At 44.3% G+C, this 71,615-nt stretch overlaps 4 protein-coding genes across 9 annotated transcripts; 3 read left to right on the forward strand and 1 right to left on the reverse strand.

The window, feature by feature from the left end:
- Positions 1-33,414: 33,414 nt before the first annotated feature.
- Positions 33,415-35,047, forward strand: LOC125548732 (basic leucine zipper 23-like). 4 transcript variants are annotated; one of them, XM_048712279.1, is made up of 3 exons: positions 33,415-33,634; positions 33,731-33,823; positions 34,072-35,047. In XM_048712279.1, the coding sequence occupies exon 3, from the start codon at positions 34,122-34,124 to the stop codon at positions 34,764-34,766; it is 645 nt and encodes a 214-aa protein (XP_048568236.1). In that variant the 5' UTR covers positions 33,415-33,634; positions 33,731-33,823; positions 34,072-34,121; the 3' UTR covers positions 34,767-35,047. The 4 variants fall into 4 exon arrangements, with proteins under 4 accessions (XP_048568236.1, XP_048568237.1, XP_048568239.1 ...); XM_048712280.1 differs by having other exon boundaries at positions 34,085-35,047; XM_048712281.1 differs by having other exon boundaries at positions 33,450-33,585.
- Positions 35,048-40,315: 5,268 nt separating this feature from the next.
- Positions 40,316-43,603, forward strand: LOC125545058 (probable E3 ubiquitin-protein ligase RHC1A). 2 transcript variants are annotated; one of them, XM_048708914.1, is made up of 2 exons: positions 40,316-40,591; positions 42,372-43,603. In XM_048708914.1, exons 1-2 carry the CDS (start codon positions 40,383-40,385, stop codon positions 43,372-43,374), a joined length of 1,212 nt encoding a protein of 403 aa, XP_048564871.1. In that variant the 5' UTR covers positions 40,316-40,382; the 3' UTR covers positions 43,375-43,603. The 2 variants fall into 2 exon arrangements, with proteins under 2 accessions (XP_048564871.1, XP_048564872.1); XM_048708915.1 differs by lacking the exon at positions 40,316-40,591 and adding an exon at positions 41,238-41,324.
- A 138-nt stretch (positions 43,604-43,741) lies between these two features.
- LOC125545057 (4-diphosphocytidyl-2-C-methyl-D-erythritol kinase, chloroplastic) lies at positions 43,742-48,624 on the forward strand. Of its 2 annotated transcripts, XM_048708912.1 has the most exons (11): positions 43,742-44,114; positions 44,556-44,651; positions 44,754-44,822; positions 45,316-45,420; positions 45,516-45,572; positions 45,684-45,884; positions 46,987-47,079; positions 47,147-47,246; positions 47,376-47,475; positions 47,916-48,001; positions 48,189-48,624. In XM_048708912.1, exons 1-11 carry the CDS (start codon positions 43,911-43,913, stop codon positions 48,299-48,301), a joined length of 1,224 nt encoding a protein of 407 aa, XP_048564869.1. In that variant the 5' UTR covers positions 43,742-43,910; the 3' UTR covers positions 48,302-48,624. The 2 variants fall into 2 exon arrangements, with proteins under 2 accessions (XP_048564869.1, XP_048564870.1); XM_048708913.1 differs by lacking the exon at positions 44,556-44,651.
- A 9-nt stretch (positions 48,625-48,633) lies between these two features.
- LOC125545059 lies at positions 48,634-49,829 on the reverse strand. Its single transcript, XM_048708917.1, has one exon. It carries the CDS (start codon positions 49,280-49,282, stop codon positions 48,809-48,811), a length of 474 nt encoding a protein of 157 aa, XP_048564874.1. The 5' UTR covers positions 49,283-49,829; the 3' UTR covers positions 48,634-48,808.
- Positions 49,830-71,615: the final 21,786 nt, after the last annotated feature.

A 71,615-nucleotide genomic window follows, 5' to 3' on the forward strand; every position in this document is an offset into this window, starting at 1 on the left:
GTCAATGCATCTCCCTCCAAAGATAAAGGGAAGACCTTCTTCTTGATAACATCATCGGGCATACCTGCAAGCTTAAATAATCCACAAACTTCATCCACATATATTAGGTGCTCATCACGATGTAATGTTCCATCTCCTACAAAAGGATTAGCTAGCAGTTTTTCTATCATACCCGAAGGAATTTCAAAGTAGACATTTTCATTTTCAGTAGGTTCAGTAGGTTGATGAGCAACTCTTTGCTCTACTGGTCGGGGCGAAGATACCCTGAACAAGCCCCTCAAAGGATTACTTTCCATAGTAACAAGTGACAGTAAATTTCAGCACACTACATAAATTTTTCCTTACCAAATTCCACCTACCAAAGGCGCTTCACTCCACGGCAACGGTGCCAGAAAAGAGTCTTGATGACCCCCAAGTATAGGGGATCTATCGTAGGCCTTTCGATAAGTAAGAGTGTCGAACCCAACGAGGGGCAGAAGAAATGATAAGCGGTTTTCAGCAAGGTATTCTCTGCAAGCACTGAAGTTATAGGTAAGAGATAGTTTTGTGATAAGATAATTTGTAACGAGCAACAAGTAACAAAAGTAAATAAAGTGCAGCAAAGTGGCCCAATCCTTTTTGTAGCAAAGGACAAGCCTGGACAAACTCTTATATAGAGAAAAGCGCTCCCGAGGACACATGGGAATTATCGTCAAGCTAGTTTTCATCACGTTCATATGATTCTCGTTCGGTACTTTGATAATTTGGTATATGGGTGGACCGGTGCTTGGGTACTATCCTTACTTGGACAAGCATCCCACTTATGATTAACCTCTATTGCAAGCATCCGCAACTACAACAAAAGTATTAAGGTAAACCTAACCATAGCATGAAACATATGGATCCAAATCAGCCCCTTACGAAGCAACGCATAAACTAGGGTTTAAGCTTCTGTCACTCTAGCAACTAATAACCCACAAGTATAGGGGATCGCAACAGTTTTCGAGGGTAAAGTATTCAACCCAAATTTATTGATTCGACACAAGGGGAGCCAAAGAATATTCTCAAGTATTAGCAGCTGAGTTGTCAATTTAACCACACCTGGAAACTTAATATCTGCAGCAAAATGTTTAGTAGCAAAGTAATATCATAGTGGTGGTAATGGTAGCAAAAGGTAACAGTAGTAAAAGTAATGTTTTTGGTATTTTGTAGTGATGATAGCAATAGCAACGGGAAAGTAAATAAGCAAAGAACAATATATGGAAAGCTCGTAGGCAATGGATCAGTGATGGAGAATTATGCCGGATGCGGTTCATCATGTAACAGTCATAACCTAGGGTGACACAGAACTAGCTCAAGTTCATTGATATAATGTAGGCATGTATTCTGAATATAGTCATACGTGCTTATGGAAAAGAACTTGCATGACATCTTTTGTCCTACCCTCCTGTGGCAGCGGGGTCCTTACGAAAACTAAGGGATATTAAGGCCTCCTTTTAATAGAGAACCGGAACAAAGCATTAACACATAGTGAATACATGAACTCCTCAAACTACGGTCATCACCGGTAAGTATCCCAATTATTGTCACTTCGGGGTTAACAGATCATAACACATAGTAGGTGACTATAGACTTGCAAGATAGGATCAAGAACACTCATATATTGATGAAAACATAATAGGTTCAGATCTGAAATCATGGCACTCGGGCCCTAGTGACAAGCATTAAGCATAGCAAAGTCATAGCAACATCAATCTCAGAACATAGTGGACACTAGGGATCAAACCCTAACAAAACTAACTCGATTACATGATAGATCCCATCCAACCCATCACCGTCCAGCAAGCCTATGATGGAATTACTCACGCACGGCGGTGAGCATCATGAAATTGGTGATGGAGGATGGTTGATGATGATGATGGCGACGGATTCCCCTCTCCGAAGCCCCGAACGGACTCCAGATCAGCCCTCCCGAGAGGTTTTAGGGCTTGGCGGCGGCTCCGTATCGTAAAACGTGATGATTTCTTCTCTCTGATTTTTTCTCATCGAAACTCAATATATGGAGGTGGAGGTGGAGTTGGAGTCGGAGACGCAACAGGGGGCCCACAAGGTAGGGGGCGCACCCCCACCCTCGTGGCAAGGTGGTGGTCCACCTGGCCTCCATCTTTTGCAGGTATTTATGAAAAGTCGCTCCATGAAGTTTTAGGTCATTCCGAGAACGTTTGCTCCTGCACATAAATAACACCATGGTAATTCTGCTGAAAACAGCATCAGTCCGGGTTAGTTCCATTCAAATCATGCAAGTTAGAGCCCAAAACAAGGGCAAAAGTGTTTGGAGAAGTAGATACGTTGGAGACGTATCAACTCCCCCAAGCTTAAACCTTTGCTTGTCCTCAAGCAATTTAGTTAACAAACTGAAAGTGATAAAGAAAAACTTTTACAAACTCTGTTTGCTCTTGTTGTTGTAAATATGTAAAGCTAGCATTCAAGTTTTCAGCAAAGATTATAACTAACCACATTTGCAATAACGCATAGGTCTCAAGTTTACTCATATCAATAGCATTATCAACTAGCGAGCCATAATAATAAATCTCGGATGACAATACTTTCTCAAAACAATCATAATATGATATAACAAGTTGGTATCTCGCTAGCCCTTTCTGAGACCGCAAAACATAAATGCAGAGCACCTTTAAAAACCAAGGACTGACTAGACATTGTAATTCATGATAAAAGGATCCAGTCAAGTCATATCAATGTAAACTAACAATAATGAATGCAAATGACAGTGGTGCTCTCCAACTGGTGCTTTTTAATAAGAAGATGATGACTCAGCATAAAAGTAAATAGATAGACCCTTCGTAGAGGGAAGCAGGGATTTGTAGAGGTGCCAGAGCTCGGTTTTGAAATAGAGGTGAATAGTATTTTGAGCGGTATACTTTCATTGTCAACATAACAGCCAAGAGATGGCGATATCTTCCATGCTACACACATTATAGGCGGTTCCCAAATAGAATGGTAAAGTTTATACTCCCCCTTCCACCAACAAGTATCAATCCATGGCTTGCTCGAAACAACGAGTGCCTCCAACTAACAAGAGTCCCAGGGGGAGTTTTGTTTGCAATTATTTTGATTTAGTTTGCATAAAGCATGGGATTGGGCATCCCGGTGACCAGCCATTTATCTCGTGAGTGAGGAGTGGAGTCCACTCCTCTTGAGAATAACCCACCTAACATGGAAGATACAGACAACCCTAGTTGATACATGAGCTATTCGAGCATACAAAACAAGATATTTATTTGAAGGTTTAGAGTTTGGCACATAAAAATTTACTTGGAATGGCAGGTAGATACCGTATATAGGTAGGTATAGTGGACTCATGTGGAATAACTTTGGGGTTTAAGGGATTGGATGCACAAGTAGTATTCCCTCTTAGTACAAGTGAAGGCTAGCAAAATACTAGGAAGCGACCAGCTAGAGAGCGACAATAGTCATGAGCATGCATTAAAATTAATCAACACCGAATGCAAGCATGAGTAGGGTATAATCCACCATGAACATAAATATCGTGAAGGCTATGTTGATTTTGTTTCAACTACATACGTGGACATGCGCCAAGTCAAGTCACTTAAATCATTTAGAGGAGGATACCACCCTATCATACCGCATCATAACTATCTCAATAGCATGTTGACATGCAAGGTAAACCATTATAACTCATAGCTAATCAAGCATGGCACAAGAAACTATGATCTCTAGTTGTCATTGCAAACATGTTTATTCATAATAGGCTGAATCAGGAACGATGAACTAATCATATTTACAAAAACAAAAGAGGTCGAGTTCATACCAGCTTTTCTCATCCCAATAAGTTCATCATATAATCATCATTATTGCCTTTCACTTGCACGACCGAATAGTGTGAATAATAATAATAGTGCACGTGCATTGGACTAAGCTGGAATCTGCAAGCATTCAATAAACAGGAGAAGACAAGGCAATATGGGCTCTTTTATCAGATCAACAATAATTTATATAAGAGCCACTTCAACAATTTAATCATGGTCTTCTCCTATCGACCCCAAAAGAAAAGAAAAGAAATAAAACTATTTACACGGGAAAGCTCCCAACAAGCAAAAGTAGAACAAGAAAGCTTTTTGGGTTTTCTTTTTAATTACTACTACAAGCATGGAAAGTAAATTAATTAAAAGCTACGCCTAATTTTTTTTGTTTTTCTTAAGGTTTATTAAACACACAAGAAGAAAGCATAAAAAGGAAAATAAACTAGCATGGATGATACAATGAAAAAGTATGAGCACCGACATCTAGCAATGAGTGTGTGAACATAAATATAATGTCGGTGGGAAATACGTACTCCCCCAAGCTTAGGATTTTGGCCTAAGTTGGTCTATGGCCACGGCTGGCCTGGCGGATATCCATAGTAATAGTTGGGGTCATACTGCGATGCAGCGGCTATCACCTGCTGAGCTGCAGCGTGGCGACAAGCGGCCTCCTCTCTCCTCTCGTACTCATCTGCCTCCTCTCTGGTAATAGTATATCTTCCTCTTTCCTGATAATCAAAGAAGGCAGGAGCAGGGAGAGTAATACGGACAGCACGTCGTCTGTCAAAGATTAGTCGATACTGGAGAGGTGATTCGTTCCTCTCAACAAACTGGTGGTGAACCATAGCACTAAAATCTAGATAAGCAGGTGGTAATTCAATATCATCTTCGCGTATATCTATACCAAGAAAATTAGCTATGCGGGTTGCATAAATTCCTCCAAAGAAATCTCCATTATATCTGTTAAGGTGCAACCTACGTGCAATAATGGCTCCCAAATTATATGATTGGTCTCCTAACACAGCACTCCTAAGAATACTGAGGTCAGGGACACACATGTGACATGCCTCATCTTTACCATTGATGCATCTACCTATGAAGAGAGCAAAATAATGTATAGCAGGAAAGTGAATGCTCCCTATGGTGGCTTGTGTAATATCTCTAGATTCTCCCACAGTTATGCTAGCAAGAAAATCTCTAAATTCAGATTTGTGAGGATCCCTTATACTACCCCATTGTGGAAGTTTGCATGCAGTGGTGAAATCCTCTAAGTCCATAGTGTAAGATTTATCATAAAGATCAAACAGGACAGTTAGAGAATTATGTGAAGTTGAAAATTTAAACCTCCTCACAAAGGAACTAGTGAGATTGTGATACTGGCTGCACTTCTCTTCCTTGAAGCTCACAAGATCAGCGTTACGCAAATACGCGTTAAATTCTTCTTTAATTCCCCCTCGATCCATAAAGTTCTCAGAGGGCCATTCACAAGGAAGCACTGGAGCGTTTCTTGGTGGCTCTTCGTCAGCATCACACATTGCAAGCCCGGGTCCTTGCTTCCTTGAGGAACCACCTTGGAACATTTTCCTAAGCATATTTCTTCCTTTGAAAAATTCTGAGAATTTTAGTAACTTCAAAATAAAAGTAAACCAAACTCAATAATATTGATAGCAACTACTCCTACAAGTGCCTAGGGCCTATATCATGCATCAAAACTACTTTTGACCATATAAATTTGACATGCAAGCTCAAGAACAGGGTCAACTAAGCAGCAAAAATTTGCAATGAATAAAGCACTAGAACAAAAACTAATTGGACCAATGGAGGATCACATACCAAGGAACAATCTCCCCAAGCAGTTTTATGAGAGGTGCTTTTAGCAAGGAGATCGAAAATGGCAGCAAAATGAGCTTGGACTCGGGTTTGAGTTGGATATTTGTGTTTGTGTGAGGAAGAAGGAGTGTGTGGGTGAAAGAATAAGTGGAGGAGGGCCACCGTGGGCCCACGAGGTAGTGGGTGCGCCCTCCACCCTCGTGGGCAGGTGGTTGACCCCCTGGTGTGTTCTCAGTTCCATAAATCCTCAAATATTCTAGAAAAATCATATTTAAATTTCAGGGCATTTGGAGAACTTTTATTTTCGAGGTATTTTTATATTGCACGGATAATCAGATAACAGACAGATATTTATTTTTATTTTATTTTATATAAATAACAGAAAGTAAAACAATAGAGTTGATACTATGAACTTGAGGTTGTTTCCTCGGAAAGTGTACCGTATGCTCATTACCATTAACATGAAAAGTGACATTGCCTTTAGTGCAATCAATAACACCTGCTGCAGTATTCAAAAAGGGTCTTCCAAGAATAATAGACATACTATCGTCCTCGGGAATATCAACAATAACAAAGTCCGTTAAAATAGTAACGTTTGCAACTACAACAGGTACATCCTCACAAATACCGACAGGTATAGCAGTTGATTTATCAGCCATTTGCAAAGATATTTCAGTAGGTGTCAACTTATTCAAATCAAGTCTACGATATAAAGAGATAGGCATAACACTAACACCGGCTCCAAGATCACATAAAGCAGTTTTAACATAGTTTCTTTTAATGGAGCATGGTATAGTTGGTACACTGGGATCTCCTAGTTTCTTCGGTATTCCACCCTTAAAAGTATAATTAGCAAGCATGGTCAAAATTTCAGCTTCCGGTATCTTTCTTTTATTTGTAATAATATCTTCCATGTACTTAGCATAAGGATTGGTTTTGAGCATATCAGTTAATCGCATACGCAAAAAGATAGGTCTAATCATTTCAGCAAAGTGCTCAAAATCCTCATCATCCTTTTTCTTAGATGGTTTGGGAGGAAAAGGCATGGGTTTTTGAACCCATGGTTCTCTTTCTTTACCGTGTTTCCTAGCAACAAAGTCTTTCTTATCATAACGTCGATTCTTTGATTGTGGGTTATCAAGATCAACGGCAGGTTCAATTTCTACATCATTATCATTACTAGGTTGAGCATCATTATGAACATTATCATTAACATTATCACTAGTCTCAGGTTCATTACCAGATTGTGTTTCAACATGAGAAATAGAAATATCATTTGGATTCTCAGGTGTTTCAACAATAGGATCACTAGAAGCATGCAAAGTCCTATCGTTTTTTTCTTCTTTTTAGAAGAACTAGGTACATCTATATTATTTCTCTGAGAATCTTGCTCAATTCTCTTAGGATGGCCTTCAGGATACAAAGGTTCCTGAGTCATTCTACCAGTTCTAGTAGCCACTCTAACAACATTATCATTATCTTTACTATTCAATTCATTGAGCAAATCATTTTGAGCTTTAAGTACTTGTTCTACTTGAGTGGTAACCATAGAAGCATGTTTACTAATAAGTTCAATTTCACCTTTAACATTATCCATATAATCACCCAAGTGTTCAAGAATATTGGAATTGTATTTCAATTGTCTACCAAAATAAGCATTAAAGTATTCTTGCTTAGCCATAAATTTATCAAACTCATCTAAGCATGGGCTAGCAATTTTAGTAAATGGGATTTCAGCTTTATCATATCTAGAGAGAATTTACCTTTACTACCTGTGTCGGGTTATCAAGACCATGAGTTTCTTCAATAGGTAAAGGATTAAGATCATATGTTTCTTCAACATGCGGTAGATTAAGACCATGTATTTCTTCAATAGGAGGTAAATTCTTAACATCTTCAGCTTTAGTACCTTTTTCTTTCATAGATTTCTTTGCCTCTTGCATATCTTCAGGACTGAGAAATAGAATACCCCTCTTCTTTGGAGTTGGTTTAGGAATAGGCTCGGGAATTGGCTCCGGAGGTGTCCAATTATTTTCATTTGTCAACATATTGTTCAATAAAATTTCAGCTTCATCCGGGGTTCTTTCCCTGAAAACAGAACCAGCACAACTATCCAGGTAATCTCTGGAGGCATCGGTTAGTCCATTATAAAAGATATCAAGTATTTCATTTTTCTTAAGAGGATGATCAGGCAAAGCATTAAGTAATTGGAGAAGCCTCCCCCAAGCTTGTGGGAGACTCTCTTCTTCAATTTGCACAAAATTATATATATCCTTTAAAGCAGCTTGTTTCTTATGAACAGGGAAATATTTAGCAGAGAAGTAATAAATCATATCCTGGGGACTACGCACACAACCAGGATCAAGAGAATTAAACCATATCTTAGCATCACCCTTTAATGAGAACGGAAATATTTTAAGGATATAAAAGTAGCGAGTTCTCTCATCTTTAGTGAACAGGGTAGCTATATCATTCAATTTAGTAAGATGTGCCACGACAGTTTCAGATTCATAACCATGAAAAGGATCAGATTCAACCAAAGTAATTATATCAGGATCAACAAAGAATTCATAATCCTTATCAGTAACACAGATAGGTGAAGTAGCAAAAGCAGGGTCAGGTTTCATTCTAGCACTTAGAGATTGCTTACTCCATTTAGCTAATAACCTTTTTAGTTCATTTCTATTTTCACAAGCTAAGATAGCAAAAGAAGCTTCTTGATCAAAAACATAACCCTTAGAAATAAAAAGTGATTCTTCATCATCACTTTCATCAGTATCATCAGATTCAATATTTTCAATTTCTCTAGCCCTAGCAATTTGTTCATCAAGGAGATCACTAAGTGGCACAGTAGTATCAGGCATAGAGGTAGTGTCATCATAAGTATCATGCATAGCAGAAGTGGCATCATCAATAACATGCGACATACCAGAACAAATAGCAGAAGCAGGTGTAGGTGTCGCAAGCTTACTCATAACAGAAGGTGAATCAAGTGCAGAGCTAGATGGCAGTTCCTTACCTCCCCTCGTAGTTGAGGGATAGATCTTGGTTTTTGGATCTCTCAAGTTCTTCATAATGATAAGTAGATATATATCCCAAGTGACTCAAAGAATAGAGCTATGCTCCCCGGCAACGGTGCCAGAAAATAGTCTTGATAACCCACAAGTATAGGGGATCGCAACAGTTTTCGAGGGTAAAGTATTCAACCCATATTGATTCGACACAAGGGGAGCCAAAGAATATTCTCAAGTATTAGCAGCTGAGTTGTCAATTCAACCACACCTGGAAACTTAATATCTGCAGCAAAGTGTTTAGTAGCAAAGTAATATGATAGTAGTGGTAATGGTAGCAAAAGGTAACAATAGTAAAAGTAATGTTTTTGGTATTTTGTAGTGATGATAGCAATAGCAATGGGAAAGTAAATAAGCGAAGAACAATATATGGAAAGCTCGTAGGCAATGGATCAGTGATGGAGAATTATGCCGGATGCGGTTCATCATGTAACAGTCATAACCTAGGGTGACACAGAACTAGCTCAAGTTCATTGATATAATGTAGGCATGTATTCTGAATATAGTCATACGTGCTTATGGAAAAGAACTTGCATGACATCTTTTGTCCTACCCTCCCGTGGCAGCGGGGTCCTTACAGAAACTAAGGGATATTAAGGCCTCCTTTTAATAGAGAACCGGAACAAAGCATTAACACATAGTGAATACATGAACTCCTCAAACTACGGTCATCACCGGTAAGTATCCCAATTATTGTCACTTCGGGGTTAACAGATCATAACACATAGTAGGTGACTATAGACTTGCAAGATAGGATCAAGAACACTCATATATTGATGAAAACATAATAGGTTCATATCTGAAATCATGGCACTCTGGCGCTAGTGACAAGCATTAAGCATAGCAAAGTCATAGCAACATCAATCTTAGAACATAGTGGATACTAGGGATCAAACCCTAACAAAACTAACTCGATTACATGATAGATACTATCCAACCCATCACCGTCCAGCATGCCTACGATGGAATTACTCACGCACGGCGGTGAGCATCATGAAATTGGTGATGGAGGATGGTTGATGATGACGATGGCGATGGATTCCCCTCTCCGGAGCCCCGAACGGACTCCAAATCAGCCCTCCCGAGAGGTTTTAGGGCTTGGCGGCGGCTCCGTATCGTAAAACGCGATGATTTCTTCTCTCTGATTTTTTTTCTCATCGAAACTCAATATATGGAGGTGGAGTTGGAGTCAGAGACGTAACAGGGGGCCCACGAGGTAGGGGGGCGCGCCCTAGGGGGGCAGGCGCGCCCCCACCCTCGTGGCAAGGTGGTGGGCCCCCTAGCCTCCATCTTTTGCAGGTATTTTTCTTATTTTCTGAAAAGTCGCTCCGTGAAGTTTCAGGTCATTCCGAGAACGTTTGCTCCTGCACATAACTAACACCATGGTAATTCCACTGGAAACAATGTCAGTCTGGGTTAGTTCCATTCAAATCATGCAAGTTAGAGTCCAAAACAAGGGCAAAAGTGTTTGGAAAAGTAGATACGTTGGAGACGTATCAGTAACCCATCATCTACTTATTACTTCCCAATGCCTTCCTCTAGGCCCAAATAATGGTGAAGTGTCATGTAGTCGACGTTCACATAACACCACTAGAGGAAAGACAACATACATCTCATCAAAATATCGAACGAATACCAAATTCACATGACTACTAATAGCAAGACTTCTCCCATGTCCTCAGGAACAAACATAACTACTCACAAAGCATATTCATGTTCATAATCAGAGGGGTATTAATATGCATATAGGATCTGAACATATGATCTTCCACCAAATAAACGAACTAGCATCAACTACAAGGAGTAATCAACACTACTAGCAACCTACAGGTACCAATCCCATACTTAGAGACAAGAATTGGATACAAGAGATGAACTAGGGTTTGAGAGGAGGTGGTGCTGGTGAAGATGTTGATGGAGATTGGCCCCCTCCCAATGAGAGGAGCGTGGGTGATGACGATGGTGATGATTTCCCCCTCCCGGAGGGAAGTTTCCCCGGCAGAACAGCTCCGCCAGAGCCCTAGATTGGTTCCGCCAAGGTTCCGCCTCGTGGCGGTGGAGTCTCGTCCCAAAAGCTTGCTTATGATTTTTTCCTCAACGAAAGACTCCATATAGCAGAAGATGGGCATCGGAGGGCCACCAGGGGGCCGACGAGGCAGGGGGCGCGCCCCCACCCTCGTGGCTGGTGAGTGGCCCCCTCTAGTACTTCTTGCGCTCAGCATTTTTTATATATTCTAAAAATAACTTCCGTGAAGTTTCAGGACTTTTGGAGCTGTGCAGAATAGGTCTCTAATATTTGCTCCTTTTCCAGCCCAGAATCCCAGCTATCGGCATTCTCCCTCTTTATGTGAACCTTGTAAAATAAGAGAGAATAGGCATAAGTATTGTGACATAATGTGTAATAACAGCCCATAATGCAATAAATATCGATATAGAAGCATGATGCAAAATGGACGTATCATAAACATGCCGATGATTCAAACATGTCATGAAGTACATGCCAAGTCTTCGGAGGATTCCATCTTGAGTATGCTGTGGGGCAGGGTAAACATGGGCCATTCATTGGTTCTCTAGGGGTCCTCGGCCCAGCCCATGATTGGGAGGCTGACGTGGCTAGCACCCCCTAGTCCAGGACACCGTCAATGGGTTGCTACTAGAGGAGGATGGCAAAACCTTGTTGCATGCATTCCAGGATGCTATAATGTTTATGAAATTTCATTATCTTCTTGGCTAAAAGTTCAATTTGTGGAGTTGGGGTAAATATTGTATGCTATTTGAAGTATTGCAAATTGCATAATTGAATATGAAGAATGTTAATGGTGTGATTTTGTGACATTAGTTATAATTTCACAGAATTTGGACTATCATGTTTTGCGGGATTGCACTTCTGGCACTGATTTTACTCTTTATTATGTGGAGAAAGACGGGAAACGGAAGTATAAAATTTCATGGCCCTTCAAATTCGATAAAAGAGTAGATACTTCAAAAATCTACTATTCAAGCTGGACCAAGGACTATAAGTTAAGGTTCAAAATTAAACTTTTATACTATTTTTATTGTGATGTTCGGCTTTACCTATTATTATTTTTTGAGCAAAAGAGATTTTCCATGATATCCATTGATAGAAACCATCAGGAGTTCACAGCCATAGCCATACAGAAAGAAAATATAGCATATAAACCATTATAGCAAACTAGAGCCACCTGAAGATATAAGATCATCACAGACTCGGAGTCAAAAGAGTAAAGACACAAATCTCTCTTCAGACAAAAAACCAGCCATATTAATAATATCATGAGTGGGTAACCAAAATAATAGTCAACTCCACATAACACACTTTTTAAGACACCATTACAACAACTAATATGATAGGAAGTATCAACATAGGAAAAAAAGCGAGACTAAAGCACAACAACATATATGAGATCATTTTAAACAACAACATCTTGAAGGCACCAAGCAAGGTCGCCTAGTTTTCTCTTTATCTTTGTTCCTTCAACCAACTGTAATATGAAGAACTCCAGGACCAAGGTGCCATCCTCTAGTTTCACTGAAAATATCACTTGCTACTCCCTCTAGTAGCTTTATTCCCCCACATTATCTCCTTTTGTTTGTCTGGATTTATCTATAAAATGGACCAAGAATTAAGCAAAGCATATGATCTATGCAAAATCGCAAAGGGGTCTAACACCTTCTTGCGTTCAAAACACATGCAAATTCTCCATAGCCAAATAGACCAAATTATTGAAGAGATATCAACCAAGATCATCATTTTCTTTTCTTTGCCATACTGCTATATCCATGAAGTAAAAAGGGTTTTCACATCACGCGGGAACTAGTTCAAGTTGTCTCGGTAAACTCGACATGAACTTTGCTACTGATCAATGAAAAAAATGATCTACTAATTCTTCATTGACACAAAAGACATCTATTATTTCTAGACCATCCCCTTTTCAGCAAATTATGTTCGGTAAGAATACTATTTGTCGGAGTAAGCCATAGATTTTTTTTAATCTTAGGTGGCATTTTAACTTTCCATAGAAACTTAAATGTGAAGTGGATTTCACTCAAGATCATTTGGTTGTACAGTGATTTCATTGTAAACCTCCCTCTCGGTGTCAAAACTGGCGGATCTCGGGTAGGGGGTCCCGAACTGTGCGTCTAAGGCGGATGGTAACAGGAGGCAGGGAACACGATGTTTTACCCAGGTTCGGGCCCTCTTGATGGAGGTAAAACCCTACGTCCTGCTTGATTTATTCTTGATGATATGAGTATTACAAGAGTTGATCTACCACGAGATCGGAGAGGCTAGACCCTAGAAGCTAGCCTATGGTATGATTGTATGTTGTCCTACGGACTAAAACCCTCCGGTTTATATAGACACCGGAAAGGGCTAGGGTTACACAAGGTCGGTTACAAAGGAGGAGATATACATATCCGTATTGCCTAGCTTGCCTTCCACGCCAAGTAGAGTCCCATCCGGACACGAGACGAAGTCTTCAATCTTGTATCTTCATAGTCTAACAGTTCGCCCAAAGGATATAGTCCGGTTGTCCGGAGACCCCCTAATCCAGGACTCCCTCAGTAGCCCCTGAACCAGGCTTCAATGACGATGAGTCCGGCGCGCAGTATTGTCTTCAGCATTGCAAGGCGGGTTCCTCCTCTGAATACACCACGGAAGAATTTGAATACAAGGATAGTGTCCGACCCTGCAAAATAAGTTCCACATACCACCATAGAGAGAATAACATTTCTACAAATCTAATTTGCTGACTTGTTTTGGCAACACGACATTATGCCATGGCCCGGTGATTATTCAAACCGTTTCCTTTAACTAGCCCCGCACATAACGCGAGGCAGTTTTTTGACACGTCTTGTCAAAGCAGAGATCGTGTCCCCCTTATTACGGGATTCCCATCAATATGGGCGTGGGTAACCCAACCGCACCATCGATTACGGCGCTTGGGTGATAAGCGAGTTTTACCAGGCTAGTGGGGGCGCATAGTTTTGTCCGCCCTTATAAAGGGATAAGGTTTAACTTTTCTCTACCCACGCCTTCTTCCTCTTTGCCCATCCATTCTTGCGCACTCGAGCCCCAACGCCCAAGTCCACATCTTTCTCCTCAACCTCCTCCAAACATGTCCGGAGCGGGAGGCAAGTGGATGGCTTCCTCCGTTACGGAGGAACACATCAAAAAGTTGCGCGGAGCCGGATACTTAGCCGTGAATATCGCGCATCGGCTGCCCGCTGCGGGGCAGATTGTCCCTACCCCAGAACCCCATGAGAGGGTAGTTTTCCTCCACCACTTCCTCCACGGACTGGGGTTTCCCCTTCATCCATTCGTCTGCAGTCTCATGTTCTACTACAGGATGGACTTCCATGATCTGGCCCCGAACTTCATCCTCAACATTTCGGCGTTCATCATCGTCTGTGAGGCTTTCCTCCGCATCCTCCCCCACTTCGGCCTATGGCTAAAGACCTTCAATATCAAGCCGAAGGTGGTGGGCGGCCAATAAGCAGAATGCGGCAGAGCCATGGTGGGCAAGATGCCCAACGTTATATGGCTTGAAGGCTCCTTCGTGGAGACCATAAAGGGGTGGCAATCGGCGTGGTTCTACATCACCGAGCCGCACGACACCAAATGGGTGGTTGCCCCCAAGTTTCGATCTGGATTCCCTACACGGCTCACTTCCTGGAAAGAGAAGGGCCTGTCGTGGGGTTCATCGATGGAGCTGGACGGACTCCAGAAATGTATCTTGCACATGACAAGCAAGAAGCTCAAGCTTATCAACATAGTCCAAGTCATGCTCATCCACCGGATCCTCCCGTGCCAACAACGGGACTTCAACTTGTGGGAGTTCGACCCGGCCCAGCACCAGACTCTGAGCGAGCTCTTTGACACAACGCACAAGGACGTCTAGAAGGTGTTGTTCAAGGGCACCGAGGTCCCTCCCTCTCTCACCGAGGACCGCAGGCTAAGCGCAAAGCGCCGAGAACATTCGATGAGTTCTATACATCCGGTAGGATATTTATTTCCCCTAGCTTAACCATGTGCGGGGTCTGATCTCCATGCCTTTGACAGGATTGGGTGGAGACATCGGGGCAGATTAACTGTCCGGCCTCTCAGCCCGAAGACACTGCGGACACTCTCCTGACGGAGATGTTGACTCCGGCTCCTTACAAGGTGCCGGAGAAGACCAAGAAGGCCAAGGGAACCCTAAAGAGCTCCCGGCGCCAGGTGTTATCGGGCTCACCGTCCGATAACTCCGCGATGCACTCCTCCCCCGAAGACGAGGAGGAAGATGAAGATGTTCCCCCTCCAATCGGGGGAGACAAGAAAAGGAAGGCCGCCCCTACTGGGGGGCGAAGGGTCCAAGAAGGGAAGGACTCTCCTTCCGGACTACTCCACCACCGCCGCCGAAGGCGAAGACGAGTCGCTGCTCAGGGCCAAGCCCCTAGCGAAGTCATAAGTATTCGGATACCAGAGTAACTCATAGTATTCCTTTGTCGCATTGCTTCTCCTAACGCCGAATTATGATTGTGCAGACCGCCCCGAACCCGTATCGACGTATCCTCGTCGGACGACTCCCTGGGCTCGTCGAATATGGATAGCGATCCACTTCCGACCGCCACCTCCCCTTGCCCTACGGACAACGCCGAGGTGTTGTCTCAAGAGGCACTGGGTCGAGGGGAGACAGTCCCGGAGGCGCCTCAAAGCGACCTTCCGGACTCCGGGAGCAGGGGGAGCAAAGGCCCCGAGGGCTCCGAGTTCGGCCCTCAGCCGAACACCATGCCGGAACCTCTAGTGGTTCCAGACTCGGGCAGGCGGCCTCCTTCCAAGAGGGGCAAGACACCTGTGCCGGTGACCTCTGTCCATCCAGAGGCACCGGACAATCTACTGGGAGCACTTCGCAGCGCTTCCATCGACGAGGAGCACCGCACTATTATGAGTGCGGTGGTCCAGAAGGTTCAGTCCACCAAGAGCGGACTAACTGAAGCCTGTGCCAGCCTTCTAACAGGCTTTGAGGTAAGTTTTTGAAATATAGGAGAAATATTACTGCATAGACAGTAGCCCCTGATGCTCTGTTCGGTGTTCACAAAGAAAAGCCGAACAGAGGATCAAACAATATCGCATGAGTCTAATATAAGTATGTCTATATGTGTATGCAGGCTTCGCTGCTGGCCTCTGCCGCACTGACTGCGGAGGTCGCCGCACTGAAGAAGGACCTTAAAGGGTCCAAGGATGAGCTCGGCCTTGCCAAGAGGCAGCTCGAGGAGAACAAAGGTAAGTAGTACCTAGTCTATGAATATGTATAAAAAGAATGCGGTTGCAAAATGGCAGGATCATCGTAAATTTGCCAGGGGCCACGACCGAGGTGGCGACTGGCGGTGTCCTGGACTAGGGGGTACTCAACACGTCATCCCCCGATCTGATAGATTGGGCCGAGGACCCCCGTGGCCGTATACTCATGGGCCAATTCGGACAGCTGCCGCATACAAGGAAGATTCCACAAGACTTGGCGATCAAGACAAGGACTTCTCCCCACCAGCGTATTCGGCTAGGACTCTTGTTAACCTAGGCCTCTGGTGCATTATATAAACCAGGGCCAGGCTAGTCGATACAACATACAGAACAACAATCATACCATAGGCTAGCTTCTAGGGTTTAGCCTCTCTGATCTCGTGGTAGATCTACTCTTATACTACCCATATCATCAATATCAATCAAGCAGGACGAAGGGTTTTACCTCCATCAAGAGGGTCCGAACCTGTGTAAAACATCATGTCCCTTGCCTCCTGTTACCATCGATCCTAGACGCACAGGTCGGGACCCCCTACCCGAGATCCGCTGGTTTTGACACCGACATTGGTGCTTTCATTGAGAGTTCCGTTGTGTGATCGACAAAAGGATCGATGGCTCGCCTGCAGATCAACCGCGACTTTGGCGTCTTCGTCACCAGTTCAACTGGTCACCTTGGTTCGACCAAGAATTGCGCCCCGTGTTTGGATCACCATGTTCGGACGAGGGCCTTCATCAAACATCAACTCCGATCTCTATCAAGATCACGAAGGAATTATCTATGGAGCTCGGGGGCTCAACGTCAACATTGCCCTCAAGTGACCGTGCTGTTTTTTTGGACAGCGAACTCGTATCTGCCGCCACCACCTCCTCGAGTATCGCTTTGACGATCCCTTTGGTGGAATTGTGCGGAATTGGGTCTATAACAACCCTGGAAAATTTCGTCGAGTACCGATGGAGGAATCTCTGGCAATCCACGATATACCGGAGCCCTGTCAAATGTGGATGAGAATTTGGATGAGTTTAGAGCGTGGTGTGCAGTTTCTAGCTCGGAAGTCCTTTGGAAGATCCAACCGTTGATCGGCTGTGTAATTCCTATATCTACCACCTCTCAAAATTTCAGCTCGATCCGACCGTCCAAACTCCGGGAACCTTCCGATTAGTGCATCACTTTTCGGATCTGTTTTCTGCGCGAAAACGAATCCGACCCGAGTTCATCTTTTTTATGAACGGGATTTCGGACATCCCTTTTGAAGGAAGTTTTGTATGGGGTATTGTGTTTTGTTCCCGAACATATCCCACTAACTTTAAGATCTTTTGAACATGATCTTCAACATCATGCTGGTGTCAAACCAGTCCGGCAATATTACTCCACGGCTGCCGACCTGCGCTAGACACATCATCACTTTAGCCGAGCTCAACTTCTCCGGATCATCATCTCGGCAAGCCAAACAAGAGTCCGGCATCGCGAAGGATAAATCATCATCAACATCGCCGCCCCACAGATTACACGGAGCGGGCATACCGGCATCGCTGCACGGTCGCTTCATCAAGCCGGCATCGACCACGTCACGACCTGCATCGACAGGGCCGCACTATTGCTTCTTCAAGCTGGTGTCCATCACGCCGACCTACTTCGACATTTCGGCTGGACCAGGGGCTTCACCATCTCTTCATCAACCTACTCCGGACGCTTCGGCGTCACTAGTCGACCAGCTCTGTTACGTTAGCTGGGCCGAGGGCTTTGCCTCGGCGAGTCAACCTTTACCAGCATTGCCATGCCGTTGTTTTATCGCCCATCAGGCAATGGGTGTGCGGAGCGAGTCCCAATTTTGGGAATCATCTTCCTTCGGATTGCTACAACAAATAAACCAGGTGCTATTAATCCCAATATTTTTTGCTTGTTTGGGTTCATTTTTCTCAAGGAATTATTATTCTGGTTTGTCCATGATATGTACACAGGTCTATCAAATGGTGACCGCATTAATGAAGGTCGCATGGTGATTCGATCAGTTTCCGTACATAGTCCGGCGAACGCCGCATCCGGAGCTCGGACCGACCTGTGAATTCAGGCTTTGCCACGCCTTTACTACATCACACCGACGCCCTGCATCGACATTGACTTCGGCGCCAGGCCATATTTCTTTTATTACTCACTTTGCATAAATTATTTATTATGCAACATTTTTTTAATTATCATTATTACTATTATCTCCGGTTTGCATTAATTTTTTGTGCACAGGAAAATGATCCGGGGACTTCGACGTCACTCTGCCGGTCTGCATTGACCGTGCTATGTCACCACTTCGGCGTGTCGAGCTCTCCGCTCCGCCACCTCGGGACCGGCTTGGGGGATGGAACCTTGCCCCGCATCAAGTTCGGACCGCGTCATCAATACTGAACACATTAACCAGCTAAGTCGCTTTCATGCTCAAAGCTTTAATTTCTAACTTGTGCTCGGTTCGACCAAGCATTATACTTTTTTGGAAAAAAGTTGCTTGTAAAAAATTTCCTTGTCAAAACTTTGTTTGTGACGCATAAATTCAAATACCCCGTTTACTTGGGGGCTTCCTTTATGAAGCTTTTCCTGTTGCATATGATTATACTTGTACGGTTTCGTTCCTTGTTCGTGTATTACGCCACAATATGCACCATATTGACTTAAGCGATTTGCAAGCTGGGTTGCCTCGCTCCTGTGTTTACCCCTACGTTCCCGATTGTTCGGCTAGGGAGTAAAGGGAGCACCTCTGCGATTGTCATGATCGGGTCAACCGAGCCGGACCTCAGACTGGGTGAAGCCGAAAGCTAGCGCTCTTATAGTTTTCAATGATGGTCAGCACACAACGGAACTCATGAGTACAAAAAATCTATTGCACAAGTCTCATAATAACAATGAGCACCGAAGAAAGGTATCGGTGGGGGTACTATTTTCTTCGAAGATGCTTCTTACACTTCACGGTAATATAGCGTAAGTTCCCTGAGCGCGCTTTGTCTGTTACAGCCTTATGGCCTGATTGCCTGGTTATTGGAAACACCGTCGATATTCTCGACCGATGGAGTACATAACACTTTTCGGTCCTTGACCGAAGAGGGAGAAGCTAACGGTCGGTTAAGACGCGTTTAAAGTTCGGTTGAACATAGATATGATATAAGTACTTCGGTACATGCAATCATTCTTCTACCCAAGTCACTTGGGGGCTCTTAAGTTTATTTGAGCCGTTTTATAATAAGTGTTCTTCTTCTTAGTCGTTGCAAAGTTTTATTATTATTTATCACTCCTTTTTTCGACACGAGTGTGCGGTCACTAGCCGGGGAGCCTAATTTCTCTCTCAAAGCCGCTAGAGTTTAGTTTGCCAAACTGGCCTGATGAGAAGTACTCCGCCCTCGGGATAGGAGGTTGAAGCCGTAGGCTGACCCGCTCGAAGTCTTGAGATAGGACGTATCATGTTAAAGCACGACAGAAGCACTTCTTTTTTCTAAGACCAACTTTCGGATTGGCACCGAACACTTGATATTGTTCAGACGTCATGTTTTTACTGACGTTTCTTGGTTTTCCAAGCTTTTTGGCACTTTAAAACTATTTGTGCTTTTTCCAGCATTAGTCTCGCAGTGCAACGCCGGACACCTTTAGGGATTCGGCAAAAACATTCTCAGATATTGCTATATATGCATCGGTTTCGAATTGTGTCTTCGGTCAATAGTTGGGTTGCCCGGCTCCTGCACTTGCTTCCTACTTCCGTTTTGTTCGGCTAGGCGTGCAAAGGGAGAACCACTGCGATTGTGCTTCCAGCTCACATGGTTAAGCACCTCAGTGGAGAAAGCCGAAAACTGACTTTCACACTAAGCGTAAGCTAGTCAGCGATCCGATGACTATGTTAAAAGATGGGCCGTTCATAACATTGGCCGAAGTGTTTACGGCTTGACCCCGACTGTCGCCGAACACTACCGGGGGCTATTAACTGGCCTCCCAAACTAAATCCTCAATATTTTGCTCTTAAATTAGAGCTGAGGTTTAATGATCATGCTTAGCGTGACAACCCAGAGAAAGGAACCGATAGCGGGACTATTTTCTTTGGAAGACATTTCTTCTGTTAAACAGTAATATAACTCTCTGCGTACCTTTGTTTATAAAACCGTATGGCCAGATTGCCTTGTTTATTGTGAATCTTTGCCCTCATAAAGGCTTTATAAAGTAGGACAAACACTCCTCGGCTACTGGCCGAGGAGGTGGAAGCTGATGGTCGGTCAACAAAGTTTTGTACAATGCGGATCTGAGCATTAAGGACGTAAAGTACTTGGATACATAGAGTCATTACACATAATTTGTGATTTTACTATGGATATTGATCCTTAATTCGGCCACCCGTGCCCGCATTAAGCCTCGGGGGCTACTGGGCTTCGGGCTTATTATTTACAAATATTAAAGGGGCACATCGATCCCCTGATCTGGTGTTGCCACCCGACCAGTGTCTCAGGGGTACTGCATTGCTTGTCCAATGCAAAAAAAATTTATGTGCAATATAGTTTCCGAGGAGATTTTGATCCTCAGGTTGGTCGGCCGCACCCAACCTGAGTCTCGAGGACTGAGCACGCCGCTTTTAGTGTCCCGAAGTATTCTGCCAAGCTTGGACTTGATCCTCAGGTCGATTTTGCAAATCAACCTGAGTCTCAGCGACTACTAGGATCAGCGGTCTTACGTCATCCTTCAGGTGCATCTCAGGTTTTAGACTGATACACACCTTGAGGGCTACTGGCTATATATCTCGGCAAAGAATAAATTGCAATAATAAAAAATATTGACAAAAAATCGGCCCACAGTCGGGGTGGTGCACCACCTCGGAAGTAGTCTGGCATAAAGCTCGGGCGCTAGTGGCTGGCTCCATAGAGGGCATTTCCGGCATTAAGCTCGGCTAAACTCCTTCAACTTTTTTGAAGCAAGGTGATATGACACCTCTGATATAGTCCGGCGTTGGAGCTCGGATACAGTCCAGCGTTGGAGCTCGGACACATAGTCCGGCGTTGGGGCTCGGATACATTCCGGCGTTAGAGCTGGGAAGCGGTCCGGCATTGGTGCTCGGCTGCAAAAGATACCTCGAATGCAGTCCGGTGTTAGAGCTCGGACGCAAGAGGACACTGCCTCCCGAGAACAACTTCAAACCCGAGGTATGGCATAAAAGTAATAAGGCATTGATAAAGGCCGGAAACTTTAAGGGGCTCCTCGGATACCCGACGTATAAACTCGTCAAATGCATTTCGGCGATCCTTAAGATCGAAGATGAGAAGATTTGTTGAACCAGTTTTCAAGACCGACGACCGAAGATGAAGAACAGTTCGGAAGAATCGAGGAGCGTCCCTAACTTGAAGACCGGTTCAGGGGGCTACTGACGGTGTCCTGGACTAGGGGGTACTCAACACGTCATCTCCCGATCTGATAGATTGGGCCGAGGACCCCCGTGGCCGTATACTCATGGGCCAGTTCGGACAGCCGCCGCATACAAGGAAGATTCCACAAGACTTGGCGATCAAGACAAGGACTTCTCCCCACCGGCGTATTCGGCTAGGACTCTTGTTAACCTAGGCCTCTGGTGCATTATATAAACCAGGGCCAGGCTAGTCGATACAACATACAGAACAACAATCATACCATAGGCTAGCTTCTAGGGTTTAGCCTCTCTGATCTCGTGGTAGATCTACTCTTGTACTACCCATATCATCAATATCAATCAAGCAGGACATAGGGTTTTACCTCCATCAAGAGGGCCCGAACCTGGGTAAAACATCGTGTCCCTTGCCTCCTGTTACCATCGATCCTAGACGCACAGTTCGGGACCCCCTACCCGAGATCCGCCGGTTTTGACACCGACAGCGACCCTGAAGCAAGCGCCATCCGAGGCCGAAAACAAAGCAGCCAAGGAGTGCACCGAGCGGAAAAGGCATGAGGCACGGATGGGCGAGGTGCAGCAAGAGCTCCATGCTCTCGTGACGAAGCACGAGGCGTTGGAGCTTGACTTGAAGATGCGAGAGTCTGAGCTTGTCGCGGCCCTTGAGAGCGCAAAGAGTGCCAAGGCCGAAGCTCAAAAGGCCCTCCAGGAGATTGATGCGATGAAGAAGATAGCGGCGGGTAAGACATTCTATATGCAAAGCAAGCATGTGAAAGTAAATTACTTGTTACTTACCCGAATCCGGAGCTCTCTAGGAGCATTCGCAGATTTGCCCCGCAGCGTGTCGGATGCTGCAACGTTTTACCAGGCCGAGAAGGGAAGCTCAACGGAGAAGTTTTTCTGGGCCCAATATACTAGGACCGAACACCCGGTGCCTATGAGCGACCAGCTAAAGCAGCTGGTCGAGCTACACAAGGCGGCCGAACAGGCCATGAAGGGCTTTATAGTCCGGCTGTGGCCTGGCGACGCCCTTCCGAACAGCTACTTCGGCCTGGTGAGGCGGCTTGTGGATGCCTGCCCACGGCTGGAAGTCGTCAAGTGGTCCGTCTGCATCGAAGGTGCACGCCGGGCTTTCGCCCGTGTGAAGGTGCAATGGGCCAAGCTAGACGCCGTGAAGCTGATCAAGGAAGGGCCGCCGGAGGGCAAGGAGCATCGCCACCCCAAGATGTACTATGAGGGTGTCCTGAAGGGTGCCCTTCTCGTAGCGGACGAGTGTACCAAAGATATAATATTTGAGTAAACCCGCTCGTGTAATCCTGTAGTTATGAAAACTTGTTCATATGCGCTATGCAACGCTTGTTTGAATTTAAAATATTACCTTTTGTTCGTCTGTTTATCAAATCTGAGAGATGGCTAGTCGTCGACTTCTGCCCCCACGCCACGAGTGCTGGGGTGTTCGGGCTAAACCTGAGCACTCTTGTTCCCATTGTTGGGTCCTTCGAGGGAGGCGCTCAGCACAACGAACAAGGCAATCGGACTATAATGCGTTATCACTCTCACTTAGCCATAGAATTCTATAATTTTAAATTTTGGCGAAGCCCCTAGTATTCGGAAGGCTGAATCTGGGGCGTGATACACGCCTTAAGCCGGACAGGGCCGACTCCTCGCTCTAAGCGGCATAAGTCTTTAAGGACTCGAAAACCTCTCGAACAGCGACCAGTCTCTCGCCTTATCATGACAGTCAGTTTTAGCTTTCTCTACTGAGGTGCTTAGCCCAGCAGAACCGGGGCACAATCGCAGTAGTTCTCCCAGTGCTACCTTAGCCGATATAGAGGAACGTAAGGTACCAAAACATGGGAGCCGGGCAAACTCAACTATTGACCCAAGGCATGATTCGGAGCTGATGCATATAGTGCTATAAGTTCGGGGTGCCGCACTGTTGAAAGTGTCCGGACTTCTCACGCCGTGGGGTATGCTTAAGCCCCTAGCGTATTGGTCGTACCAGAGTGCATGGGTGCTGGATGTCATGAATGAATATATATATATATATATATATATAAAGAAGAATGCAATAATAGTCTTAATGCTATGCATTGTTTATTCAAAAAGGTGTGTTAAAGCAGAATTATACGTGCAGTGCAATAAGCAAAAAGTAGGACTATGTCCCCTCCAAGGGCGAGCTGAAGAATAGTATTAAGGCAAGTATTACACTCGTTATCGTAATCCACCTGAGAGTTCCGTGGTGTGATGTAGCTTTCTGCCTTCTTGGTTGCTGCATCATATGTTCGACAATCATGCTGCCGGACCGGGTTTCCAGAGATTAAAGTCCTGAAAAGAAAAAGTAACAAAACGGGAAGCCCCTAGTGCGGTTTAAGCCGCGTCTTGGGGCGTGCCATAGTCATGCCCCCCTCCCCGCCTGTGCCCATGGTATTTTTAATGCGTAATTATGTACGCGTGGCACGAATTTCGCCATTTGGCTTGGGCCGGGGTGGGGGCCGCATTGCTATGCGAGCTCGGAACATGCCAGGCGGTCCTGTTGCTGATTACTCCGGGCGCGCTTGAAGGTGTTTGGGTCCTTAAACGCCGAACTAGTGGATTGCCTTAAGAGGCTGCTTTGCGCTTCCGCTGCGAGGGTCGCAGTGTGCTCCTCCGTTCGGAGAGAGCGCTTTGTGTTTCCGTTAACTGTAATGACCCCCTGAGGTCCTGGCATCTTAAGCTTGAGGTATGCATAATGCGGTACCGCATTGAATCTCGCAAATGCAGTTCGCCCGAGCAGTGCATGATAACCACTGCGGAACGAGACTATATCGAAGATTAACTCTTCGCTTCGGAAGTTATCCGGGGATCTGAAGACCACTTCCAGTGTGGCTGAGCCTGTGCAATGGGCCTCTACACCTGGTATGACGCCTTTAAAGGTCGTTTTTGTGGGTTTGATCCTTGAGGGGTCTATACCCATTTTGCACACTATGTCCTGGTAAAGCAGGTTCAGGCTGCTGCCGCCATCCATAAGGACTCGAGTGAGGTGAAATCCGTCAATGATTGGGTCTAGGACCAGTGCGGCGAATCCGCCATGACGGATACTAGTGGGGTGGTCCCTGCGATTAAAGGTGATCGGACAGGAGGACCATGGGTTGAACTTTGGGGCGACTGGCTCCAACGCATATACGTCCCTGAGCGCACGCTTCCGCTCCCTCTTGGGGATGTGGGTTGCGTATATCATGTTCACCGTCCACACTTGTGGGGGGAACCTCTTCTGCCCTCCGGTGTTCGGCTGCCGGGGCTCTTCCTCGTCATCGCTATGTGACCCCTTATCTTTGTTTTCGGCATTTAACTTGTCGGCATGCTTGAATACCCAACAATCCCTATTGGTGTGGTTGGCTGGCTTGTCGGGGGTGCCGTGTATTTGACACGAGCGATCGAGTATGCGGTCCAAACTAGACGGGCCCGGAGTGCTTCTTTAAAATGGCTTTTTCCGCTGACCGGGTTTAGAGCCTTTGAATCCAGCATTGACTGTTGTATCCTCGATATTGTCGCTGTTAATGCGGCGCTTATGTTTGTTGCGACGTGACCTGCCATTGCCGTCCTTGGTATCCGAAGTACCATGGTTCTTTGATATGTTATTACTGCGAGCCAGCTAGCTGTCTTCTCCCGCACAAAAGCGGGTCATGAGTGTCGTGAGGGCTGCCATAGATTTTGGCTTTTCCTGTCCAAGGTGCCGGGCAAGCCACTCGTCGCGGATGTTATGCTTGAAAGCTGCTAGGGCCTCTGCATCCGGACAGTCGACGATTTGATTTTTCTTAGTTAGGAACCGTGTCCAGAATTGCCTGGCCGATTCCTCTGGCTGTTGAATTATGTGGCTCAAGTCATCGGCGTCTGGTGGTCGCACATAAGTGCCCTGAAAGTTGTCGAGGAATGCGGCTTCCAGATCTTCCCAACAGCCAATGGACTCTGCTGGAAAGCTGTTGAGCCAATGCCGAGCTGGTCCTTTAAGTTTGAGTGGGAGGTATTTGATTGCGTGTAGGTCATCACCGCGGGCCATGTGGATGTGCAGGAGGAAATCCTCGATCCATACCGCAGGATCTGTCGTGCCGTCGTATGATTCTATGTTTACGGGTTTGAAACCCTCTGGGATTTGATGATCCATTACTTCATCTGTGAAGCATAAGGGGTGTGCGGCACCTCTGTACTGGGCTATATCACGACGCAGCTCCAATGAGTCTTGCCCGCTGTGTTCGGCCCGGTCGAATTTACTTTTACTGTATGACGTTTACCGTCTCGCATAGTGGCGCGCCCTCGTGATCCGTAGATCGATCTTGCATGTTTTGCTTTGTCCTCCAATACGTCTCGCAGGTCTGGCGTATTTCCTCATGCCTTTTTATTTGAATGGCGTCGAGGTGCAGGCTGAGCTTTTGGCTGGAATGCCTCTCTATCGCGGCCACAAGGTGGCCGATCAGCCGCGTCATACGCTTCTTCCTCCAGTCGGGGTAGCAACCTGCATTTTGGCTAACTCTTGGAGGGGCGTTCGAGTTTATATTCCTCGGCCGCAAGGACCTCAGTCCATTTGTCAGCTAGCAGATCTTGATCAGCTTGAAGCTACTGCTGCTTTTTCTTAAGGCTATTTGCCGTGGCTATAAGCCGGCGCTTGAAGCGCTCTTGTTCGACGGGATCCTCTGGCACAACGAATTTGTCATCGTCGAGGCTTGCCTCGTCTTCGGAGTGGGGCATGTAATTATCATCCTCCGCCTCTCCATCTGCCGCTCTCTCTGGAGGGCTGGCCTCTCCATCCTCCTGTCCTAGATCGTGCTGGAGGGGATTGTTGCCATCTTCAGCACTATCCGGAGTGCTATTATCTCCTGTGCCGGTATCACCACTTTTGCTTTGGCGGGACTTAGAGCGGCGCCGCTGACGTCGGTGCTTGGGTTGCTTCTTGGAGGGGTCATCCTCCGCTGTCTCGTCGCCATTGCCTTCTTTGGGCGTGTCCACCATGTATATATCGTATGATGAGGTGGCTGTCCAGTGCCCTGTGGTCAGTGGTTCCTCTTTGTCTCCCGCATCGTCGTCCATACCGTCGATGTCTTAGGAGTCGAAGTCGAGCATGTCGGTTAAGTCGTCGACAGTGGCTACTAAGTGGGTGGTGGGTGGGCAGCGAATTTCTTTGTCATCCGCATCCCAATCCTGCCGGATATAGTTCAGCCAGGATCCTCCTGACAAGGAGAGAGACCTTAATGAGTTCATTATGTCGCCAAAGGGCGAGTGCTGAAAAATATCCGCGGAGGTAAACTCCATGATCGGCGCCCAATCGGATTCGTTAGGAACGGGCGCAGGCGGTTCGGAGTCCATGGCCGGAGAAGGATCCGGCAGTCTAACAACACGGCTCTCGTGCAGGGTAAGGTCGATGTTCGGCTCGATCACCGCTGAGGGTAAGGCCTCCGTGGCGGGATCCATCCACCCGTCCATCGACGTCGCAACTGGCTCCGAATTGAGGGTCGGAGCGGCTGTCGGTGCAATCTCCTGAACACTGTCTGATGATAGAGCTAAATCGTACTCATCGTGACCGCGTGACGCATAAGGCAGAGGCTCAACTCCGTCGAAGATCAAGTCTCCGCGGATATCGGTCGTGTAGTTTAATCTTCCAAACCTGACCTGGTGGCCAGGGGCGTAACTTTCGATCTGCTCCAGATGGCCAAGCGAGTTGGCCCGCAGTGTGAAGCCGCCGAACACAAAGATCTGCCCGGGGAGAAAAGTCTCACCCTGGACTGCATCGCTATCGATGATCGTAGGAGCCATCAAGCCTAACGGCGACGACACAGAGGAACTCTCAATGAAAGCACCAATGTCGGTGTCAAAACCGGCGGATCTTGGGTAGGGGGTCCCGAACTGTGCATCTAAGGTGGATGGTAACAGGAGGCAGGGAACACGATGTTTTACCCAGGTTTGGGCCCTCTTGATGGAGGTAAAACCCTACGTCCTGCTTGATTTATTCTTGATGATATGAGTATTACAAGAGTTGATCTACCACGAGATCGGAGAGGCTAAACCCTAGAAGGTAGCCTATGGTATGATTGTATGTTGTCCTAGGGACTAAAACCCTCCGGTTTATATAGACACCGGAAAGGGCTAGGGTTACACAAGGTCGGTTACAAAGGAGGAGATATACATATCCGTATTGCCTAGCTTGCCTTCCACGCCAGTAGAGTCCCATCCGGACACGAGACGAAGTCTTCAATCTTGTATCTTCATAGTCTAACAGTCCGGCCAAAGGATATAGTCCGGCTGTCCGGAGACCCCCTAATCCAGGACTCCCTCACTCCCACTGCTAGTTAAAGACCAAGTTACACTCTCTTTTCTCTCAACTAGACAAACTTTATAGGAGTCTTGCTTAATCTCATCTCACTGGTTTAGTCTACCACCCCACAAAGTTCTTCTAAACTAAAAATGACCCCATCATTTTTCAAAAGCTTTAGCCATAGTAATGTTTTTGGTAAAGCAGATATTGCATAATCTATTGTATGAAACATTAGGTCTGACATCAATCCACTAGCCTTCCCAAAACCATGTGTTGCCCCATTACCAACATTTTTTCCATATTTATATAATATATATTTTACAGGCAAGATTCTAATATATATTTTACAGACAAGATTCCTGACCAGTTGAAAGTCACTTGTTTACATTTAATACCAGAAATACAAGATCCTTTAACATATTTATTTAGCAACAAAGATTGCCAGGGCCCCTCTTCAGTTTCAAGATTCTAGATCCAATTAGCCCATAAAGCTTTTTTTAAAACTTCCAAATTAATACTCCCCAAACCCCTTTGCCTCTTTGGCTGGCAAACCTCAATCCAGTTGACAAGATGGTATTTATTTTTATATTTATCTCCCTGCCAAGTAATCCTAGATCAACAAAGGCCTTTTTAACTCCCATAGGAATGGGATAAAAGGACATCACGAAAATCGATAGACCTATCAGACTTGACTGTATTTGAGTTATGTACCAGCCATGATTAACATCTTACCATACCAACATGCACATCTATTCTCAACTTTATTCTCAACAGGCTTCCAATCCCTATTTCTAGTTCTCACTTTATTACTAGGAACTCTTAAGCATTTTATAGGGAGATCCACCACTTGACAAGTGAAAATATTTTTATAAACTTCCCTCTCATCATTTGCATCTCCAAACAAAACTATTTCACTCTTATGAAAATTAATTTTCATCCTAGACATTTTCTCAAAATAAAACAATATAATTTTAAAATTTTGGGTGCTACTAACATCATGAGGGAGGAGGAAGATTGTATCATCTACGCAATTGAGCATATTTACCCCTCCTCACAATATTCAACCATCACCCCTTTAAGATAGCCATATTCTTAGGATTTTCCAAAATCCTAGCAAGATCATTAGCTACCGGATTAAAGAGCAAGGGGGGGAGAGAGAGAGCATATCCTTACCTCAAACCGTTAAAATTAAGGAAATAAGGGCCTACTACATCCTCAACTTTGATCCCTAAATGCCCCCCTCTCATAGTTTCCATAAACAAATCATTCCGTTTATCAGGAAAACCTTCCAATTTAAACATGTTTTGTGCAAAGGGACAGTTCATTTGTCATATGCTTTTCTAAAGTCAACTTTGAAAAGCATAGCACTATATTTTCTAAACATGGATAGAGTTTAGAGCTTCATGAAGAATCAACACTCCTTCCATAATATGTCTGCCTTTAATAAAGGTTGTTTGGAAATGAAAATCAAAGGTCCCACTATTTCACTTAGTCTACTAATCGAAGTTTTGGTAAAAATAAATCTTACATTCAATAGACAGATAGATCTAATTTTTGTAACTATCTCGCATCTTGAATTTTAAGGACTAAAGTGGTAATACCATAATTCAGCCAAGACAGATTCAATTTTTCCTATGACTTGCCTAACATAGCTTTCAAGTCATTTTTTCTTAGACCCCAAAACCTTTGATAGAACTCTATTGGAAAGCCATCAGGACCCCGACTTTTATCATGTTCCATTGGAAAAAAACCTTATGGATCTCTCCCATAGAAAATTCTCCAATAAGTTTATTAGCATCAACTTCAGATATTTTACTAGCTTCGTAGATATTCAGAGAAATACTAAACTCGTTAGGTTTCCTAAACAGTTATATTTCATGAAATTATCTTTCCCAGTAATTCCCTGCTCATCTTGCTCCAAACAGGTAATAATGCCCCCCATTGGCCTTGGCTTGATAATACCTAGTATTAGAATCACCCTCTATGATTTCTTTTTCTGTACATCTTTGTAGCCCTTTTAACTCTTCATGTCTCAACAATCTATTCAGTTGCTCCCTAAGATCTTTTTGCTTCTGCCTAACATCAATGGTGAGTACAAAATATTCGGTGCTTCTCAATAGCATCTAATTTTCCTAGAATATTTTTCCTTAGTTTTCTATATCAAGAAGTAACATTTTTATCCCACCCTCTCAGTTTTTTCCTAAGTGTTCTCAGTTTCTTCTGCCATATTTCAATACTAGATCGAGAATATCCAGCATTCCAGACTTTGAAAACCACCTCATTAAAATCCTCTCTCAGAATCCAAGAATTTTCATATATAAATATAGGAATTCTGTAATTGTGTTCACTGGTGTCTAGAATTAGGGGAGTATGATCAGCAATCTCCCTTTCTAATGGGGTAACTGTAGCCAAAGGATATTTCTCTTCCCAATTAGGACACAACAATTTTTGTCAAGTTTTTCAAATGTAGGATCCTCCAAATTATTTGCCCAGCTATAATTTCTATCACCCAAGGGTAGTTCTCTAGGCCCGACATGTTTAAACATTAAAAGCAAAACTCTAATGGCCATGAGTATTGGGTTTATTCTTTTTAGAGCTCTTTCTAATTATGTTAAGATTCCCTAGGAAAGGCAAAGCATTTTGTATATATAACATGGATACTTTAGCTGAAAATTCAACTTTCCTCTCAGGTTAAGCGGCTCCATAGAAAATATTTAAGTTTATTTCATGGTCAAATAAACCTTCTTATCATAAACCAACATTCTCAGAAAGTATTCTCCATGTTTAGTATCTAAAATTCCTAAAGAATCTTCATTCACACTCATTAGAATTCCCATGTTGCCCTCTAGGAGGAGCACTAATGCCATTTAAAGGCTCTCCACCCCACAATAAGAGTGCAATTCATTGTTAGTAAAGTGATCTTTTATGGTTTCCCGAATCCCCAAGAAATCTAAAGAGAAATCCACTACAGTCTCTCTAATAAATATTATTTTAATTTCTCCACCGATCCCTCAAGCATTCCAAAACAAGCCTTTCATTTTTGTTCTCACTTTTTAATGTTCTTTTTGCTTTTTTAGCAGATCTATTAACATGTATACGTTTCGGAAATTCAATTCGGCTCCTGGGAGCACGTGCTCCCGGGCCCAAAAATAGTTTTTGAAATGTCAAAAAAATCAAGACAAAAAATTATGTCTTCTTACTCACATCCAAACGCTATCTACAAATTTCGAGGCAAAAAGGTTAAGCATTTTGGTATGTGCAAAAAAAAATTGAACACCAAATGTCACCTCGAATTTGTTTTTTTTCACCGACGACACACTAGTGCTCCGTTTCGCATGAAATTTGTCAAGCATGCTTGCGACACTAACACAAACATCTAATTTTTTTAGAATTTTTTGATTTCTTACATGTTTTTTGAATTTACTGTTCATCCGGGAGCATATGCTCCCGAGAGCCAAAACGCCCCTCCCTATACCTTCCTTCAACCTAGCAATTACAGGAGATTAGACCTCCCTATTTTTCTTAGAGAAAAAAACTTTTTAATTTTTTCCAAATATTTTCTTCCAAGTCAATATCAGAGTTGTCCCTATCAGAACATAATTCATTTAAGTCAGCATCTCCAGTGGCAATATGACCTGGAGAGCTAGCAAGCATATCACTATCAGTATTATTATCATGCCCAAAGATCATATCTAATCTAGCAATCTCTAGAGTTCTCATCATTTTGATATTATGCCCAATCAAATCCATAGTGCATCCTAAATCAATACCAACGCAAGAAGACATGGTTAGCAATGAAGTATTATTAATATCCAAAAGATTAGGGATAAAATCATTATCATACATAAGTGTCTTTTGCAGCTGCTCTTTCCTTAGCCATGTCTTCCACTCTCACATCCTCCCTATCTTTAAGTCCGGGGCATCTTGTAGGTACCCTATCATTGCCATCCTCCCCAGTATCCTCCTCTTGCCCATCAAAATCAGTAATGCGAGTAATCCTTGTCATCACAACTCCAAAGGAATTAGAACCACTTCAGTCTAATTGGCATTATTATCAATAGGTTCCAGATAGTTATCTCGTGTATCCCCAAGCTTCTACTCCATACCATTTCCTAATTCCTCCATTTCTTATTTAGGAGGCACATAACTTCTTTGGAGCATCTTATTGTAACTTATTCCTTCCAGCTTCATTATCTCCCATTCTTTTTCGCAAATGTTAACGCCCACACATGTGGCACGAAGTAACATGGCCCAAACGCCTTCATTACCATTCGTTTTGCTACGTCAAAACATATGACATCAGCGGGAATCTTTTTCGTTTTCATCTTAAAAATGTTTTATCTCCTAATTAAAAAATCCAATTAAAAATTTATTTTCACCATTAAATCCGTCTCGACGAGATCTTAAAAACTAGATCCCATGTTAATATATTTCAACGAATTTTTTTTGCTCAAAAGTTGCCATAGTGTTTACACTAAAGTTGCCATGTGGCAATTTTAGTTTATAGAGCATGGCAATTTTAGTATTTTGACCATGACAATTCTAGTACTTTGACCATGAAAATTATTTTTTGTATGAACCATGGCAATTTTAAGTGCATGTATCATGGCAATTTTAGCTTATGGTTCATGGCAAGTCTAGTTTCTTAATTCTCTGTTTTATAATATGTAAAAATTTACTTTTAAATGTAGAAGAAAATAGTTGAAACATATCATGGCAACTTCAGTGTAAACACCATGGCAATTCATGTGCAATAGACATGATAACTTTTAACCCCCAAAAAAGTCAGCGAAATATATTGATATGAGATCTAGTTTCCAAGATCTTGTCACGATGGATTTAGTGGTGAAAACGGATCTTCAATCCGATTTTTCATTTAAGAGATAAAACATTTTAAAAACTGAAAATCAAAAAAATTCTCACATGCATGCATGCGGTGATGTGGCGCGGTCTGTGTGTTATAAGGCGTGTGGGCGGATGTCGCTCCCACCACACGTGTGGGCGTTATCAGCGTCCTTTTTTTGTCCATAACAATTTTATTTAATAGTTTGTTTAGCATTCTCATATTCCACCTCTTTCATTTTAGCATTCAACTTAAGTCTATCATCTAACGGCTCAACAAATATTGGATGTGTGACACTAGCAACTTTCTTTGTTGTTACATTTATTTTATCAGCTTTCAAATTTCATATTGAGCCAAAGACAAACTCCCCAAATTGATAATCTCTTTCTCAGCTTCAAAACCTTTATTCTTCTTAGACTCCCCAAATATATTTGTGTCCGACTTTACTTATGAAAAGGAATTTATGATATGCCTCCAAATAATTGCTTATTCCTTCTAGAATATTATAAGCTATGTATTTATTTTTCTTTATCTCTCTATGTTATCCCGTGATAACACAATGGCAAGAGAATATAAATGTCTAAAATTCCCAGCTAATCAACGGTTCAAAGAATCAATCCAAATTCCATGCTTTGGAGATTATATTCTGAGATAAAAATTCAGCCAAGTTGCTGAAACCCACAGTGCCAGATGCTACTGGTTGAAATGAACGTAAAAGGAATCGTAGCATAAGAAAATCATGTTGAGAAAATAGTAGTCCATGAATAGTGGCAAGCATAATGGAAATGGGGAAACGGAGAACATTGGCAAGAACTAGGATTCTCCACCTTTTCTATCCTGTCCGCTCCGATCCAATAACATCGTTGTCCACCGCTTGCTTCATTCCCTCTAGGTCTCTCCTCCTTCGAGATACCCAAAATAAAAGGAGAGGGGGCAGGAGAACACCAACACAAGATTGATGGAGAGGTGACGAGCAAAAGGTGTAGGCAAAAAGAAAGAAAGAGAGGCAACAGTAAGAGGTTTGCAGTTGCAAGGAGCAACAGTTGTTGACAGGTCTACACATCAAGTCCATACCGTTTTGATGCACTTCGGTAGTCTATAGGTATTTTGCGCTCAAAATCTACTTTTGTTGATTCAGTCTGACTCCTCATTCAAAATTCAAATATACTGATGTTGTTTACCATGTATTCACATGCAGGAACGTTGGTGTCCTAACTGGAATCCTGTGAGGTTTTGCGATTGTGGTGAGAGTAGTTGACATGTTCATGCTCCTGGCCATCATGCAAATTTGGTACTTACTACATGATCTTTCGACCATTCAATCACTAATAAGTACACACCCTGTTCCTAAATATAAGACGTTTTGGCAGTTTGAAAACAGAGGTGGTAGTAATCTAGGGGTTACATGAATTTATTTTGAATTGATTTTGCCTCTAATAAGATCTTCTGAATCGGTAATAAGCTTTTATGGAGCAAGCTAGGGTACCAAGTTCTCGAGTTTTTGAACTGTTTTTTGGCGCTTTTGTCCGACTTCCCCAGTTACTAATCATAGGAGGAGAATCTAGCTTGTTGGCACATTTTGTGACAAAATGGACGACGGACTATACCTTCCGATCCCCAGCCACCTTCTGTTTCCATATCCTGAGATCTCCCACGGCTTCGATGATGAGTTCCTAGCGTGTACTCACACACACACCTGCAACGTTCCATCATGGCCGGCCGCGGCGCACTCCCACACGTGCCTGCACGCGCACACCCAAGTCATAGCTTCCGGCGAAGATCACGCGGAGCATGACCAGCTGAGGAATCTCCGGAAGCCTCTGGGGAACCGTGAGGCCGTGCGCAAGTACCGGCAGAAGAAGAAAGCCCACGCAGCCTTCCTCGAGGAGGAGGTCAAGAAGCTCCGCGCCGCCAACCAGCAGCTCCTGAGGCGGCTGCAGGGCCACGCGGCGCTGGAGGCCGAGGTGGCGAGGCTGACGGGCCTCCTGCTCGATGTCCGAGGCAAGATCGATGGGGCTGAGATCGGCGGCCGGCCGTTCCAGGAGCGGTGCAGCTTCGGCTCTGTCGTCGGCACTGCTGCAGAACCGACAGCACCATGCTTTGATTCTGGCAGTGCTGAGGTACCAGCGGCCTGGGAGACTTGCGAGATCGATGGCGGTGGCATCGTTTCGGGAGAACTTGGTGTTCCTGAAGTGGTGGATGCTGTTGCCAGCTTCGTGAACTCTCCTGCATAATTGGATGAAGTTCTTTGTACCCAAATACAGTATCAGATAGAAAATGGCTTCCTTTCATATAGCCTACTTGAATAAATGGTGGCTGGGAACAGAAGTGTGGAAGTGAGACACCCTATCAAGGTCTTGCTGATTATACTTCTGTTCTGAAGTGTTCGGTTTGTAATGTACTTGTTGTGTTTGTATTGGATGGAGCTACTAGTAAGTGTGACCCAGCATGATCTGTGCTTTCCAAAGTGCCCTTAGGTTGGTCTTCTCTGGAACAATTAACCACTGTTTAAAAATTCAGTTGTGTTCTGTAATGGGATAATGATCTGTTTACTGTGTTATCTTCAGTTAAATGCAACTTGGAAATGTCTTATTTTTTCCCTTGAATACTTGGCTCTCTGGATATAATTTTACTATCTAGATTGATTTTGCTGTTACAGAATTAGGATACCTATCACATGTACTGTCTAAACGTTTACTCTTGCGAATTTATGTTGACAACCATCTCCATCATTCATTTAAATGTCTGGACGAAGAAACATCATCACACAAATCAGAGTGCGCTAGCTAATGTTTCCTTTACGAGATCTCGGCTCTTCAGAATGATTGGAGAGAGCCCCGCCTCCTCTTGGTTGGTGCCGGGCCTAAGAGTGATGGGACTGCTTCTTTAAAGAGCCTTTCGTTGGGGTGGCAGGTGGTGCCTTGATCTATCAATTGAGGGAGCAAAAAACAGGTCCGCTTCGCTCCCCCTTCTTTAAATGAAGAAAGAAAGAAAGGGGAAGTTTAGATCCCTCATAATAGTTCTACCCACAGAAAAGATCATGAAAGAGGCTATCAAAATGGTACCCGAATCCATTTACAATCCCGAGTTTCCAAACACATCGCACTTCCGCTCGGTCGAGGCTGCCACTCGGCCCTCAGATGGATCAAAGAAGAGTGGGGAACCTCTTGCTGATTTTTGGAATTCGACATCAAGAAGTGTTTTCACACCATCGACTATTGTACACCCACGGCCTTTGACAACGTAAGCACAACAAAATTCACAAGACTTACTAACTGCAATTTACGCATTCCCACGCAAAAACTGCAATTTACGCATATTGCTTCACTGTTTTGCAGTATATAATTAGATGTTTGAATTTCAGAGAATAATTCGGTAAGGCCATCATGAAGACATAACATAGCTTCACAGGTCGCAAGGCCAGGCAGTGCCACTTCGCCACAGGTTAATTGGGATGCCATGGATTTCATGAGGCGAATTTTCATATTGTGATTATACCAGTTACTTCAATCAACCACGTCTCTGTGGGGTTTGAAATCATGGTTTTATGTTAGTGTCTAGACATTGAGGTTTTGCTAGCTTTATTCTAAACCTAAAGGAAGCCTTGCTAAAATAAATTATTAGTAAAGTTTGGTTTGTACCTAAATGGCACCACAGGTAGAGAATAATTAATTTAACGTTTTTCTCGCCAATGCAACTAATTTAGTATCAAAATGTCATGATATACCTTGTCTTGCTAATCTGGTAGTGTTGGCCCACCTGTTTCAAGCAAAATGGCACGTGATAAGAATGAAATGTAGACATACTGATATTCGGCATTTATTATAGGTTGCAAAGGCATGCACTGATGGGCTGATAGACGAAATGGAGAATGAGAAGGGACTAATTGACTCGTACTCATGCTAGACCAATCGAGCAACCTATGCCAGTCGCGTCGCTTCCACACACAAGAAACACATCAACAATACAACTAATGAGTAGTTGTCCTATTGATGGACCACATGTGTTTCAACCATCAATTTAGGAAAATATTTGAACATGATACTTTGTGATATTCTAGCTTATGTTAGGCACATTGAAAAATATCTTTAAACATAACATTTGTTGATACTTATGCCAACTTTGGGAATGCAGAATATATTTTTGCATACAAAAGCATATTAATAAAACATGATATTGAGCACAAGAAAAGAAAAGGGCAAACACAAACACAGAGAAGATAAATCTTACAGAAATCCTTAGTCACTTTTATTAATGCATTGGAAAAAGGACACATGAAACGTGGTGTTCATATGGCATACAGCTTGCATGTGGACAGAAAAAGGAAAGATAGAGCATATGTTGACTACTTGGTGCAAGTGCAAAAAAGAATAACAACCAAGAATATTGGATGATTCTAGGCGAGTACTCATTCTAAAAGATCATGATGGCTACTTCATGCCAACAAGAATAACAAGTTAAACTATCAAATGGTTCTAGAATTGTTTCCACCTAAAATAAACTATCTTCTAAGTGTTGATAAACTTTATTTTTTCAAATATACCATTTCTGCATTCCAAGAGATAAGAAGCGCAAATAATATGAGTGAGTAGGGAAACTAAACAATTGTCATTTGTGAGAACTTTGGGGCTCAAGAAAACCGCGTGTAACATTGTAAGATGATGATGTTGTTGGAAATACCTAGAGGCAATAATAAGATGAATGGGAAATATGATAATAACCATTTTATTATTGCCTCTAGGGCATATTTTCAACAGTCTCCTACTTACACTAGAGTCAATAATTTAGTTCACATCGCCATGTGATTAACACCAATGAGTTCTGGGATTTGATCATGTTTTGGTTGTGAGAGAGGTTTCAGTGAACGGGTCTGTAACATTCAGATCCATGTGTACTTCGCAAATATCTATCTCTACAATGCTCTGCATAGAGCTACTCTAACTAATTGCTCCCACGTCCAATACGTATATAGATTGAGACTCAGAGTCATCCAGATCGGTGTGAAAGCTTGCATCCGGATCGGTGTCAAAGCGTATTGACACATAAATGTAAACCTGACAAAACATGGAGTGGTTTAGTAAAGGGCTTGTTTAGTTGGCCAACTTTAAAGTAAATATAATTATTATTATTGAAGTTGTAGAGGAATGAATAAAATTTACAATGATTAAGAAGTATAATAGTCACTGGCGAAACAAACACAATCCCTTTCTTCTTGAAGATCAAAGCTACGACATGGAAGCTACACTGTACCAGAAGATAACATGGCTAGTTGTTATTTGACTAAAAATGACTCTACCATATCATGCTTTGCTTATTTGAGCCAATAATAGATCTGGGATTTTATAAATTAGTCTTCGAGTTATAACGATATCATTCAATACACACAAATAAAAATCATTAGTTTCAAAATTGTAAGCACATTTTTCTGAAAGTTTTAAAATTTTGGAAACCAAGAAACAAAACAGTTAATTCAAGTTAAACCAACTATGCTAGCAGATATTTCTATTAATAGCAACGTAGTATACACTCGAGATAAAATCTCTGGATATTCATTAAGTAGAAGGGAAACAATCTAGTTTAGGAGGGTTCTGAAATCTTAAGCTTAAACTCTTTTTTTACGAAGGCACATATGCATATATTCGAGACTATACCTCCGCTCATCAATAAAAGTCTATTTTAACATGATGTGTTTATTTATACGTGATTCTTGTGCTAATGGCATGTTTGAAGTTTTAATTTTTACATGACAATTCTGAACTCCTTTTAGTTGCTTCTCTATATGTTCACAATAATTCCCGGTACCTCTGAGCTTTTTCATCTGGTACTTCTAAGGTGTGACCTTGATATTTATGGATGATCCTTGTTTGAGAACTTTTCCATCTACTATGGTATACAGAACAGTTTGTTTTACCTGGTACTTCCGAGTTAGTTCTCTACACACAAAAGTCACATTTTGGTCTTCTGGACTGCTTATTCTTATCCCGGTACTTTTGAGTACTGTATTATCCTACGTTTCCCAAGAATTGTTCTGGCCGTTCAAATTTTGAACGCATTTTGAAGTTCCAAATAATTTTTTTCCTCCACTTTGGAACTTTTGAGCTAGTTATTTTTTCAAGTAATGGTTAGATTTCTGTCGAGCTCTATATATAAATCTGCATGCGCCATTGTTGTGGCAAGCCATTCAACTCATTTTCACTCATATCCAACTACCACACGGGGGGGGGGGGGGGGGGGGGGGGGTGCGGAGAGCCTCTAGGTAGGAAGACAAGACAAGAAGTGATGGGTGATTCTGTGAACACTTCTTCGATTCTTTGAAGACTAGTATTCTACCTTTCTCTTGAAACCACAAACCTGGTGTTTATCTCTATTTACACTGCTCACATCCTTTGTGTGTGTGTGTGTGTGTATGGGTGTGTGTGGGTGTGTGTGTATGTGAGAGAGAGAGAGAGAGAGAGAGAGATCCTATTGGTTATTGAGAAGAACTTTGATTAAAGATCTTTTAGAGCGGAGCAGTCATACCCAATGACTTTGCTTTGTTGTTACTCTTGAAGGATGTGCACCTCCTTGATAGTTGGCAGTTACTTAAGAGCATTCATCCTCTACTTGTGAAGGACCTGAGAGTTTGTGAAGGCAAGGAAATGGCCTAATTTGTGAGATCTACCCCTTTGCGAGGCTTGACAATGAAAGGTCGATAGACCATGGTAAAACATTATGTTTGGTGGGCGTCGCAATCAAGGTCCTTGTAATCTTAGAACCATTTGGTTCAAAGCCTCCATCAACAAGGAGTAGGATAGCGGCAACCATCCGAACCTCGGTAAAACATCTTCAAGCCCTTCTATGTTCACATCATCTTCACTCAACTGTTTACTTTCATGCAAGTTATCATTCTCCGTTGCATTACTTATTCAACTTGCTTGATTTATACTAAAGATTAACTAGGTGTTACCTTAACAGTTGCCAAACTTAAAATTGACCATAACCACTGAGTCCCGGACTCCCTTTAAAATACAAATCATAACAACTAAGTCAATAAATTAAGAAAGTGAAAACGACTTCTCTTGCGATGAACATTAAATTTGTTGAAATGTTTGAAGTGTCAAAAATTGTCTATAAACATTTGCAAATATGTGTTCATGTCTACTGTGTGCTTATCAACTCTTCATAACAAAAAGAACACTTTTGCACTTAAGAGGAAAGACCAGTTTTTTTTAAACCCCCATATATTAATTAGTCAAAAACAAGATTCTTACAATCGTTCATTACAAAAGTAGCCACGCAAGACGAAACGCTATTACATAAAGCACCATCGGTCCTGCTAACAAAACTAAACTTACCAATCTCGTGCACAACCCTATTAGCTTGTCTATCAATCTTCACGATTTTGAAATCCTTCATAAGCTTCGAAACGCTCAGGGCCTCCTTTTTCAGATCCACAAAAGGAGACCCGTCGAGGGATTCATTTGCTTGGTACTTCAAAAACAATAAGTTAAGAATTAAATTTATTATTTTTATGCCCGGCGTAAAATCTAGCCTACAACAAGTTTTTTTGTGAGAAACCCAATACAAACATACACGCACATGCACTCACCCATATGAACGAGCACATGTAAGCTCACTTTTTCCCCTCATGGGCTGGGAACACAACACAACCATCCTGTAGTCATCCAATCACGCGTTAGTTCTTTTTATGACAAGTTTTTTTCGAGAATTGTTTGATACTCCAGAATTATTATTTATACTCGTTCCGGCCCATGCTTGCTGGTGGTGACCCGGAAGCGCGCGTAGCGTGGTGGTCGAGTGGTGCTGGAGCGCGCCACGCCACCTCCAACCCTCGCGCACGCCACCTAACCATGGGGCCCCGCGCGGTACAGCGAACGGCGCACTGCTCACTCGATCGGTGCCACCGGCGTGCCACGCTTCGCCGCAAACCCCGCCGCGTCTATATGACCGCAGCGCCTGATCACTCCCCGTCACACATCACGCACACACTCCTCGCCACTCCCAGCAGCGCCCCAACCGCCCGCCCCTCCGCCATCCCTCCTCCCCGCCGGGATCAAAGGTACCGTACCACCAACCCCGATCGACGCTCCTCGTGCTAATCGCTTAAGGTTTCTGCATGAGCGCCGATTCCGGTGCCCCTTTCCGTGCCCAGCCGCGCGAGATTTGGGGGCTGCGTGTGGGGTGTGTGGGGACTGTTGCCGAATTGGGGATGCATAGATTCATGCATTGGATGATTCATGGCGCTGTTCGTCTCTCGTTTACCTTCCTGTCAGGGGCCAATTGAGGCCTGTTGTGAGATTATGGGTCCTGAACAACTGGTTCTGATTTCTGACGCGAGGTGTGAGATTATGAGTTCTGTAGCCTTTACTGTTCTCTTTTGCACGAGACGACTGCGTGGTCCTAGGGTTGGTTGGGTACGAAGATCTTTCTTTCCCCTTTTAAAATTGGAATTGGATTCAGGGGAACAACTTGTTGAACCTCCAGTATTTTTATCTGGCAGTACTACTAACAAAAGCACTCCGACATAGCGGTTCTAAATACACATCCTGCACCACTTAACGCAGCAGCCATGCAGCAAAATAGGGGTTTTCACACAGGCTGGATAGCTTATTAGCAAGTGCACTCTGTTTCGTATCGCGTCTTGACGTCTTAGCAGAATCATAGTGCGTCTGGATCCGGTGGATAATTGGTTGTTGCTTTGACAGGCAAAGCATAGGCAGTGTAATGGGCAAATAATGCTAAACTTTGGTCTAGTAGGATAATTGGTTCAAGGCCTTATTCTCAGCAATCATGTAAGTGGATGATTCACTAAGAAATCACTGGCAATTACTCCCCCCGTTTCGTATTATAAGATGTTCTAACTTTTTTCTGAATCGGATGTATATAGACACGTTTTAGTGTGTTTGTTCGCTCATTTCTGTCCGTATGTAGTCCATATTGAAATATTCAAAACGCCGTATAATTCGAAACTGAGGTGATACTTTGTTTATTCAGAGTACACCATTCTGTAGCATGCTCACAGGCAACCATATGAAATTTGGATAGCATACATAACCAATCGTAAGTGGTGAGTTTTCCATGTAGTACCCTGGGGGTTAGGGTTTATCCCTAAAACAAATCTAAGATACTAATTCAATTCAGCGTAGAAAAAGCAGCAATAAGCACTGCCTGCAGTCTTCCAAACCTCAGTGGGATAAGTTCTAGTGAGAAACGTGAGTTGTTCTTATCTGTTATTTCCTTCCAGTCTACTGAAGAACAAACTGTACTATAGCCCCCAAATGTTAACCGTAATGAAATGCAGTGACAAGCAAGCATTTCAATTGCAGTCAATTTTTTTAAAATTACATTTTTAAAAAGCATTTCAGTGTGTGCTCTGCATATGGTACAAATCACATGCAATTGGACTGATACAATTATCTCTTTTTATCATAGTGTAGCCAAAGTGGATTGCATTCTATCTGTGATAAGTTGAGTAAGAGATTATCATTGCAGTAGCACAGTACCTTCTGACACCATTCTTTTGTTGTCTTCCTGATATGAATTTACACGGAGTTAATTGTTGTACGCATGAACAATAGAAACCCAAATTAGGAAATATAGAGGTGATATTTGCAGCTAAACACATTGATTCTGCTTCATGACATATGTATATCTATATGAGCAAACTTGCCATTTGATGAATGATGAGTTAAGCGTAATATTAATCAAGTACAGTTTATCCTGCTTACCTTTTTCCACTTAGTAATCACTTGTGCTAGTGTATGTTTTCAAATGTTGCTTGTATGGTACGACAAAATATAGAAACTGCCTGCTAATGCTGGGAGCTTAATCTGTCACAGATTCAAGATGTCAAACAGAGCCACACATTGGTGTTATGCGTGCCGTCGGCCAATTCGTCTTCGTGGACAAGATATAATCTGTCCCAACTGCAATGATGGCTTCATACAAGAGATCAGTGAGACACGAGGCGCTTTGAACAACTACGGTATGTTTGGGCCACGCTTCGATGATCGCCTAGATGGACGATTTGGAATGATGGATGCTATGTCTGCCCTCATGCGTCGCCGGATGGCAGAAATGGGCAGCAATCCTGTGTTTGATCCTAATGCAGCTTGGGCAAGTACTACACAAGGAAGGCCATCCCCTATTGGCCCTAGGCTGATATTCGGCAGCAACATGCCTGCTCAGGGGAGCGACGACAGCGGAGTAAACGTGCTTGTCAGGGGAGGCCGCAGAATCGGCGCTGACCGTCCAAACTTCAGTGGCTTCCTTGTCGGCGGCCCCAGCCTGGAAGCTCTGTTCGAGCAGCTGCTACTGCAGACCGGCAACCGTCAAGGACCAGCGCCGGCTCTACAGTCCGCGATCGACTCCATGCCGGTGGTGAGGATAACCCGCAGGCATCTGAGCGATGATCCAGTCTGCCCAGTCTGCACGGAAAGATTTGAAATTGGCTCGGAGGCGAGGGAGATGCCGTGCAAGCACCTGTACCATGCCAGCTGCATCATCCCCTGGTTGGTTCAGCACAACTCCTGCCCAGTTTGCCGCCACCCGCTGCCGCCGCAGCGAGGATCGGACAACAATGCAGCCCGTCCACAACCTTCGGCCCACGCCGGCGAAGCCGTGAGCCATGGGGTTGACGGTGCCGGAGCGGACCCTGGGCCTGTCATGAGGAACGGCGCCGACGAAGGAGGGAGCCCTTTCTCGTTCCTCTGGCCGTTCGGGTCGTCGAGCTCCGGTCCCAGTTCTTACCAGTACGGAGGAGGCGGGGGTGAGCCTGCGCCTGCGGTTTACAACGACGACCCTGGGCAGATAACCTACTCTGAGTGGCACTATGATCCGTGACACTCCCCTGAGCTCCTGCTCCAAGCTGGAGGCGTGGTGTGGAGCTTAGATATATATGATGAATCTGTGATGGGTGCCTGTAACGTTCACCCAAACTGTCTACTGAGCAGAGTGAACTACTCCGTATATTCTGCAGTAAAGTAAACTAGTATATCGGACTGTACCAGTTCAGTTCCAGCTGAACTTTGTATTGTCACACATAAGGATCTGTGAAGAGTTTGATCGGTCGTGTTTCCTGCGTTGTCGCACAAAAGAAACGTGCCAGCGAGAAGAGCGAGGCATGGAGATGCCATTTTGTCCTGCTACTACTGTAGCATACTTGTTTAGTCAGGCCGCCCAGACTTATCTATCTCACGTTCATCAAAATTCCAAACACATGTCGAGGACCTCTTGACCGGAGGCCGCTGCCCAAAAGCCGTCGCCCCGCCAGAGTGGCCGGCTAGCTACCGTGTTATCTTCTTCCCAGTCTCTTCTTCCTCCCCCCGCTCCCTTCCCCGTTTCTCAGCTCCGACTCCGGCCGGCGCCCGGCGGCAGTCATGGCTTGCTCCGCCCATCTTCTCTCGCAGAGCCTGTACCAGTCCCACCGCTCCTGCCCGGCCCCGTCCAAGCACCTCCGGTTCCAGGCCCGACCCGCGGCGGCGGCTTCCGCCGGCGTCAGCTCCAGCTCCAGCACCAGGAGCCGACGGTCTCCAAGCGTAAGAGTCGCCGCGTCGGCCGAGCAAGGGAGGAAGAAAATCGAGGTAATTGATTGCTCTGCACTCTCTCCGGGCGTCATCTGTGATTTCTGACCCCCTCCAATTAGTCAGTCACCGGCGCAATTTCCTGTGTGGTTCCGCTCATCCCATGATGCTTTACTGCAAATTAATAAAATAATTCTGGACAACAGTCATGGACTTTCGTTTCTTCGTGTTGTAGAGTAAGCACCAAGTGTATCATCATAGTTATATGGTATCAACAGATTCAGTATTTCACTCTGAGAACAGCATTTGTATTGGCTACAACATAGCGAATTGCTTCAAGCTCTGTGTGATCATTTTTTCCTTGATGTAACATACTGCTACGATATCTGCCCGCCATAGACTATCTGCCCTGCAGTTTTGGCAATTTAAGAAAATCTACTGCAGCTGTTGTTTCTCCACCATATTTTGTATTCTAATTTATAGCTGTGTTCTTTTGTTAAGCTTACGTATGACGCACAAGCCAAGTTTAACCAGCTAGCCGACCAGATTGACCAGGATGTCGGGATTACACGGCTCAACCTGTTCTCACCTTGCAAAGTATGTATCAGTTGTTATGTTTCTGATAAGCAAGGGAAAGGTTAAATTTGGTTATTATTGTTTTGCCCATTGACCTAGACCTGTATAGCATCTACCTTGTAGATTAATGTCTTCTTGAGGATAACCGGGAAGAGACCAGACGGGTTCCATGACCTGGCTTCTCTGTTTCACGTGAGTTATTTCTTGTGCTTGTTGTAGTGACATTTAGTGATATCTGCATGAACATATGTGGAAAGGGTGATTTTATAATTTTAGCACCATTCATCTTTTCATGGAGTTGTAGTATGGAAGATTAATATTTTTTGGGGGAAAACCCAGAGGTGGAAGATTAAAAATAAATCTATAGAGATGTTTCTTTTATTCGCATAATCTGTCAGATGTACCAACTTATCAGCTGTATGATCTTTTCTGGTCTAGCTATAACAATTCTATTTACTAATATGTCAGTTTCCCCCTAAGTTCTTGTGCATCGGGTAATTAGAGCTAGTAATAAACAATTGGCTCTGCAATGTACATTATTCCTTCTCCAAATTAAGTTGCCAGATCTGATCTTAGCCCTATGTTATAGTGGTGTGTCCTTCCTTTTTATTGATATGGTTACGATTTGTTCTGCTTTATAGAGCTGTTCTTTGTATCACTTTTGATAATCATATATATGAACCAGGTGGTTAGTTTGGGTGATACTATCAAATTCTCACTGTCGCCAAGTAAGAGCAAAGATCGGCTATCAACCAATGTTGCAGGTGTCCCAGTTGATGATAGTAACCTGGTATGTTTGATATAGATACTTCTTATATGGACTTACAAATACACTTGAAGCATCTTTATTACCTTACCTTACTTTTTTATTTCATGAATTTGCAGATCATCAGGGCACTTGACCTTTACCGCAAGAAAACTGGCACCGATAAGCACTTTTGGGTATGTAAACTATACATTGTTTTGACATTAAAGGGAGTGAAGGTTATTTTATTTTACTTGGTATGTTTGCTATAGATTTTATCTTTTACTCTTGTCCTTGTTGAAGTGTAGATACATCTTGATAAGAAGGTCCCAACTGGTGCTGGTCTTGGTGGAGGAAGCAGTAATGCTGCAACTGCACTATGGGCTGCTAACCAGTTTAGTGGTGGCATTGCTTCAGAAAAAGATCTTCAAGAATGGTCTGGTGAGATTGGATCAGATATCCCCTTCTTCTTTTCACGAGGAGCAGCATATTGTACCGGTAGAGGAGAGGTATGTGAAGCACTACTTCCCAGTGAATAGTCCCTACTCCATTAAGGCATGTGCGTGTTTTTTTTTCTTCTCTCGAACAGAAACCAAAATATGTGTCATTGTATATCAGAAGAAGGCATCAAGATGATGCAAAGTAGAAGGCGAACGAAAAACTGAAACCGATACAAAGCAGCCTAGCTAAGGAAACAAAAACAACTAGACAGCAAAAAGAAAAAGACTATACAGGGAGCTAGCTAAGCTAGGGTACGGCGTAGGGAGACAGGGCATGGAGTGGTAGACGCCGGAGTGCCTTGACACCTGCCAACACCCAAAGCTTAGTTCCCCCAGGATGGAATCCACCAAAACCTTTCCTCAAGTTGCTGAGAACTGAGTGATGATTTTCTGTAATACTGGCATGAAACTCTTTGTTACAATCCTGATAGCACATTCTGGGTCTCCCCAAAAGAACTTCCGTATCTTTTTCAGTTTCCTATATGTGGACTCTTATGTTAGAAAGAAAATCTGGAAGAAAGGCCAGGCCACATTAATATGATTGGAGCAGATCCATCATTCAATTTCTTATAAGTGCATCTATAATATCCTGGACCAGAAAGAGTGAAGTATCTTACCTGAACCCTTTTTCAACCTATTGACAGTTGATTAGATAATTGGTTTAGCTGATACTCCCTCTGTAAACTAATATAAGAGCATTTAGGTCACTATTTTAGTGTTCTAAACGCTCTTATATTAATTTATGGAGGGAGTACATCGCAATTGGGCCATACTACATTATTGATTTTTATTTACAGGAGTTGCCTTATTCAACTGTGTTCGAGAAAATACCCACTTTCATAGAGGGTTCCTTTCAGATTCCAAAATTTATTTATTCATTACTACTCCCTCCGTCTGGAAATACTTGTCATCAAAATGAACAAAAGGGGATGTATCTAGACGTATTTTAGTTCTAAATACATCCCTTTTTATCTATTTTGATGACAAGTATTTTCGGATGGAGGGAGTATAAACTAGAAACTGACATGGAAATGTATGTCCATGATCTATGTTTACCTTACTGCTGAAGTGGCTGATCATAATCTACAACTTTCAAGTTAAATGTATGCAGATTGTCCAAGATATTCCGAACCTGTTGCCAGAGAATCTGCCAATGGTTCTAATAAAGCCACCTGAAGCATGTGCAACCGCTGAAGTTTACAAGGTAATATATATTTAAATTTTCTTAACTTAAAGCACATGCTTTTCTTAACAAGCTTTGTATATTGCAGCGACTCCGGTTAGACCAGACTAGTAAAGCTGATCCTCTGGCTTTGCTCAAGGAGATTACGCAAAACGGAATATCACAAGATGTCTGTGTAAATGATCTAGGTATGGAGTGTGATTACAATAACTTGTTATATGCTATCACTAGATGTATCTTCAATTCTTTGTCTTTTCAGTATGTTGCTGGAGAACATTTAGTAAAACTGCTTCATGTTCCTCATTTTCTTTTATCAGAGCCTCCAGCTTTTGAGGTGTTGCGTTCACTAAAGAAGTTGAAGAAACGATTTATTGCATCCAACCGGGGAGATTACAGCGCTGTTTTTATGTCAGGAAGGTAAGGAGGGCACATTCTCTTGCTGAACTAAATCTGTTTTTTCCAAAGTAGCCTTATTCTAGCTTTAATCACCATCGTATTATTCTCTGCGTCTTGCCTTAATTTATATTTGACTTCCCTCAGAAAATTATACTTTGCCCTGATCTTGGGTCGATTAGATGAGTCTTTTTGAGAGCTCCAAATATTAAATTTTTGCTGTGTAGTTAGCATTGCAATCTACCTAAGTGCTTTCATTAGTCATTCTGTCAAATTTCAGTAGCAAAAATAACGTATTCAAGGTGTGAGATTCCATGCTACAAGTTTGATTATAACAATCAGGGCAAATATACCCCCCCCCCCCCTTGTTGACTATTCAACACTCGTATCTGCATTTGGAATTTGGAAATGCATTTAGTAGGCAAACTATTTGAAAGGGACAACATTGTGAATGTTTCATGCAGTGGAAGCACTATAGTTGGAATTGGTTCCCCAGATCCACCTGCGTTTGTGTATGACGATGACGACTACAAGGATGTTTTTGTGTCAGGTATGTTGCCTGTTGCATTTCACAAAATTCATGTTCCTCATCTATACACGGTCGAAACGCTTAGCCGAATTGCCGAACACATAGACAAAACTGGATTGCTGATATCCGAACAGACAAAAGTTGTGTTAAACAAACAATTTGGAACCTGTATTGCGCTAATTTTGAGTCCTCCATGTCTTTGGTGCAGAGGCTCGCTTTCTCACTCGCGACGAGAATGAGTGGTACAGGGAACCAATGTCGTCGAATGCCAGGTTTAGCAAAGAAGATTCACTGTCAGAGGCAGCACCAGTCGTGGACTGACCGAGTGAGGTTCTGTATTTGGTCTCAGTTTTGCGGCTGTGGCACACAGGTGTGGATTTGTTCAATACATGTTGACATGAGAAGAGCAGCTACACCATCAAGTTTGTTGATAAGAAAATTTGATTTTGTAAAGGGAAACGGTAATTAAATCAAGCAAATACTGGAACTAACTACTCCCTCCGGCCCATTATGGGAGGGAGGGAGTATTTCAGTAGGTATCTATCACTAGCATGCGCAGTAAGGAATCACAATTGTTTCCAGATCACTTGGCAAGAAAAGAGTGGGTGCATTCTGTATGAGAGGGAAAACACCAGGTTTGGTTCTACAGTATATTTGAAGGGAATCAACGTTGACTTCCAATCTTCCATTCCATAAGAAAACAAAGCTTTGACATACATTCCCTTCAACTGAAACTATCACATGATCTACTAGGAAGGAAGAGAACGACATTGACGCCCTTGAAATCTAAGCTGGGTCGCGGACAAGAAACGAATCAAATCCAGGGAGTCATCGTTCCGATTCAGTTTGCCTTCCCGGATGGCGACGGCCCTGATCGCCCACCGCCGCCACTGACTGTGAGCTCCCGTCTTTGCCGTCCTCAGCTCCGGTGTCCGAGGCCGTGGCCGTATCCTCCTCCTCCTTCGCAACCGGGGAATCTTCCGGGTCGAGGGCCTCCTGCTCGGCGGCCACCGGCGGGTTGAACGACCCGAACTTGGGCGTCGTCTCCAGCGCCACGAAACCGCCGCGCGCGTGCTGGAAGGAGAAGGACGAGCCGCCGTCACGGTTCCCGTCCGCCTCGCCATCCCCACCCTTGGCCGCGGCGCAGGGCACGCCGTCGAGCGCCGCGACGCTCGCGCGGCGCCGCTTCGTCCCGGGCCGCTCCTCTTCCCGGCCGTCCGCCGGGGCCGGGCGCTTCTCGGGGACGGGCAGCGGAGGGGGCGCGGGCGGCCCGGAGCCCTCGGCCCGGGCCTCCGCCGCCATTCGGGCTTGGAGAGCAGACAGCGGCGGAATTGGGCAAGGGAGGCGGAGCGGAGTGAGGCTCGGGGAATCCGCGGGGTGGGATCGGGAGTGGAGTTTTCTATTCCGGCCGAGTCACGGTGCGCGTGCTCGCCTCCGCCGGCTCCCCTTTTGTGGCCAGTTGATGAGTGACGACGATTGACGGCGTGAGGGTAACATGCGAGGAATGGCTTGCGGGACGGGACGGGACGACACCGCCCACGCTGCCCTCTCCTGTCGTCGCTGCTGCACAGCGGCGGCACCTTTGCTGCGACGCGCGCAGGCGCCTCTCTGCTGCGTTGCCGCCACGACCGTCTCTTATGTTTTTGTTAGGGCGATAAGGTGGACTCGATCTTCGATGATTTGAGGACATGAGCCATGGCAGGAGCGTTTAGAGGACAACTAGTATCCGAGTAGTCGAGTAGAGTGTGGGAGTGGGGTGGAGGCTCGGTTAGGGCCGGCTTGTGACTCCTAACTAGCATAATTGTAATCTCTTGTACATATATTTTTCTCTTCTATAAAGCTAAAGTACGCCATTGACGTATCCTCGAAAAAAAATGTTTTTGTTAGGATCTACTCGTCTTCTATTGATTTCACAGCTCAATTGCGATAGGTGGTCTCTCTCTCATACTCCCTTCATCCCAAAACAAGTGTCTTAATTTTATACTAGCTCCAGTATAAATTTGTATTAAGCTCAAGACACTTATTTTGGACGGAGAAAGTAGGGAGGGTAAAACAGAAATGTAAAAGCCACCGAGCCGTTTGCCGTGATCCATCGTATACCCCTCTTCCCACTCGCATCTCTTAAGAGCATCTACAGCAGACCCCGTATGAGATATCAAGGTCTTATGATAACAAACAACATGGTATGTGGAATATCAAGGTCTGAAATGATCGACATGTGACATCGTTTGAATCTCTTGTTGGGTTGCGCTGGGCCGGCTCGGTGGGAGTCGGGGCCGCGAGTGGATGGGCCAGGGTCAGCTGGGTATGTGACCAAGGCTGAATCGGACCCTATCCCTCCTCGTAGCGAAACCCCATGCACGTCAACGATCGTTCTTTCCCTTGCTCGTGCGCCGGCACCTGCTGCTAGGGTTCCTAGGAGCGGAACACCAGGCTTCCCGGCGTGCAGTTCTGGATGGGCGAGGCGAATCCAACCCCTCGGGGCCATGGCTGGCCGCGGGGCTGCGGCGCCGCCCGCCAAAAAACCCATCGCTCCGGCTGCAGCATGTCATGGCGGGGCTGCACCGCCGCCGGCTGCGGGTGCCGAGCGTGGTGCCCTGGTGACGCATGGCCAAAGGCCGCCTGTCGGTGTCAAAACCTGCGGATCTCGGGTAGAGGGTCCCGAACTGTGCGTCTAAGGCGGATGGTAACAGAAGGCAGAGGACACAATGTTTACCCAGGTTCGGACCCTCTCGATGGAGGTAATACCCTATTTCCTGCTTGATTGATCTTGATGATATGAGTATTACAAGAGTTGATCTACCATGAGATCATAGATGCTAAACCCTAGAAGCTAGCCTATGATTATGATTGTTCTTGTCCTACGGACTAAACCCTCCGGTTTATATAGACACCGGAGGGGGCTAGGGTTACACAGAGTCGGTTACAAGGGAGGAGATCTACATATCCGAATTACCAAGCTTGCCTTCCACGCAAAGGAGAGTTCCACCCGGACACGGGACGAAGTCTTCAATCTTGTATCTTCATAACCCAACAGTCCAGCTGTCCGAGGACCCCCTAATCCAGGACTCCCTCAATAGCCCCTGAACCAAGCTTCAATGACGATGAGTCCGGCGCGCAGATTGTCTTCGGCATTGTAAGGCGGGTTCCTTCTCCGAATACTCCATAGAAGATTTTGAACACAAGGATCATGTCCGGCTCTGCAAAAAAAATTCCACATACCACCATAGAGAGTATCTTATTTCACAAATCTAATCTGCTGACAACTTTTTATAACGTTACGTCCTGCCATGGCCCAGTCATTACGAACCGTTTTCCCCAACCAGCTACTGCACATATTGCGAGGCGGTTTTCTTGGCGCATCTTGTCGAAGCAGAGATCGTGTCCCCTTATCACGGGATTCTCATCAATACGGGTGTGGGTAACCCAACCGCGCCATCAATCATGGCGCTTGGGGAATAAGCGAGTTTACCAGGCAAGTGGGGAGGCGCAGAATCCCTGCTACCTTTATAAGGGGATAAGGACTCCCTTTCGCACCCACGCTTTCTTCTTCCCGATCCATTCCCCTTCGCCCGAGCTCCAGCGCCCGAGCGTTCGTCTTCTCCGCCCACAAAGGCCTTTCGAAAATGTCCGGATCCAGAGCAGGAGGCAAGTGGATGGCCTCTACCGTCCAGGAGAAGCATATCAAAAAGCTTCGGGAGGCCGGGTATCTGGCCAAAAAAATCGGCCACCGTCTCCCGACGGTGGGACAGATCATTCCTACTCCGGAATGCCAAGAGAGGGTTGTATTCCTCCCTCATTTTGTCCGCGGGCTAGGGTTTCTCCTCCACCCGTTCATTTGCGGCATCATGTATTGTTACGAGATCGACTTTCATGATCTATCCCCCAATTCCTTCCACAACATCTCGACATTCATCATCGTGTGCGAGGCTTTTCTCTGCATCTCACCACATTTCGTCTTATGGCTGAAGATCTTTAATGTGAAGCCCAAGGTGGTGAGCGGCGAGCACGCAGAGTGCGGGGGCGCCATGGTGAGCAAGATGCCCAACGTCACATGGCCAACAGGTACTTTTAATGATTCCGTCAAAGAGTGGCAACAACAGTGGTTTTACATTACTGAGCCGCGCGGCACGGAATGGGCCGCTGCTCTAGAGTTCCGATCCGGAGCCCCTCTGCGGCTTATGTCCTGGCCCAAGAAGGGCCTGAACTGGTCTTCGTCCGACGAACTGTCTATGCTCCAGACGCGCGTTAAAGATATGGAAGACAAGAACATCGAACTTGTCAATGTAGTCCAGGTGATGTTAGTTCGCCGGATCCTGCCTTGTCAGCACCAGACTTGCAATCTATGGGAATTCGATCCGGCCAAGCACCAGACCCTGCGAAAACTCTTTGGCTCCTCGCACGAAGACATCTGGAAGGTGCTTTTCAAGTCTGGAAAATCATGGCCGGACTCAGCCGAGGACCGCGGGTATCAACTGTCCCGTCCTGCAAGCTCGATAAGTTTTTATGCGTTTTACCCGCATAACCCAAGGGAAATGCTTAATGTGGTTTCCTCAACTCCCCTAGGGCTGGACGAAGAAGGCGGGGCGGATCCATTGTCCAGCCCTGTTGCCCGAAGAACTGGCCGGCCCACTTCTGACGAGGATGCTGGCCCCGGCGCCGTACAAGGCGCCAAAGAAGAAGACCAAAAAGGAGGCTAAAAAGACCCGGGGCGGCCTTCGTTGCCGCGGCACTTCGGGCACAATATCCGAAGGCTCCAACGTCCGTTCTGCCTCCGAAGAGGACAAGGAGGAGGATGAAGACGAATCCCCAGCGGGGGGAAGAAAGAAGAGGGCAGCCTCCATGCACTTGGAGGCCGAGTCGCCTAAAAGGGGAAAAACTCCTCTTCCGGAAGAGTCCACTGCCGCCGCCGATAGCAGCCCGGCGTGGGATCCCAGGGCCCAGCCCCTGGTGAACTCGTGAGTATAAAATCCGAACACGTTTATGCGTCCAGACTCATCATGGCATAATATTTTAACCTGAGCTATATTTTTTGTAGTCCGGCGAGGTCCCGCACCGAACGATCCTCATCAGAGGATTCACTGAGCTCGGATGCTATAGAGAGCGGGACGCCCTCGAAGGCCCCTTCCCCCAAATATGTGCATAACACCGAGGCTTCGTCCCAGAAGGGCCCCGGCCAAGGAGGGGGGAAGAGATCGTGAAAGTGGTGCCTGGAGGTCAAACTTCGGGGGCTGGAGACATGGGGGAGAAGATTCCCATGGGAGTCGACGGCAGGAGCCATCTTGAATTCGGCTCCCAGCCGGACGCAATTCCGGAGACCAATATGGCTCCAGAATCAAGCAGGCGGCCTCCCTCAGCTGGAGGGGGCATGCCTGTTCCACCAGCAATCTCTGTCCAGCCAGAGGTGCCGGATGTTTTGTTGGCGGCGCTAAAGAGTGCCTCCATCGTCGATGAACACCGTGCCCTGATGGGTGCGGTGATTAAGGAGATTCAGTCTGCTGAGAGTGGACTGAATGAAGCATGTATCATCCTTATAAGAGGCTTTGAGGTATGTTTTATGAGGTTTCGAAGAGTGTCATAATATGGATAGTAGCCCCTGATACACTGTTCGGTGCAAGAAAGGACCGGACAGAGGATCAATTTTATGTTCGCAGGAGGACTCACTTGATGACATCTATCTCTCTTCTTTTATAAGCAGGTGTCTGCAGCGGGCCGAAGAAGTCTGGAGCCATATTGAATCAAAGTCTCCGGAGCGGGCCGAAGAAGAACTTGGCCAGTTGAAAAGGCAGTTGGAAGATAAACAAGGTATGCGCAAGCCTTGTTGGCGTTCAGTGCGAACAAATTCTCAGTATGATAAAATATGTTTCATTATTTGTTCTAGGGGCGATGACCGAAGTCGAGGCTCTGAGGAAGGTTGTTGCCGAGGCCGAGGAAAAGGCAGCCGCAGAGCAGGCTCTTCATGAGAAGCATGAGGCCAGGGTTATTGAAGCTGAGCAGGAGCTTCAAGAGTCCCTGAAGAAATGCAAGACCTTGGAGTAGAGTTTAACGGAGAAAGAATCCGAACTCGCCAGGGCTCATCAGGCCACGCGCGATGCCCAGGGGGAAACCCAAGGTGCCCTGCATGAGATCCAAGAGGCGAGGACGATCGCGGCAGGTAAGGCTTTTTTCCATGTAAAGCAAGTATTTGAGGAGAAAATCATGTTTCTAATTTTGAGTTCGGATTTCTCTAGGGGTATTTGTGGAACTGCCCCGCAGCATATCTGATGCCGCCCAATTCTACCGAGCCGAAGAAGGGAACACTGCGGATAAGCTCTTCTGGTCGCAGTATCTGGCACCGAATTATCCGGTGCATTTTGCCGACCAACTGAAACAGCTGATCGAACTGCATAGGGCGGCCGAACTAGTGATACTTCTCCAACGTATCTATAATTTTTGATTGCTCCATGCTATATTATCTACTGTTTTGGGAAATATTGGGCTTTATTATCCACTTTTATATTATTTTTGGGACTAACCTATTAACCGGAGGCCCAGTCCAGATTTGTTGTTTTATGCCTATTTCAATGTTTCGAAGAAAAGGAATATCAGACAGAGTCGAAACGGAACGAAATCAACTAGAGAAGTTATTTCTGGAACGAAAGCCACCCGATGGACTTGGACCCCACGTCAAGGAAGGAACGAGGTGCTCACGAGGGTGGGGGCGCCGCCCCCTAGGGCGCGCCCCCCTGCCTCGTGGGGCCCTCGTGGCTCCCCTGACGTACCTCCTGCACCCATATATACCCACGTAACCTAAAACTTCGAGAACGGAGATTAGATCGGGAGTTCCGCCGCCAGAAGCCTCCGTAGCCACCGAAAATCAATCTAGACCTGTTCCGGCACCCTGCCGGAAGGGGCAATCTTTCTCCGGTGGCCATCTTCATCATCCTGGTGCTCTCCATGACGAGGAGGGAGTAGTTCTCCCTCGGGGCTGAGGGTATGTACCATTAGCTGTGTGTTTGATCTCTCTCTCTCTCGTGTTCTTGATTTGGCACGATCTTGATGTATCGCGAGCTTTGCTATTATAGTTGGATCTTATGTTTCTCCTCCCCCTCTACTCTCTTGTAATGAATTGAGTTTCCCCTTTGGAGTTATCTTATCGGATTGAGTCTTTAAAGACTTGAGAACACTTGATGTATGTCTTGCCGTGCGTATCTGTGGTGACAATGGGATACCACATGATTCACTTGATGTATATTTTGGTGATCAACTTGCGGGTTTCCTGACATTGGGAACCTATGCATAGGGGTTGGCACACGTTTTCGTCGTGATTCTTCGATAGAACTTTGGGGCACTCTTTGAGGTCCTTTGTGTTGGTTGAATAGATGAATCTGAGATTGTGTGATGCATATCGTATAATCATACCCACAGATACTTGAGGTGACATTGGAGTATCTAGGTGACATTAGGGTTTTGGTTGATTTGTATCTTAAGGTGTTATTCTAGTACGAACTCTAGGGATGTTTGTGACACCTATAGGAATAGCTCAACGGATTGATTGGAAAGAATAACTTTGAGGTGGTTTCGTACCCTATCATAATCTCTTCGTTCGTTCTCCGCTATTAGTGACTTTGGAGTGACTCTTTGTTGCATGTTGAGGGATAATTATGTGATCCAATTATGTTAGTATTGTTGAGGGAACTTACACTAGCGAAAGTATGAACCCTAGGCCTTGTTTACTATCATTGCAATACCGTTTACGCTCACTTTTATCATTAGTTACATTGTTGTTTTTATAATTTCAGATTACAAATACCTTTATCTACTATCCATATACCACTTGTATCACCATCTCTTCGCCGAACTAGTGCACCTATACAATTTACCATTGTATTGGGTGTGTTGGGGACACAAGAGACTCTTTATTATTTGGTTGCAGGATTGCTTGAGAGAGACCATCTTCATCCTACGCCTCCTACGGATTGATAAACCTTAGGTCATCCATTTGGGGAAGCTATGTTTGATAAAGATGATATTTTTTGTCCCCCAAGTTTTGATGAGCAAATTTATTATGATGAAAGCATGCCTCCTATCTATGATGATTATTGTGATGACACGTATGCTTTAAAGAATAATGATAACAATGAACGTTGTCATCTGGATCTTAATTTTCAATCACATGATAGTTATTTTGTTGAGTTTGCTCCCACTATTATTCATGACTTTGCTTATGTGGAGAGTAGTAAATTTTCTATGCTTATAGATCGTGAAAAGAATGCTTAATGTGATAGTTATATTGTTGAATTAATTCATGATGCTACTGAAAATTATTATGAGGGAGGAACATATGCTTGTAGGAATTGCAATAATATCAAATTTCTTCTCTATGTGCTTAAAGGTTTGAAGTTATGCTTGTTTTGCCCTCCTATGCTAGTTGATTATTGTTCCCACAAGTTGTTTGCTCACAAAATCCCTATGAATAGGAAGTGGGTTAGACTTAAATGTATTAGCAATATTCTTCATGATGCTCTCTTTATGTTTCAATTCTTACCTTTTATGTGAGCATCGTTGAAATCATCATGCCTAGCTAGGGGCGTTAAACGATAGCGCTTGTTGGGAGGCAACCCAACTTTATTTTTGTTCCTTGCTTTTTTTACTGTTTAGTAATAAAGAATTCATCTAGACTCTATTTAGATGTGGTTTTATGCTTTTAATTAGTGTTTGTGCCAAGTAGAACCTTTGGGAAGACTTGGGGAAAGTCTTGTTGATCATGCTGTCAAAAACAGAAACTTTAGTGCTCACAAGAATTGCTGCCATTTTTATTTGGAGAGTGCTATTTAGTTAATTATTTTTGCAGATGATTAATAGATAAATTACTCAGGTCCAGAAATTTATTTTATAATTTTATGAGTTCCAGAAGTATGCGTTTGATCCATATTACTACAGACTATTCTGTTTTTGACAGATTCTGTTTTTCATGTGTTGTTTACTTATTTTGATGAATCTATGGCTAGTAAAATAGTTTATAAACCATAGAGAAGTTGGAATACATTAGTTTATAACTTATGAGTTCACCTAGTACCTAAGATAATTTAGCTTATTAATAGACTCCGCAAATAGTTGAACATACCGAAGCTACATTAAGTTACCTTGGTATGTTCGAGTGTCTTTGGTCCTATTTGTCCTCGAGCTCGTATTCAACTACTGGTGAGTCTTTGCCTAAGGTTTACCGAGTTTTTTACTTTAAGTTGTGCGTACTAGTGGTTGAATATAGTGTTCTCATTGTTCTCTCAGCTGTGATATAGGCTTTTCTCGATGGTACATCCTGAGTAACCATACTGTGCTAGTGGCAATAGATTCCTAATTCTTTGTGGGGAATTTTCTCGTTGAAGTCTACTCTAGGTGTGGTGTGATATGTACTTCACTCCAGGTACTATCCAAATGAGGCTCTAGCTGTGGTATTTGCCCTCGGAAGGGCATCTCTTCTGCTCTCTCCTGGTTCATCCGTACTTTACTTGGACTATATTTTTATTCACCACTATTGATATGCTGTTTGGCTTTGAGGAGTCATTATTGTTTTCGTATCGAATAATTAGTGGATTTTGCTTGGCTGTTACTATCTAGATACATGTCTCTCTCGGATCTTGGTTCGCAATTCCACCCTGAATAGTCCTCCGGAACTCGATTACCTCCTAATTTTTCTTATGGCTCGCTGTCATTGCGAATGTTTCCACATGTTATGCTTGTTTGAAAAGCTCTCTCAGAAAGTTGTGTTGACCGCTGTTGGCAATAATTCTGCTAAGATAATATCATAGAGTTTTAGACTAAATATAATTGCAATATAATCTTTTGCTAATTAAGACTCTTATATATATGGTGTGGACGTACTCATGATGAACTCTCTCGCTTGTGATAATAGGCCTTTTGCGCGCCTCAAGGGGATGCAGTTACTCGGTATTCGCTGGACGATTGCTGTTATTCCGCACTAGATAACAGCTAGTATTTTCGCGCAGATTGACCTGATATATGGTTGTTGATTACGGAATGCGTAATCGGCCTGCTTCCTATGATTCGCTAGAGTGTCGAGGTGGATATTTGGTCATAAACTATCGCAGAGATGTCATCCAGGGTTGTTAGAGTGCAAATGTGGATGGGGCAACGAGTGCTGTAACGCGCAACTCACTCTAGTGATGTGTGGCTGGTTGCGCGCGGCGCCTACCCTGGGCGCCGCCTCACCCTTCGTGGGCCCTGTGGATATCCAGTTATTGATAACGGTTTTCTTTAGGCAAATCCGTTTATTATACTAACTTTATTCTACGCGTCCTATATATACTGAGGTTTCTCGTGTGTGATGGAGCTGAGATTGTAGAGACTCGTAGTCGTCATCCGAGGAATTAACCATGCGCACACGCAAAAGCTCAGAGCCTAGGATGAACCAAGGTCACCTCTAACGGCTACTGTCTGCACGATATCGGTGTCCCTTCGCAGAAGTGCGTCTATAAGTGTGAGGTTGTGCGCGACGGCGCTCAGAGATAGTATCAGGGCATGTGATAGCGTCTCAGAGAAGGCTTGGTGGAATCTGCCAAACCATCGGCCTGGTTGGCTGATGTCACCTGTTTCTTCTTCATATCATAACCTCCTAAGTACTGTTGGGTCAGCTATCAGGTATATTAGATGCTTATGAATGGTTTTCTGGTCTTCGGATTCATACTCTAACATGTTATTGGTTTGCCTAGTCTCCTGTAAGTCTCTCAGAAATTGTATTTTTGTCTGCTCCTTTTGGTTTTTGTAGTTGTCTGTAGATTCCTGTTGACTGTTTGTGCGGGTTTTGGTATATATATATGATCCAGTAATATCTCTATCTGAAATTATTAAATGTTTAGAAGTAGGATTCATTCAACATATGTATTGTCAGAAATCTCTTCTGATCGTTACTCTATTCTTGTATTCTCGCTTATCGACTTGTATCGGTTATCTTACATCAGTGTGTTGGTGATGCTCTCGCTCGCCAGTGGACTTTTGGTGTATATCTTTTAGAGGCATTCGTTTGTCTATTGGTAGTTTGTATATAATGATAGTATGACTGTCGATGCTATCGCACTCCTTGTATCTTTGGTATGTGGTTTAAAATCTAGGCATGGATTCTAAATCCTCTGCGTATGTCGTGATAACGCTATCGCAACGGGCAATAAGATAGACTCTCCTTGGATGGGGTGGTCGTGTGAAAGACATTACCTGATGAGTAAAGTGGTGATTACTTGTGACTAATCTGCCGTTCGTCTCGGATTAGATCGTGAATATATTTAGTCGGAGTTGCTAGTTGAGAGTTGGTATAAATGATGATATCATAATTGCATGAGTTTGCCTACTTATTCTGGTGTGTCTTGGAAGTGCTGTATATCGCGGGTCAGTCTCCTCATGTGTCCTATTAATGCTGTAACTGTTTATGATGTGAAAGTCGCGTGAAGCATATAGAGAGAGTCAATAATTGATTGGGAGTTTGTACCTTCCTGAGTGTGTGGAAGTATGCTGGCGGTTCTCTAGGGGGTTGTATCGAGCACTTACGTATTCTTTGTGCTAATGCCCAATATCTTATACCTCCAGTAGATATGCGATATATTGCGTCGGTAAGATTAACTTATCATTGAATTCTAATGCCTGCTCGGATTTATTCCAACCTCAGTTGCTCATATATGACGGTTTACGTATATATACTTTGAATGATCTCAGCATGGATTGTATCTAACACCTTCTCACCTCGCTTATTCCATTCGCAGATGCTAGCGTCTCCCGATTAGTTCCGGCGCTAAATTGTCGGCCGGTTACCTCTAACGGCGCCTTATTACCTCCATCATTATTAAGTGCTCCTCACAACAGCTCTCTCTAATTTTGCCTCCATCTTTTACCTTATGCAATATCCATCGCTTCATTGAGCAATTAATTATATTGTCCGACAACTTATCCACCGTTTCCGTTTATTTACATCCCTTCATCCTATATTATCATTCTGACTTGATGCTCCTGCTCCTTGGCTAGTGTGACCACTCGGATTAGAATATGGCAAAGCCACCATTTCATATTCTTTGACAAACTGTCCTTTTATGTAGTGGTCTGCAGTGCTCCGAAGGTTCTATAATTTACACGCTCTGTCGCTGGTAGGGGCATTCAGTGATAGATGCAATCTGATTCTGATAGGTATGATGTCTGTCCTTATCATCGAATGTCGAGTTGAGTTCTACAAATAGGTAGAGAGGAGATGTCGTTACGCTGTTGCTCTCATCTCATTGTCTCAACATCACCTAGTAGCTATGTCACAAAGGAGAGAGACACGCAAGGCCATAAAAAAGGAGAGGCCAAATAAAAAAATAAAGGCCAAATAAAAAAGGCCAAAAAAGGGTGGGACAATGCTACTATCCTTTTACCACACTTGTGCTTCAAAGTAGCACCATGATCTTCATGATAGAGAGTCTCCTATGTTGTCATTTTCATATACTAGTGGGAATTTTTCATAGAACGTGGCTTGTATATTCCAATGATGGGCTTCCTCAAAATGCCCTAGGTCTTCATGAGCAAGCAAGTTGGATGCACACCCACTAGTTTCTTTTGTTGAGCTTTCATACACTTATAGCTCTAGTGCATCTGTTGCATGGCAATCCCTACTCACTCACATTGATATATATAGATGGGCATCTCCATAGCCCGTTGATACGCCTAGTTGATGTGAGACTATCTTCTCCTTTTTGTCTTCTCCACAACCACCATTCTATTCCACCTATAGTGCTATGTCCATGGCTCACGCTCATGTATTGCGTGAAGATTGAAAAAGTTTGAGAACATTAAGTATGAAACAATTGCTTGGCTTGTCATCGGGGTTGTGCATGATTTAAATATTTTGTGTGGTGAAGATGGAGCATAGCCAGACTATATGATTTTGTAGGGATAGCTTTCTTTGGCCATGTTATTTTGAGAAGACATGATTGCTTAGTTAGTATGCTTGAAGTATTATTATTTTTATGTCAATATGAACTTTTGTCTTGAATCTTATGGATCTGAATATTCATACCACAATTAAGAAGAATTACATTGAAATTATGCCAACTAGCATTCCACATCAAAAATTATCTTTTTTATCATTTACCTACTCGAGGACGAGCAGGAATTAAGCTTGGGGATGCTTGATACGTCTCCAACGATCTATAATTTTTTGATTGCTCCATGCTATATTATCTACTTTTTTGGGCAACATTGGGCTTTATTTTCCACTTTTATATTACTTTTGGGACTAACCTATTAACCGGAGGCCCAGCCCAGATTTGCTGTTTTTTTGCCTATTTCATTGTTTCGAAGAAAAGGAATATCAGACGGAGTCGAAACGGGACAAAATCAACTAGAGAAGTTATTTTTGGAACGATAGCCACCCGATGGACTTGGACCCCATGTCAAGGAAGCCACGAGGGTGGGGGGTGCGCCCCCTAGGGCGCGCCCCTGCCTCGTGGGGCCCTCGTGGCTCCCCTGACGTACTCCCTGCACCCATATATACCTACGTACCTAAAACTTCCAGAACGAGATAGATCAGGAGTTCCGCCGCCAGAAGCCTCCGTAGCCACCGAAAACCAATCTAGACCCGTTCCGGCACCCTGCCGGAAGGGGCAATCCTTCTCCTGTGGCCATCTTCATCATCCCAGTGCTCTCCATGACGAGGAGGGAGTAGTTCTCCCTCAAGGCTGAGGGTATGTACCAGTAGCTATGTGTTTGATCTCTCTCTCTCTCTCGTGTTCTTGATTTGGCACGATCTTGATGTATCGCGAGCTTTGCTATTATAGTTGGATCTTATGTTTATCCTCCCCCTCTACTCTCTTGTAACGAATTGAGTTTCCCCTTTGGAGTTATCTTATCGGATTGAGTCTTTAAAGACTTGAGAACACTTGATGTATGTCTTGCCGTGCGTATCTGTGGTGACAATGGGATACCACGTGATTCACTTGATGCATATTTTGGTGATCAACTTGCGGGTTTCGTGACATTGGGAACCTATGCATAGGGGTTGGCACACGTTTTCGTCGTGATTCTCCGGTAGAACTTTGGGGCACTCTTTGAGGTCCTTTGTGTTGGTTGAATAGATGAATCTGAGATTGTGTGATGCATATCGTATAATCATACCCACGAATACTTGAGGTGACATTGGAGTATCTAGGTGACATTAGGGTTTTGGTTGATTTGTATCTTAAGGTGTTATTCTAGTACGAACTCTAGGGCTGTTTGTGACACCTATAGGAATAGCTCAACGGATTGATTGGAAAGAATAACTTTGAGGTGGTTTCGTACCCTACCATAATCTCTTCGTTCGTTCTCTGCTATTAGTGACTTTGGAGTGACTCTTTGTTGCATGTTGAGGGATAGTTATGTGATCCAATTATGTTAGTATTGTTGAGGGAACTTACACTAGCGAAAGTATGAACCCTAGGCCTTGTTTACTATCATTGCAATACCGTTTACGCTCACTTTTATCATTAGTTACCTTGCTGTTTTTATAATTTCAGATTACAAATACCTTTATCTACTATCCATATACCACTTGTATCACCATCTCTTCGCCGAACTAGTGCACCTATACAATTTACCATTGTATTGGGTGTGTTGGGGAGACAAGAGACTCTTTGTTATTTGGTTGCAGGGTTGCTTGAGAGAGACCATCTTCATCCTACGCCTCCTACGGATTGATAAACCTTAGGTCATCCACTTGAGGGAAATTTGCTATTGTCCTACAAACCTCTGTACTTGGAGGCCCAACAACGTCTACAAGAAGAAGGTTGTGTAGTAGACATCAACTAGCCATGAAGGATTTGATTATCCGGCTATGGCCTGCCGAGCCGATTCTAGGCAGCTACTTCAGGCTCGTGAAGCGGCTTGTGAGTGCCTGCCCTCGACTTGACGTCATCAAGCGGTCGGTCTGTATAGAGGGTGCGCGAATGGCCTTCGCCCGCGCAAAGGTGCACTAGGGGAAGATGGATGCTGAAAAGCTGATGACCGAGGGACCGCCAGAGGGGAAGGAGCACCGCAATCCCGAATTATATTATGAAAGTGTCCTGAAAGGATCATGCCTAGCGGCGGAGCAATGTACCAAGGACATTATATTTCCATGAATACAATCATGTTGTCCTTTGTAATGTTGAACAAGGTCATTTCTATTATTTATTGCCTGTTATATAAAAGTTTATCCTCCTGCGCGGCTGTTTTATATATTAATCCTGAGAGTTGGCCAGTCGTCTGCTTCTGCCCCCACGTAGGAAATACGAGGGTGTTCGGGATAAACCTAATCACTCTTTATCCTAGTTTTGGGTCCTTCGAAGGAGGTGTTCAGCACAACGAACCAGGCAATCGGACTATAGGGCTTTATCACTCTCACTTAGCCATAGGAGCTTTATAAAAGTAAGGTAGGCGCAGCCCCTGGTGTTCAAAAGACCGCACGAGGGGCTATATAAGCACCTGATTGGAAGAAAAGCCGATCCACCACACGCTACATTGGTTATGGCATTATGCGGGAGAAATCCTTAAAGATTTTACAACCTATCGAACAGCTGACCAGCTTTCGCCGTATCATGACAGTCAGTTTTTGGCTTTCTCTACTGAGGTGCTCGTCCGGAAGAACCGGGACACAATCGCAGTAGTTCTCCCTGTGCCGCCTTAGTCGATATAGCGGAACGTAAGGCAGCAAAACATGGGAGCCGGGCAAACCCAACATTTGACCCAAGACATGATTCGGAGCTGATGCATATAATGCTATAAGTTCTGGGTGCCGAACTTCCATGAAGGTGTTCGGACTTCATTGCCGTATTATGGGTAAAACGAAGCCCCTGGCATATTTAAAGCATATCGCGGTGTACGGATGCCACTTGACAAAAGAATAAGAAATAACATCAAATAAGCGTTATATAAATCCACATGTTGTATTTGAATAGTACGTCGATGCGTGTGAATGCAGGTAATGTGATAAAAAAGAAATATGACTGTGGAACCTTCTGAGACCAGGGGGGAGAAGCTGTGTGTGGATCCGGAGTATAGTCGGATGGTCATCGCGGGGAATAACTAAGGATTCCCTTGCGTGTTCGAACAGCTTCCATATCGCCAGTCTTGGTCTGTGCAAAGTTGAACCTGCAAACAAAATATAAGAAATGCTTGTGTGCCGCCGAGCGGTTGAGCCGCGGTATGTGTCCTGTCCTGGCTTTCGCCGGAGTGTTTAATTGAGCTCTGGACGAGCCGGGCTATCTTGCCGCGAAGTAGTTCGAAGTCCTTTGGCGGTGTCCAGGAATCGGGTCATCGACTCGAGGTTCGGTTGGAAGGTGCCACTTGTAGCTTCTGCTGTTAAAGTAGCGGTATACTCCTTGGTGCCGAGGGGAAGTTCGGCCTTGCCATTAACTGTGATGGCGCCACGCGGACCGGGCATCTTGAGCTTACGGTAGGCATAATGTGGTACCTCATTGAATCGAGCAAACACGGTTCGCCCAAGCAGCGCCTGATAATCACTGCGAAAGGGGACGATGTCGAAGATTAACTCTTCGGCACAGTAATTGTCTGGTGATCTGAAGACTACCTCAAGGGAGATGGAGGCTGTACAACTGGCCTCCATACCTGGTATAATACCTCTGAAGGTGGTTTTAGTGGGCTTGATCACCGAATGATCGATGCCCATCTTGCGCACTGTGTCCTGGTAAAGCAGGTTTAGACTGCTACCTCCGTCCATAAGGACTCGTGTGAGGTGGAACCCGTCAATTATTGGGTCGAGGACTAGTGCGGCTGGATTGCCCTGATTGGTGTTAACCGGACGATCCGTGCGGTTGAAGGTGATCGGCCCTAGTTTATATTGTGGGACGACTGGTTCCGTTAAGTCGACATCCCTAAGGGTGTGCGTCCGGTCCGGGTTGGGAGTGTGAGTGCCGTTTACCATGTTCACCGTTTGGATTTGCGGGGGGAATTTCTTTTGCCCTCCTATACTCGGTGATTTGCGCTCCTCGTCGCCATCGTTGCTTTGAGACCCCTTATCTTTGTTTTTGGCACTTGACCTGTCGGCTTGTTTGAAGACCCAGCATTCTCTGTTGGTATGATTGGCTGGTGTTCCTAGGGTGCCATGAATTTGGCATGGGCGGTTGAGTATGCGGTCCAGACTGGACGGACCCGAATTGTCATTTTTGAGTGGCCCATTCCGCTGACTGGACTTGGAGCCCCTAAATCCGGCATTAATTGCCGTATCTTCGGCTTTTCCACCATTTTTGCGGCGCTTGTGTTTGTTGCGTCAGGGTTTGCCGTTGCTATCTCTAGCTTCTGATGTGCCATGGTTGCTTGTTGTGTTGTTGTTACGGGCCAACCAACTATCTTCGCCCGCGCAAAAGCGGGTCATGAGTGTCATGAGGGCTGCCATGGATTTTGGCTTCTCTTGGCCGAGATGTCGGGCGAGCCACTCGTCACGGATGTTGTGTTTAAAGGCCGCTAGGGCTTCGGCATCCGGACAGTCGACAATTTGGTTCTTTTTAATTAGGAACCGAGTCCAGAATTTCTTGGCTGACTCTCCGGGCTGCTGTGTTATGTGACTTAAATCGTCAGCATCCGGTGGCCGCACATAAGTGCCCTGGAAGTTGTCCAGGAATGCGTCTGCCAGGTTCTCCCAGCTTCCGATGGAGTTTGCCGGCAAGCTATTCAGCCAATGCCGAGCCGACCCCTTGAGTTTTAGCGGGAGATACTTGATGGCGTGTAGATCATCCCCGCAGGCCATGTGAATGTGGAGGAAGAAATGCTCTATCCATACCGCGGGGTCTGTAGTGCCGTCATATGATTCAATGTTCACGGGTTTAAACCCTTCTCGGAATTCATGATCCATTACTTCATCAGTGATGCATAGGGGGTGTGCGGCGCCTTTGTGCCGGGCTATATCACGACGCAGTTCATACGAGTCTTGTCTGCTGTGTTTGGCCTGGCCGGATTTGCTTTTAGTATATCCGGCATGACGGTTGTCGTCACGCATTGGGGCGCGCCCTCGTGATCCATAGACCGATCTTTTATGTCCTGATTTGTTTTCCAATACTTCTCACAGGTCCTACGTGTTACCCTGGGCCTTGGTATTTTTGTTTGACTGGTGACGTGGTGCGGGCTGGACTTCGGGCTGATATGCCGCTTTGTCTCGGCCACGAGGTGGCCGGTCAGCCGCATCATACGCTGGTAGTGTAGGCTTTAATGCTTCCTCCTCGAGTTGGGGTAGCAACCTGCGCTTTGGGTAACTTTTGGTTGGGTGCTCGAGTTCGTATTCCTCGGCTGCCAGCACCTCGGTCCATCTATCCGCTAGCAGATCTTGATCAGCTTGAAGCTGCTGTTGCTTTTTCTTCAGGCTTTTTGCTGTGGCTATAAGCCGACGCTTGAAGCTCTCCTGCTCGACGGGATCCTCAGGCGCGATAAATTCTTCGTCGCCGAGGCTCACCTCGTCATCAGAGAGGGGCATGTAATTGTCATCCTCTGATTCTCCTTCTACCGCCTATTCCTTAGGTCTAGCTTGCCCATCCTCCCGCTCGAAGCCTGGCTGGAAGGGATTGTCTTCGTCTTCGGCACTGTCCGCAACGTTATTGTCTCTTGTGCCGGTATCGCTGCTTTTTCTATGGCGGGGCTTAGAGCGGCGCTGATGACACCGGTGCTTAGATTGCTTCTAATTATCCTCCGTTGCCTTATTGCCATCGCTTTCTTTGGGGGTGTCCACCATGCATATATCATATGATGAGGTGGCTGTCCAGCGCCCTGTGGGCGGTGGTTCTTTTCCTGCATCGTCGTCCATACCGTCGATGTCTTCGTAGCCGAAATCAAGCATGTCAGTTAAGTCGTCGACAGTGGCTATTAAGTGGGTGGTGGGTGGGGAATGAATTTCTTCGTCGTCCGCTTCCCACTCAAGCCGGACATAGTTCGGCCAAGGGTCTCCTGACAAGGAGAGAGACCTCAATGAATTTAGCACGTCGCCCAAGGGTGAGTGCTGAAAGATATTCGCGGAGGTAAACTCCATGATCGGTGCCCAATCAGATTCGATAGACACGGACGCAGGCAGTTCGGAGCCTGTGGCCGGGGACGAATCCAAGGGTCCGGCAACACAGGTCTCATAGGAGGTGAAGTAAGTATTCGGCTCTATCGCCGCTGAGTGTGCGGCCTCCATGGCGGGGTCCATCCACCTGTCCTTGGATGGCACGATCTTCTCCGGATTGAGGGCCGCAGTAGCCACAGGTGTGATCTCCTATGCACCGTCCGACGGTAGAGCTAAGTCATGCTCGTTGTGACTGTGCGGCGCACCTGACATGGGCTCGAATCCGTCGAAGATCAAGTCTCCGCGGATGTTGGTAGTATAGTTCAAGCTTCCAAACCTGACCTGATGGCCAGGGGCGTAGCTCTCGATCTGCTCCAGATGGCCAAGCGAGTTGGCCCGCAGTACGAAGCCGCCGAATAGGAAGATCTGTCCGGAGAGAAAAACCTCACCCTGGATCGAATCATTGCCGATGATCGAAGGAGCCATCAAGCCTTATGGTGACAACACAGTGGAACTCTCAATGAAAGCACCAATGTCGGTGTCCAAACCGGTGGATCTCGGGTAGGCGGTCCCGAACTGTCCGTGTAAGGCGGATGGTAACAGGAGGCAAGGGACACAATATTTACCCAGGTTCGGGCCCTCTCGATGGAGGTAATACCCTACTTCCTGATTGATTGATCTTAATGATATGAGTATTAAAAGAGTTGATCTACCACAAGATCGTAGAGGCTAAACCCTAGAAGCTAGGCTATGATTATGATTGTTCTTGTCCTACGGACTAAACCCTCCAGTTTATATAGACACCGGAGGGGGCTAGGGTTACACATAGTCGGTTACAAGGGAGGAGATCAACATATCCGAATTACCAAGGTTGCCTTCCATGCAAAGGAGAGTCCCACCCGGACACGGGACGAAGTCTTCAACCTTGTATCTTCATAGCCCAACAGTCCGGCCAAAGGATATAGTTCGACTGTCCGAGGACCCCCTAATCCAGGACTCCCTCACCGCTGGCGGGTGATGGAGTGGCACTGAGCACTCTGGGTCGCGGTGGTGGCTACATGGGCGCTCGGCCGCCGGGGCAGGTGCCGGTTATGCAGTTCATCTATTTCTTCAAAATAAAACTACCACCATGCTCTAAAAGATATAAGTGAAGCACTAGAGCAAATGACAAACTACTCCGGAAGATATAAGTGAAGATCAATGAGTAGTCGAATAATTATGCAACTATGTGAAGACTCTCTAACATTTAATAATTTCAGATCTTGGTATTTTATTCAAACAGCAAGCAAAGGAAAAGAAAATGACATTCTAAGAATGGCAAACATCATGTGAAGAAGCAAAAACTTAGGATCAACCGAAACTAACCGATAGTTGTTGAAGAAGAAAGGTGGGATGCCAACCGGGGCATCCCCAAGCTTAGATGCTTGATACTTCTTGAAATATTATCTTGGGGTGCCTTGGGCATCCCCAAGCTCGAGCTTTTGTGTCTCCTTAATTCCTCTCATATCACGGTCTCCCTAAATCTCAAACGCTTCATCCACACAAAACTCAACAAGGACTCGTGAGATAAGTTAGTATAAACCATTGCCAAAACCTTATCATACTCTACTATAGCAAATCACTAAAATTATTATTCAACATTGCATACTAAACGCCTCTGCATATTTAATAGCCCTATCCTCAAATAGAATCATTAAAGAAGCAAACATATGCAAACAATGCAAACATAACAGCAATCTGCCTAAACAGGATAGTCTGTAAAGAATGCTGCAACATCCATACTTACCTAACTCCAAAAATTATGAAAGAAAATTCCCACTGTAGTAAATTTATCAGAGCTTAATATGCAGAAGGTTTCAACATTTTATCACATTCTGACTTTTCTAGGGAATTATTGCAACAGCGGTAAACTTTCTGTTTTCAAACAGCAACATGTATACTTGTAACATAGGCATAGTAAAGGCTATCAATACCACTTTTATTGAAATAAAAGATGCAAACTATTGTTATAAATAACAGCAAGCAAATCCTAACAAAAAAAATTGACGCTCCAAGCAAAACACATATCATGTGGTGAATAAAAATATAGCTCCAAGTAAAGTTACCGATGAACGAAGACGAAAGAGGGGATGCCTTCCGGGGCATCCCCAAGCTTTGGCTCTTGGCTATCCTTGACTATTACCTTGGGGTGCCTTGGGCATCCCCAAGATTAGGTTCTTGCCACTCCTTATTCCATAGTCCATCGAATCCTTACCCAAAACTTGAAAACTTCACAACACAAAACTTAACAGAAAACTTGTAAGCTCCGTTAGCGAAAGAAAACAAAACACTACTTCAAGGTACTGTAATGAACTCATTCTTTATATATATTGGTGTTAAACCTACTGTATTCCAACTTCTCTATGGTTTATAAACTCTTTTACTAGCCATAGATTCATCAAAATAAGTAAACAACACATGAAAAACAGAATCTGTCAAAAACAGAACAGTCCGTAGTAATCTGGATAAAACGTATACTTATGGAACTCATAAAATTCTCAAATAAATTTCTGGAGCTGAGGAATTGATCTATTAATCAGATTCAAAAATAATTAACTAAATAGTACTCTCCAAATAAAAATGGCAGCAATTCTCGTGAGCGCTAAAGTTTCTGTTTTTTACAGCATGATCAACAAGACTTTCCCCAAGTCTTCCCAAAGGTTCTACTTGTCACAAACACTAATTAAAAGCATAAAACCACATATAAACATAGGCTAGATGAATTACTTATTACTAAACAAGAGCAAAAAGCAAGGAATAAAAATAAAGTTGGGTTGCCTCCCAACAAGCGCTATCGTTTAACGCCTCCAGCTAGGCATGATGATTTCAATGATGCTCACATAAAGGATAAGAGTTGAAACATAAAGAGAGCATCATGAAGAATATTACTAGCACATTTAAGTCTAACCTACTTCCTATGCATAGGGATTTTGTGAGCAAACAACTTATGTGAACAATAATCAACTAGCATAGGAAGGCAAAACAAGCATAACTTCAAAATTTTAAGCACATAGAGAGGAAACTTGATATTGTTGCAATTCCTACAAGCACATGTTCCTCCCTCATAATAATTTTCAGTAGAATCATGAATGAATTCAACAATATAACCAGCACCTAAAGCATTCTTTTCATGATCTACAAGCATAGAATTTTTATTACTCTCCACACAAGCAAGATTCTTCTCATGAATAATAGTGGGAGCAAACTCAACAAAATAATTAGCATGGGAGGCATAATCCAATTGAAAACTAATATCATGATGACAAGTTTCATGGATATCATTATTATTTATAGCATACAAGTCATCACAATAATCATCATAGATAGCAACTTTGTTCTCATAATCAATTGGAACCCCTTCCGGAATAGTGGATTCATCACAAAAGAAAGTCGTGACCTCTCCAAATCCACGTTCATCAACATAATTATCATAAATAGGAGGCATGCTTTCATCATAATAAATTTTCTCATCAAAACTTGGGGGACAAAAAATATCATCTTCATCAAACATAGCTTCCCCAAGCTTGTGGCTTTGCATATCATTAGCATCATGGATATTCAAGGAATTCATACTAACAACATTGCAATCATGCTCATCATTCAAAGATTTAGTGCCAATCATTTTATAGATTTCTTCTTCTAGCACTTGAGCACAATTATCCTTTCCATCATACTCATGAAAGATATTAAAAAGGTGAAGCGTATGAGACAAACTCAATTCCATTTTTTGTAATTTTCTTTTTTAAACTAAACTAGTGATAAAACAAGAAACTAAAAGACTCGATTGCAAGATCTAAAGATATACCTTCAAGCGCTAACCTCCCCGGCAACGGCGCCAGAAAAGAGCTTGATGTCTACTACACAATCTTCTTCTTGTAGACGTTGTTGGGCCTCCAAGTGCAGAGGTTTGTAGGACAGTAGCAAATTTCCCTCAAGTGGATGACCTAAGGTTTATTAATCCATAGGAGGCGTAGGATGAAGATGGTCTCTCTCAAGCAACCCTGCAACCAAATAACAAAGAGTCTCTTGTGTCCCCAACACACCCAATACAATGGTGAATTGTATAGGTGCACTAGTTCGGCGAAGAGATGGTGATACAAGTGGTATATGGATAGTAGATAAAGGTTTTTGTAATCTGAAATTATAAAAACAGCAAGGTAACAAATGATAAAAGTGAGTGTAAACGGTGTTGCAATGCATTGAAACAAGGCCTAGGGTTCATACTTTCGCTAGTGCAAGTTCCCTCAACAATACTAACATAATTGGATCACATAACTATCCCTCAACATGCAACAAAGAGTCACTCCAAAGTCACTAATAGCGGAGAACAAATGAAGAGATTATGGTAGGGTACGAAACCACCTCAAAGTTATTCTTTCCAATCAATCCGCTGGGCTATTCCTATAAGTGTCACAAACAGCCCTAGAGTTCATACTAGAATAACACCTTAAGACACAAATCAACCAAAACCCTAATGTCACCTAGATACTCCAATGTCACCTCAAGTATCCGTGGGTATGATTATACGATATGCGTCACACGGTCTCAGATTCATCTATTCAACCAACA

This window comes from Triticum urartu, chromosome 3 (assembly GCF_003073215.2).
Source record: "Triticum urartu cultivar G1812 chromosome 3, Tu2.1, whole genome shotgun sequence".
NCBI lineage: Eukaryota > Viridiplantae > Streptophyta > Magnoliopsida > Poales > Poaceae > Triticum > Triticum urartu.

Excerpts from the sequence above, each read along its gene's own strand:
- LOC125548732 (XM_048712279.1), top strand. The coding sequence starts at position 34,122 with ATGGACGACGGACTATACCTTCCGATCCCCAGCCACCTTCTGTTTCCA.
- LOC125545058 (XM_048708914.1), top strand. The coding sequence starts at position 40,383 with ATGGGGCCCCGCGCGGTACAGCGAACGGCGCACTGCTCACTCGATCGG. Across the intron at positions 40,592-42,371 it reads CCTCCCCGCCGGGATCAAAG|ATTCAAGATGTCAAACAGAG; the intron begins GTACCGTACCAC and ends AATCTGTCACAG.
- LOC125545057 (XM_048708912.1), top strand. The coding sequence starts at position 43,911 with ATGGCTTGCTCCGCCCATCTTCTCTCGCAGAGCCTGTACCAGTCCCAC. Across the intron at positions 44,652-44,753 it reads ACCTGTTCTCACCTTGCAAA|ATTAATGTCTTCTTGAGGAT; the intron begins GTATGTATCAGT and ends TCTACCTTGTAG. Across the intron at positions 47,476-47,915 it reads GCTGTTTTTATGTCAGGAAG|TGGAAGCACTATAGTTGGAA; the intron begins GTAAGGAGGGCA and ends TGTTTCATGCAG.
- LOC125545059 (XM_048708917.1), bottom strand. The coding sequence starts at position 49,282 with ATGGCGGCGGAGGCCCGGGCCGAGGGCTCCGGGCCGCCCGCGCCCCCT.